Below are 72,089 nucleotides of genomic sequence, written 5' to 3' on the forward strand. Positions count from 1 at the left end.
TTCCACAATGGCTTTCTTCTTATCACTCTTCCATAATGTCAGATTTGTGGAGTGCACGACTAATAGTTGTCCTGTGGACAGATTATTCCACCTGAGCTGTGGATCTCTCCAATTTAAATATTTTTTTTCTGGGTTTAAGTAAGGTTAATTGAATGAGCCCTTGTGGATGAACCAAAGAGCATTTGGTGATTTATTCTAGTATGGTGGACCAGTGGTCTTTAGTAACTCTACCAATATCTGATCTCCACAACTGTGCGTATTGCAGTCATGATAGGAGAGATGATCTTCCACAGAAGACATGTATATAGACATGAGTAATTATACCCTTGATGTATGTAGCCAAACTTACTCCTGTGTGTCTTGCTTTACACGTTTTCCTGAAAAAAAACTCTAGTCATTGAGTCTGAGTAGATTGAATTAATATGGAAATGTATCTTGAGTTAATATATGCAGGTATAGGCTGCTACAGTAGACCTTAAAAGGGGTTCTAAAGTCAGAAAGTTTTTTTTTTTTTTTTTTTTTTTTTTACCATAGTGCATTCTATGCATTAGGTAAAAAATCTTCAGGGAAGTCTATCACACCTCCAACTAACTGAACTTTTATCACTTCCATCAGCTCATCCCAGAGTTCTAACCTTTTTGTACTACCCTATTAGATTGTAATCTCTTATGAGCAGGGCCCTGTTATTCCTCTTGTATTTTATTGTATTGTAACTGTACTGTCTCCCTTTATATTGTAAAGCACTGTGCAAACTGTTGGTGCTATATAAATTCTGTATTATAATAATAATACTTAAATCCAATCTTGATTCAGTGCTGTGCCCAAGAGCAGTGGCTCTCTCCGCTCTCTCTCTCTTCTCACTGGACAGAGAGGCAGCAGCAGGAGCCATTGGCTCATGCTGCTGTCAATCACAACCTGTGATCAGAGAGCTGGGAGTGAGGTCAATGGACACACAGAGCCCAGCTCAGGAGCAAGTGGCTTTCTATGGGGGCACTCGAAATGAGGGGGGAGCCAAGAGCACTGGCAGATGACCCCAGAAGAGGCCGGGGCTGTTCTGTGTAATACCATTGCAAAGAGCAGGTAAGTATGCAATGTTTATTCATTTTTTTAAAAGTACTCTTAGTATCACTTTAAGCTGATGTATTATGTACCTTTGCTGGCCTGTGCACACCAACACATGCAAGACTATGAGCGGATTGAGGGTTTGAGCATCAACAATTGCAGAGATTGCAGCCTGCACTCAGTTCAGCAAGGGGCTTTTCCAGAGTCAAGGGACCTATGACCCAAGCAACTATGGTTAAGATGTTGGCTAGCAAGCACTATAAAATGCAAAATTGTAACTATAGTGACATCTCTCTTATAGAGATAACAAGATAGTAATAAATAAGCTCCTTGAAAGACTAAATGTCTACATATTAGGAGAATAGGCATATTGTAAGATGTATCAATACTTTTCCTCTCTTGGTTCTTGCAGTTAAATGAAAGAGGGTTTGGAGTCAGCCAGGTAAGATTGGACATCAAAGAGTCAGTTTAAAGACTCATCAAAATACACAGTCGGTCCTTGGGAGTGAAGTAACTTTCATCCCATCCCATTCACAGTTTCCAGACAGGAATGACTTCATTCAAACTTCTTAAAAGGGAAGATTGCGTGCTATGGACTGATGACTATTAGTAACTGCTGTTTTTTTAAGCTCATGAAAAGCAGCATTAAATACTTAATGAGCTAAAATTGCATTATTATGTCTAAGGAACTGTGTAGTTGTAATTTGCAAGTAACTTTGAGTCTTTTAGTCTTGTCCAATTTGCATTTCATAATGAAATCTTAATTGCAAATTTAAATGTCTTTTGGCACTTCATTTCACGTCTCAAAGTCTTAGATCTATAGTCTGTTAAAGTTGTTTAGATGCACAGGTGAATGTGATCATTTAAAATAAGTCGTCTCAAAATAAACAAACCTGTCACTAACCTGGGTAAGGCAAGGTGAGCATATGATTAAAAAAAAATGTGCAAGCAGTGAAAACAGCATGTCAACACAATCAGTAGAACCAGAGGTAAAGATAACTGAGATGGTATGTAAATCTTGACTTATCCTGTTACAGTTTTGTTTATACTGTATCCATTCCCTTCCACATCTCAAGCCTCACTGTTGACCGGCAAGGCCACCCATTACATTAAAAGACCAATGGGGAGGCTTGGATCTACTGATTCCTTCGATATTCACTGAAGATAATTAGTCTGAATTTTCTAGGTTTTTGAGAGGTCCACATTACCATTATACGTTAGGAACATTGACGCTATTTTGTCTATAGCTTAAATTTTATATACAGGTGGATCTCAAATTTGATTATCATGAAAAAGTTCATTTATTTCAGTAATTCAATTCAAAACGTGTAACTTATTATATAGATTTATTACACACAGTGTGATATAGTTCAAGCATTTCTTTATTTTAATTTTGATGATTATGGCTTACAGCGAAAACCCAAATTCAGTATCTCAGAAAATTGGAATATTACATAAGACCAATAAAAAGAAGGATTTTTAATACAGAAATGTTGGCTTACTGAAAAGTATGTCCATGTACAGTATAGTATACACTCAATACTTGGTCGGGGCTCCTTTTGCATGAATTGCTGCATCAATGCAGCATGGCATGGAGGCAATCAGCCTGTGGCACTGCCGAGGTGTTATGGAAGCCTAGGTTGCTTTGATAGTGGCCTTCAACTCATCTACATTGCTGAGTTTGGTGTCTCTCATCTTCCTCTTGACAATACCCCACAGATTCTCTATGGGGTTTAGTTAAGGCGACTTTGCTGGCCAATCAAGCACAGTGATACCATGATCATTAAACCAGGTATTGGTACATTTGGCAGTGTGAGCAGGTGTCAAGTCCTGCTGGAAAATGAAACCAGCATCCCATAAATCCAGTCAGCAGAGGGAAGCATGAAGTGCTCTGGAATTTCCCTGTAGGGGGCTGCGCTGACTTTGGACATCAAAAAACACAGTGGACCAACACCAACAGATGACATGGCTTCCCAAATCATCACTGACTTTGGAAACTTCACACTGGACCTCATGCAACTTGGATTCTGTGCCTTTCCACTCTTCCTTCAGACTCTGGGACCTTAATTTCCAAATTAAATGCAAAATGTACTTTCATCTAAAAAGAGGACTTTGGACCACTGAGCAACATTCTTGTCCTTTTTCTCCTTAGCCTGGGTAAGATGCTTCTGGCGCTGTTTCTGGTTCAAGAGTAGCTTGACACAATAAATGCAACAGTTGTAGCCTATGTCCTTGATACATCTGTGTGTGGTGGCTCTTGAACTACTGACACCAGTCGTAGTCCACTCCAAATTCTTGAATGGCCTTTGCTTCACAATCCTCTCAAGACTGCGGTTATTCCTGTTGCTTGTGCACCTTTTTCTACCACACTTTTTCCTTCCACCAAAATTTGCATTAATGTACTTGGATACAGCACTCTGTAAACAGCCAGTTTCTTTAGCAATGACCTTTAGTACCTTACCCTCCTTGTGGAGGGTGTCAATGACTGTCTTCTGGACAACTGTCAAATCAGTAGTCTTCCCTATTTTGTGTAACCTACTGAACCGGACTGAGAGACCATTTAAAAGGCTCAGAAAACTTTTAGGCTGGGTTCACACCTCCGAAGGATGTGGCTCACAGTAGGGGTCCAGTGTGTCCCTGTTCTCCATTTCAGGGATGAATCAGGGCCGAATGTTTGGCTGGATTTGACCCTGAAACGGAGCCAAAGATGCACATTGTTCCTGTGCAAGCAATGGAGATATGTAAAACCAAATCCATAGAGAGCCAGTCACAATCTCCTGTCATGGCATTGGATACAGAGAAACCTGCATCCAATGTGCATAGGTGTGAACCCAGCCTTACAGATGTTTTGAGTTAATTAGCTGATTAGAGTGTGACACCATGAGTCTACAATATTGAACGTTTTCACAATATTCACATTTTCTGAGATACTGAATTTGGGGTTTTCACTAGCTGTATACTATAATCATCAAAATTAAAGGAAAGAAATGCTTGACATTTATCACTCTATGTGTAATAATTCTATATAATATATGAGTTCCACTTTTTGAATTGAATTACTGAAATAAATAAACTTTTTGATGATATTAATATTTTTTGAGATGAACCTGTATATACACTATATACAGTATATATGCAATTATTTTTGCTTGATACATTTACTGTACATGGTGTTCTTAGCTTGTAGTGCAGGCCAGTGGTTATTTTTATGATATTATACCAAATCTGCTGGCCAGTTTAGGTGTAATAGTTAACTCTACACGTCTCACAACATGGACATTGAGTGCTCTTCAGCCTTCAGCAATCATGTGACTGTGCAAATTTTGATTGGTGTTTTTCATTATATACTTTGTTTGTTTTATTGACCATTGTAAGTGTGTCTGACATTAAGTGCTAATGGTCTATAATTATTTTCTTTTTTTTTATTCAAATGGCTTTATTTTGTTTATGGTCGGACCATAATGTTCTTCAGCCTAAAAAATGTTGCCTTAAAAAAAAGTGCCACCCTTTCCCATCAAAGACAGTTTTGGGGGACCACTGTATTTGTGCTGTAAACTTACCATACTATAGCAAGTAATCTCTGTTTTTGAATTTGCTTATATATTGAAAGGATCATTTTCATGTTTGCAGCAAGCACATACACCCATCTGGATTGTACAAGTGAGGTAAGGAATGTACTGTGCTTATTGACAAGAACACAGATAATAAAAAAGCCCTCTCTAGAGACAACATACTGCTAAAGCATTTGCTAATTTATAAATATTTGATAGAAATACAAGGCCTGCTCTAGGCTTACTGGCAGCTTGTGTGAAAGCTGAAATCCCTTCCCAATATACAAGGTAAGAAAGAGCACTTTGCTGTACTGTTCTATAGGACCCTCCCCTGACACTGCTAGTGTAACCTACAAGTAGAACCTGTTGGTACCATTCATTTACCAGTAAAAAATACTGATTCTCCCGCTATTCTGACGTTTCATTACGACTGTCCTATAATTAAAGGAAAACATGAATCAAAAGAAAACATTTCCAAAAGACTTTCATAGTATCAGGTTATGTCCATTTGTTGTTTTTCTACAGTGTTTACAGCACCTTCAGTTCCCAGTTGCCATAATAGCCATAATCACACAATTTTGGTGATTCTACTTTGACTTGGATCACATATCCTTTAATGTTAGATAAGTCCTCTACAGTCAGAGAAATCCATGTGGCAGGCACACCTTTGGTACTATAATATGTCAATGATGTTCTTTTTTTAGCTGTTAGTCGCTATACTGTATTATAGCATTTTGCTAAAATGTGTTGTTTTTTAGCTGTAATTCAATTTTAAAATTAGGAACTAGTCATCCACATTATTAGGAACTTTATTCATCTACATGCATACATCCCTGAATGTTCTCAAGATATGATATTTTGATATGATATTTTAGCTGTATATAGAGCATGGTGGGTTGATCAGCTTCTTACTTCATATATACCGTTGATTTTCCAATAATGAGATAGCCCTGCCATACGTCCCTATTCTATTCCTGTTCACTTAAAATTTTTGGGTGTTTGGCAACAACTTTCTACATGCTCCATAATATAAAATAAATATAAAGGGGATAGGGAACTTGGGACACCCTAATAATGACCATAACAGGTGTGCCAACCCCTAAAAGGGCAGATTTCTCAAAAGGAGAGTATTACTGAGGTATAAGAAAATGTGAAGTGGTTTACTTTTCCATCATCTGCCACCAATGGAAATATTTTGGGAAGCTCTGTTGCTAGCCTTGGGGTAGCGATGCAGCTTTGGGTAAAGCAACTGAAAATCAGCTTACAGATGGATTGGCATCATACCTGTTGCTTTGTTGTGACTTCTTTGAGCGGGAAGGCATCCAATTGTGGAATGCTTGGAAGGCATTAGGAAGGCACTTCTTTTCAAGTTTGACTAAGTAGAAGTGTTCCGAAACATGTTATTAGCATACCACAAACTTGGAAATGGACACCTTCCCACTTGGAGGAGTTGCAGGCAAGCAAGGAGGTTTCTGCCATTCTGCCTATGAGCCTATCGGTTGCTTTTCCTAGAGATGCATTGCTTCATTGGCCCTGGCCAAACAAAAGGGATTGTGCATCTGCTGGACCCCTTTGCTAAGTGCTAATTACCTGGAATTTTTGTGAATCTATGTTTTTATTTAATAGTATGATATTTTTTAAATCATTAGGCAGTGCACATTTTTTATGTTGAATAATATTGGTTGAACTGGATGGATTGACTAATTATGTAACTGTGGGGGAGATGCACTAAAAGTGGAGAGTGCAAAATCTGGTGCAGCTCTGCATAGAAATCAATCAGCTACCATTTGTTTTTTGTCAAAGCTTAATTGAACAAGCTGAAGTTAGAAGTTGATTGGTTACCATGCAGAGTTGCAGCAGATTTTGCACTCTCCACTTTTAGTAAATCAACCCCTGTGTTCTTCTATAGTGCCCCTATGTCAGTTCTGTAAAGACTGACATATTTTGATGATGCTGCTGTGAGCAGAACAAACTAAAGAACAGTTTCCTTATACTGGAAAGATGATGATTTGCCTCATTTCATCCTTCTTATTGTGAGTACATTATTAGCATTCATTTTTATCACATACTGCATATTATTATAACAGAGTTGCTTCTCACTTTCTCTTTGTTTCTTTCCAGTCAGACTAGTGAGTATTATATCATTTTTTCACAGTTGCTTTTTATTCATCATTTTTTTTTTGACAAATTTGTTTATTATTTTTTAAATATAACAAAGATTGACAAATTGAGAATGTATAAGGATGGTAGTGCAATATTAAAATAGCAATAGAGCTAAACAAATCGACTTATTAACAGGATGAGTATATAACAATGTAAAAATGTAACCAGTAGAGCAACAAATAAACCAATAAAGTATTACCTTCATCATTTTTTTCATCCGCATTAATTATGGCAGTTTTTGTTTTTTCAATGTCATTTTGTTTACAACGAAAATACTATAATACACCAGCTCTGGAACCTTTGTATAGTTTGTAGAGAGCATTGGATAAGGTGGAGTTCCTCTTAAACAAATAGGACTCTTAATTGCATCGCTTTGGGATAGAAAGGTATTTTGATGTCATTTTGATTTTTGTTCTGGCAGAACAGCCTTTTGCAAATTTTATCTGTGAAACGTACAATTTAAAACGCTCACATTTTCAATATGATAATTGCAGATTAAACCACAGATAGGACTTTTTTTTTTTTCCCTTTCCGTTTCAGTACAGCTAGCTTTTGAAAAACTCACTTTTTTACAACGCTTGGTGCGGAGCTTCTGGCAGGCACAGGATGTCATTATGCAAATCTATTTTGTGATTAATCCAGTGTAGTGAGCCTTTCTAAATCACACAGCGGACATATTTGTGTCTCCATTCGAAAGCGGTAAGTCAGCGACATCTCTTTATAACCGTTCAGCGGCACCAAAATAAACCCACAAAAAAAGCCTAAACATAAGTAAATGACCCAGATCCTAAAACCATCTATTACGCTGCCGAGACAGATTTGTGGGTAATCTAATGAGCTTTCCGATATGAGTTGGAAATGAGTTTTTCCTTCATTTACCCAGAGAGGCAATATCAGTCTATATGTCAGAGCATTCGGATCTCTAATAATTGTCCAGAGTCCCAGAATAGATTGTCTCTCATTTGCAGATATGAATAGAATCGTAAAATTATTCTCCACATCCCTTTTTCTAATGTCGTCTCAATGTCACCAGGACGCACACCTGATCAGGGACGATTGCTGCACTTTTTATGCAGGTGTAATTTGGAATGCTTAGGCTGCCACTGAGAAAGAGGTTATCACTCTGGATCTGCTTAATTGAATTTAATGTGGTTAAGAGTAGGAGATTATTAATTAGATTTTCTGACTTTCATAGCAGATTAGATCAGGTTACGGAAATGGATGGTAGAAAATGCACGCTTTTCAAGGAAGCTTTTATATTATTGAAATGTTAGCATACATGAAAGTATATTTAGAAATTTGCAGTTATTAAATGAAAATGTAAAAATATAAACCATCAAAGTCTGAGCATATTTTCAGAAGCGCTATAATGTTCAGCACCAGATTTTATTTTGCGTCTCTTGTCCTGCCTAAAAAGTAAAGGACTTGCTTTGGGGCAGAAAAGTGCATTTTTGGCATTATCAACTTTAACAGGAGTGTCTGAAAAACATGTGCAACATGTGCCTAACAACTGTTTCTTTCTACTAGTAACCTGATTTAATTTGGCCTAACCAAAACCACTTATGCCCTAAAACATGGGATAATTGCATGTAAAAATATGAGTAAAACCATGCTAAAAATAAAAATTAAAACACACAAAAGCTGCAGTGCAAGTGTGAACCTAACCTTAGAAGCCTGTGCACCACGCCCGTGGCCTATGGTGTACACACTCTCTCATAGCGGCGGCGGTGGTGAATTCAAACGCTGTGACTTACATATACACTGAGGCGCAGTTTTAATCTTCTATTTTGTGAGTAGTACTTTACATATTTAATAAAACTCGTTTTAAAACTGGATTACACTATGTTTGCTCCATTTTATTTTTAATGAGGATAATTACTGGATGGTAACCGGACCAGCTCTACATAGCGGCACAGGGGCTCACACTGTGGAGGCGCATTAACCCCTTAAGGGTCAGGGGAGCTGGTGAGTGCGGATTATTATCTTTAAACATGGAAATCGCACCGGTTGCAATCCAGGAATCCACTAAATATTGAAGCACACTGTCACTTTTGTTCCAGAAGGACTTTCTGATTGGATTATTATTATTTTTCTGCCGTTGGTTTTTTATATCAACTTAAAAATTGCACGCTTCCATTTAGCAATTTTTTAAAGTGCAAAGGACTGGATTTACATACTGTAGCACTTCTAGAAGCACGTAGCACTTTCTTCACAGTTGATATTGACATTGTGGCACCTTTTTAAGCACCTAGCACATTTTTTTTAATGTATGTTTTGCACAAATGCATATATGCACTTTTAACACTGCAGTAAGTGTATTGACGTTTTTGTATTAACATATAACATTTTTTGTGATAATGTGAGTTAGGATTTCTATAATATCATTATGCACGTTTCATATTGCTAGCTATTTGCACATGTGGAATATTTATTTGCTTTTTTATAATTCTTTATAATTTTATCTTTGTGTGAGACATTGCCATTAAGCACTTTAATTAACTAGGTTTCACTTCAGTTACACCCTTTGATTTGAAATAGATCCCCCCAGGGACTAGGTACAATTAACAGCAGGTGAGTCTCCTGCAGGTACAACTAACAGCAGGCGAGCGCCATTACTACCACCTTAGCATTTATTAACAACTGAGAATATCCTACACATAAGCTCTCCGGTAAATGCATTCGCTGTGCTTCCCCCCCCCTTCCCCCCCTTTTTGTTGTCTGTTTCTGTTTTCTCATTTTTATATTCTCCCTTACCCCCCTGTATTGATACTCTGGCTACCCCCCTATATATGACAGAATGATGGATGGCAAGTATACCTGGGCGGTGTCCGAAAGACGATGACGCTACGCAGGAAAATTAAGGTTTATAGCCATGCGAAGAAATGTTCCTAGCCATTACAGCCGTCTGCAATTGCACTCTAATGCACTTGGCACTAAGGAAGGGATGCCTTAGCTCCCTCATCCCCTTCCCTTCCCTGCCCCACCCTCACCCTCTTTACCCCCCTGTACCCCCCCTTTTTATTTTATTTACCGCCTCCCCCCCCCCACCCCCGTTTTCTTTTTTTTCTTGTTTTCACCAATGTGCCTCTTTTGATGTTAATGGTGGCATACATATTTTGGTTGCCTGTTTTCATGTTGGTTATTTCATATTACCTGGCATATAATAAAAATATATTCAACCCTAAATTGGCCCTAGTATGTGTGTGCGTGTATGTATGTATGTGTGTGAGATAGGGACCTTAGATGGTAAGCGCCTTAAGGGCGTGAACTGATATGAATGTACAGAATGCAAATTCTGCCTTTGAAGTTTCTATTATTAGTGACACCATGCAACTCATGGTGTCACCCAGCCCCCCTCATATGCCTTGAGATTGGCAGGATAAGGGCAAATAGAAAGTGAAATCACATTGTTTCCCAGTCGGTCTATGCAAAGGAGTCTGTTACTGGTGATGAGCATGCATTCCAAGCATAGACTAAAGCCTCGTACACACAATAAAATTTTCCGCAGACAAAACCTCTGACTTTTGTCCGAAGGTACACGCCTGGATTTTGTCCTGTACAAAATGGTACAAAATTGTCAGCCAACAAACATGAATGTAGTGATGTACTATGAGCCAAATAAGAGGAAGTTCAATTGTCAGGCGCCACCCTTTGTGCTCCTTCTGCTAATTTCGTGTTGGTAGAGGTTTGGTGAGTGTTTATTTGCGCTTTTCATTTTGCACTTTTCATTTTGCACTTTTCATTTCGCACTTTTCAGTTCAAGGGCTTTTCGTCAACCAGCCATGTTGCGGAATCGGAGGAGATAATGTGTTATTTATTATTGGCCTTGGAGTTATTGCTTTGACCCAAGTCCAGGAAGAGGAGGATTTTTTGGAGCAAAAATTGGTTGCTTTTTTAATCGTGACCAATTATGCCATATGCCTTTGCTGCGGGAGCTCCAGGAGAATAATCCAGATGATTTTTGGAATTATCTCCGGATGACGGACTCCTGCTTTCACCAACTCTTGGCATTGTTGACCCCCTATATTAAGAAGCAGGACACATGCATGAGGCTTTTTTTTTTATTTTTTGGTTGAATAATGATTCGATTTGTTATATTTTCTATATTTTTGGATGCATAGAATGCACTTTTTGGTCAAGTTCTAGGTCTGCTTTTATCTGTTTTGTTTTTTTAATGCACAATAACAAAATTGTGGAGGATAATACTTGGCTATGTGTTCTACTTCAAATGACAGTTTGGAAGTAGGCAGTTACATTTTAACCACTTACCCACTGGGCACTTAAACCCCCTTTCTAACCAGATCAATTTTCAGCTTTTGGTGCTCTCACATTTTGTATGACAATTACTCAGTCATGCAACACTGTACATATATGAAATTTGTGTCCTTTTTTCACACAAATAGAGCTTTTTTTTGGTGGTATTTAATCACCGCTGGGTTTTTTATTTTTTGCACTATGAAAGAAAAAAGACTGAAAATTCTGTAAAAATATATTTTTTTCTTCATTTCTGTTATAAAATTGAGCAAATTAGTCATTTTTCTTCATATATTTTGGCCAAAATTTATACTGCTACATACTCTTTGGTAAAAATAACCCAAATCAGTGTATATTATTTGGTCTTTGTGAAAGTTATAGAGTCCACAAGCTATGGTGTCAATCTCTGAAAATTGATCACACCTGAAGTACTGACCGCCTATCTCAGTTATTGAGACCCTAACAAGCCAGGAAAGTACAAATACCCCCAAAATGACCCCTTTCTGGAAAGTAGACATCCCAATGTATTTAGTAAGGGGCATGGTGAGTTTTTTGAAGTTGTAATTGTTTCCCACAATTCTTTGCAATATCAAGATTTTTTTGTCTTTTTTTTTTTCCACAAAATTGTTATATTAGCAGGTTATTTTTTCACACACAGCATATGCATAGGACAAATTACACCCCAAAACACATTCTACTATTCCTCCTGAGTTTGGAAATACCACATGCGTGAGACTTTTACACAGCGTGCCACATAAAGAGGCCCAACATCAAAGGAGCGCCATCAGGTGTTCTTGGAGCATAAATTACACATATAATTTCTTGACTACCTCTTAGAATTTTGAAGACCCTGGAGCACCAGGACAATGGAAACACCCCAAAAATTACCCCATTTTAGAAAGAAAACAACCCAATGTATAATCTATGAGGCATAATGAGTCTTTTGAACATGTAATTTTTTTATACAAGTTTTTCGAAAATGTGTAAAGAAAATGAACACACATTTTGTCTTACACAACGTTGTCCATTTACACAATGTTTCTAACACGTAGCATGTACATACCAATAATTACACCCCAAAATAGATTCTGCTACTCCTCCTGAGTACAGCAATACCACATGTGTGAGACTTTTCCACAACGTGGCCACATACAGAGGATCAACATGCAGGGAGCACCGTCAGGTGTTCCAGGGGCATAAGTTTCAAATCTAATTTGACTACCTATAACACTTTTGTGAGGCACTTTGTCCCTTGTTAGTGGCATGGATGTGGCATGGATGAGAACTGATGTGGCATGGATGCGCAGGAATGGGGATGGATGAGCTGTGGATGGGAATGGCTGAGCATGAATGAGTATGGCTGAGTATGTATGGGTACCGCTGAGTACAGATGGGTATGGCTGAGTATGGCTGGGTATAGATGGGATGGCTGGGTATGGCTGAGCATGGCTGGGTAGGGCTGAGTACAGCTGGGTATTGCTAGGTATGGCTGAGTATGGATGGATATGGCTAATTATGGATGGGTTGGATGGGATGGCTTAGCATGGATGGATGGATGAGTATTTCTGAGGATGGATGGATGGCTGAGCATGGATGGATGAGTATGCTGAGTATGGATGGCTGAGCATGGATGGATGGATGAGTATGCTGACTGAGTATGGATGGGTATGCCGAGTATGGATGGCTGAGTATGCTGAGTATTGATGGCTGAGCATGGATGGGTGGATGAGTATGCTGAATATGGATGAGTATGCTCAGTATGGATGGCTGAACATGGATGGGTGGATCAGTATGCTAAATATGGATGAGTATGCTCAGTATGGATGGCTGAACATGGATGGATGGATGAGTATGCTGAGTATAGATGACTATGGATGGGTGAGCATGGATGGATGGATAAGTATGGATGGGTGAGCATGGATGAGTATGCTAAGTATGGATGAGGATGGATGGATGAGTATGCTGAGCATGGATGGCTGAGTATACTGAGTATGGATGGGTGAGCATGGATGGATTGATGAGTATGCTGAGTATGGATGGGTGAGCATGGATGGATGGATGAGTATGCTGAGTATGGATGGGTATCCTGAGCATGGATGGCTGGGTATGGATGGCTGGATGAGTGCAGTAATTGTCACATATCAGGGCTGTGGGCACTACAGATCCAGCCCACAGTGCTGCTGCCACCGATCTCTCCCCTCACGCCGTACCAATAGGAATGGTGAGGGGAGAGAGGAACCGGACATGACGCCGATTTCTTTACTAGTGATCGCTCCATCATTTGAGGTAAAAGGTCGCTATCAGCGGCTGTTTACTGTGATCTGTGATCACGTCATGGATGTTCCTGGGTGCGCACCCCAGGGGGCGCACGAGAGCGGAATTCTGGGAGGATGTGAATGTATGCCCTTCCAGAGTTATCTGACCCGCTGCAGCCGTCATTCGGCTATAGCGCGGCCAGCAAGTGGTTATAAAATACAATGCAAAATTAACAAGGGACACCAACATATTTGTATCTTTGATCTTAAAAAATATGGGATAATGTTGTTGTGGTAACTTGCACCAAAAAACCCCCAAAAAAACAACCAAAAAACAAGTAATATTATTCTTGATATCACTTGAAAAAAAAAAGGCCTTTGAAAATGAATTTGCAATAACTCCATCAGTATCACCAGCAAAGCAGCTTCATTATTATCCCATTAAAGAAGAAGAGAATTGTGCGCTGCATTTTGAGATTTCATAATTTGCCACGTCACGATTGTGAATTCTGCATTATGAACACTATTTTTACAATACCGACCGATTCTGACTCGTCCTTACTTCCAGGGCTCAAGTCCTGCGGGAACGCATGGTAACGGAGTTCCTGTACTTTTTCTACAACAGAAACTCAGTTCCGTTAGCAGCTGTGTCCTGCAAGACTTTAAAGTATGCGAGGTGTGTGGAAGGTGCTACACCAGCAGCCGCCGACATAGCCCACAATAGTAAGTGCCGCACACCTGACCATTCAGGCATTACCAGTAGGGGGCTCCATGACAGCTTCTGTTTCGATCTACCTGTCAATCACAGCTAGCTGACAGGTAGATCAGGTCTAGATCTAGATGACGGATAGATCAGCTATTCTGCTCACAGGACATGCAGGGAGAGAGGTGAGCTGAGGGAGGAACATCAGTTTGGGGTGGTAAGCTGGGCACAATGCCTGGCAAAGTTTAATGCCAGGAGGGAAGTTTATGTGGAAATATGTGAAGGGTTGGAATAGCAGCGAGTGTGTGTTGGAGCCCTGCAGAGTTTGCAGCCCCCCCAAGCTAACATACATCTCCTAAGCAGGAACACATCACTATCTCCCCAAGCATTCTGCTCAGATAATGTGCAGTTCATTTAACACCTTTCCGTTTAACCCTGTGTTATCCAAACTCTGTTCAATGAAAAGTGTAAACTCACCACATAAACACTCTATATACAAAATAACGTTCCCCAATAAAGATCAGAACATGATGTTCACATTTGCATGGAAGCACAATGAATGAATGCTGATTATTCAGAGAATTACCGTATTTATGTTTATTGAGGATTGTTTTTTTTATGTACTAACAGTTAAGCTTTATATACTCAATATGAAAATTGGATGATAAATACCACCTTTGAAGCATTCGTGCATATGAGCATATAATTTCTTATTTTTTTGCTTGTTGAGTGGTTCTTGGGTGGGAGTTCCCACACTTTTTTCCCCAGGACTTGACCCCTGCTTACTTCCAAGCATGCATGTTTGTACTTTGGACTTTTGTCGGGTAGACTTGTGTACACACGCTTGGAAAATCCGACAGCACACATTTGTCCACGTAAAATTTTAAAGCCTGTTATCCAACATTTGTCCGATGGAGTATATAAACGGTTGGATTTTCCAACAACAGCCTGTCATCACACAATTCCCTTCGGAAAATCTGATTGTGTTTATGAGGCTTAAAGTGGTGTAAACCCTTACAAACCACTTTGACCTACAGGTAAGCCTAGATTAAGGCTTACCTGTAGGTCCAAGAAATATCTCCTAAACCTATACGGTTTAGGAGATATTTACCCGAAGACAGCGGCGCACAGGCGCACTGGGCAGGCCGCAGATCGCGGCAATATGCCGCGAGTGTCGGCTCCCATGAGCAAGCGCGCGAGTGACGTCATCGAGGCTCTGGCGAATCACAGCGCCGGAGCAGCGAGACCCGGAAGTCACTCCGGGATACATGGCAGCGGTGAAGAGGAAAACGGAGGACCGATTCGGGGGCTTCATTCTCAGGTAAGTTATTCATAATGAGCTAGTATGCTATGCATACTAGCTCATTATGCCTTTGCCTTACAGGGTGTGTTTTTTTTGCCTTTACTTCCTCTTTAAGACCTACTTCTTTGTGAACCCAATGAAAACCTGACCGTGGACTCAAATATAGTCTGCTGTAAAAGAAAGATACGAGCACAAATCTATATATAGAATGTGTAGGTGTTATTTTTACGCTTCCACATATATGGAGGATTTTCATTTTATTGTGGCATTATATTTCCACTAGTGGATCCAAACTCAAATGGTTGACAATTAGCTTCTTCTCTACTTTTATAAACCACTGGTATGTATTTTTCCTGCATCTTTTTTTGCCTCTCAGAGTTGCTGATCTCCCTCAACCTCCTTCAGCCACATCACTCTCAACAGCATCGGCTACATATCATTGCATTGGGCTAGCTTCCTGATGGTTACAACAGTAGATGATACCCATAAAATCTGTTAGCACCCTCATGACTGGTTCACCAGGTGTTATAAAATTAATAGGGCTGTTACTGATTAAAATTTTCATGTTCAATTAATCGTTTTTTTTAATCGACTAAGTTTGATTAATTATAGCGCACATACAGATCTAACTACTTTTAGCTGATCTCCTTGCATTGCAACTCTGCATTAGTCAGTGATAAATGTGGTATACACTAAATACAATCCCCCGGCACTAGTTAATTTCCACAATCCATGACTTAACTTCACAGTTCACACAAAAATACGTTTTAAATTCAAACTGTAGCACTGACATCAGTAATTTTTTTTCCACAGTAGAGTGACAATCCCTCCACCTCCGGTCTAACTAATCATTCTCACCTTATGGCATGGACCCCTGTGCAAACAGGTGGTCATGCAAGCGGGTATCAAAAGGGTTAATGCAGACCATAAACTTCTCTCACGTCTCCTTAGAGCTCAGCAAGGACCCCAGGTCATAGGTAGAAAGAAAAGATCTAAGTGCTCACCACTTAAGTATAAGATTACATTTTTGTGTTCAAACACAAACTACTCCCATAAAGATGATAAAAACCCAGCATGTAAAACCGACAATCGTGTTAATTCTGTAGGGCAGCAGCGGCTGACGTCATGCGTAGCTCCTCCCCGTATGCGTTACATTCAATCAGAACTTTCACGTCACCTGACTCCTCCCCCTTCCCTTCGTTAGCAGACGGAGGCACTTGGGGAAGGGGGGAGGAGTCCAGTGACGTCGATGTCCGTGATCACCAGATTTCTGATGGAACTCCCTGAAGAACCGGAAGCCCGGCGGAGAGGTGAGTACCGATCAAAAGAATTTTGATCAATCAAAAAAATGTATCGATTAATCGAGGAATTAATCATTAATTTCCACAGCCCTAATAATTAAAGCTGCAGATTAAAGCAGAGCTAAAGTCCACAAACATCCTTGGCTTCTTCTGAGTGTGGAGTCTTCGGGCATCTTGATTGGCCAGGCTGGGTTGACGGAACTCCCATGCAGGCACAAGTCCATTAATGTTGGTACTTAAGCCCCATATGCACAGTTAGAATATTGTACAAAAAGTACTGCTTTTGAAGCGATCATGCAATAATCTGATCTTTGGTACACAGCTATCGTCCAAAATTTTCCGATGGGGCACAAATTTTTTCTCGTACCATACCAGATAGCACAATTTTCATTTAAAATACAAATACATTACATCACTTCTGAACTTTTATTCTGTCATACGAAATTTTTCGTACTTTAGTAACCTATTCGTATCCAATATGGAGACTAGCATGCAAAAAAAAGAGGGACGATCATTCATCCAATAATTTTATTGTGTGTACTAGGCTTAAAGCGATGCTAAAGTCTTGTTTGTTAAAGTCTAGTTTAAATATAACAAACGCGTTATAATTACCTGCTCTATGCAGTGGTTTTGCACAGAGCACTCCCAATCCTCCTCTTCTCGGGTCCCTCGCCGACACTCCTGGCCCTTCCCTCCTGCTGAGTGCCCCCACAGCAAGCAGCTTGTTATGGGGGCACCAGAGCTGAGCCGCTGCTCTGTGTGTCCTTTCAGACACGGAGCTGTGACTCGGCCCCGCCCCTTCTCTCCTCATTGGCTCACTGACTTTGATTGACCCAATAGCACCCCTCTGCTGTCTCAGCCAATGAGGAGGGAGAGTCCCAGACAGCCGAGACTCTCGTGCAACATCACTGGCTCAGGTAAGTATTGGGGGCTGAGGAGGGCTGATGCACACAGGTTTTTTTTATCTTAAAGGGGTTGTAAACACTTGCCGTTTTTCACCTTAACCCCTTCCCGCCGAGCGTACGCAGATGTGCGTACTCGGCTTCCGGGGGGTATACCGGGATGATGCCCGCACCTGCAGGCATCATCCTGGTACCATTTTTTTCAGCAGGCGATTGGCTATCCAGGCATAACAACCGATGCGGCTAAAAGCTGCTCGGCTGTTATACCGGAGGAGCGGGAAGGGACGTCCCCCCTCCCGCCGCCTCCCGCCGCTGTTACCGGTGCTCCCGCTCGATCGGCAGCAACGATTCAAATTCCGCTGCCTCCGGCTGCTGGGGAGGAACTGGAACGAAGCCGTAATCGGCTTCGTTCCAGTCTCCTCATAGTAAACACGGAAGCGACGTCATGATGTCACTTCCCGTTTACTCGGCTGCCAATGGCGCCAGTTTAAAAAAAAAATCTGGTATTCAGAATCGCCGTTTTCGGCGATCTGAATACATTGAAGTGTAAAGGAGGGGTGGGGGGTCTTTTAGACACCCGATCCCTCCATAAAGAGTACCTGTCACCACCTATTACTGTCACAAGGGATGTTTACATTCCTTGTGACAGCAATAAAAGTGATCAATTATTATTTTTATTTTTTTTAAAACAATTTAGTCATTTTAAAATAAATAAAATAAATAAAAAAAAATAAAAAATTTTTTAAAGCGCCCGCCGTCCCCGCGAAGCAAAGAAAACGCATACGGAAGTCGCGCCCGCGTATGTAAACGGTGTTCAAATCACACATGTGAGGTATCGCCGCGATCGTCAGAGTGAGAGCAATAATTCTAGCACTAGACCTCCTCTGTAACGCTAACCTGGTAACCATAAAAATTTTTTAAAGCGTCGCCTATTGAGATTTTTAGGTACCGTACTTTGTCGTCAATCCACAAGTGTGCGCAATTATAAAGTGTGACATGTTTGGTATCTATTTACTCGGCGTAACATTATCTTTCACATTACGCAAAAAAATTGGGATAATTTTACTGTTTTTTTTTTTTTTTTATTATTCATGAAATTGTCCCTTTTCCCAAAAAGTTGCGTTTAAAACACCGCTGCGCAAATACCGTGTGACATAAAATATTGCAACAATCGCCGTTTTATTCTCTGCTAAAAAAATATATATAATGTTTGGGGGTTCCAAGTAATTTTCTAGCAAAAAATATGGATTTTATCTTGTAAACACCAAATTCCAAAAATAGGCTTAGTCATGAAAGGGTTAATGCATTCTATGCATTAAAGTGGTTGTATACCCACTTTTTTAACTTTTACCTACAGGAAAGCCTATAATAAGGCTTACCTGTAGGTAAAAAAAATATCTCCTAAACCTGTACGGTTTAGGAGATATTCCCCTCGGTATGCGCCGCTGACTGCAGCGGCGCATGCGCACAAGGGGGTTCTCTCCGTGAAAATCCGGCAGCGCTCGTCCGGCCGGATTTAAATCTCCCGCGCGCATGCGTGGGAGTGACGATATCGCGGCTCCGGCCACTCACAGCGCCGGAGCCGCGATACCCGGAAGAGACGCCGAGGGAGCATGTCGGCTCCCTCGGCGTGGATCGGGCGAGATGTCGGGGCCTCGTTCTAAGGTAAGTATTTCATAATGAGCTAGTATGCGGTGCATACTAGCTCATTATGCCTTTTGCTTTGCAGGTTTTAAAAAAATAAAAAATAAATTGCGGGTTTACTACCGCTTTAAGGTGAAAAACCTTCTTTACTGCAGCAGTGCCCCCGAGCCCCCCTTATACTTACCTGAACCCTGAAATTTTCACGACAGGAATGTGCACACCAGCTCCGGCCGGTTTCTGCTGATTGGATAGATTGATAGCAGTGCAGCCAATGACGCGGGCTCCAAGGGGGGCAAGGCCGAGTCCTAAATTTGCCATCTATGGACACTGAATGCTGGACTCGGGAGCACGCCCGCAAGTTTACCCCCCCCCCAGGAAAGCGCTTCTCCTAGGGGGTTATACAATGAGGGGAGGAGCCGCGAGAGCCGCAGAGGGACCTCAGAAGATGAGGATCGGGGCCACTCTGTGAAAAACTAACTACACAGTGGAGGTAAGTATGACATGTTTGTTATTTTTTTTTAAAAAGCCTTACAATTACTTTAATGCATAGAATGCATGAAGATAAAAAAAACCTTCTCACTTTAGAACCACTTTAAGACATGCCAAGAATATACGGTGAGCGCTCAGGGTAGATTCTCAATAAGATTGAAAACAGGCAGAGTAGTTTATTTTATAGCAGAAGTGACATAGCATTTGCAATAAAGAGCTTGCCTGCTTGCAATTTTTTAATTTGTGGCTCCAGTTCCACTTTACAGTAAAAGAAAACAACTTTTGAAATTACATTAACATGTTAAGTCTTATGATGTTGTATTAATTGGGTTTAGATCTACATAACAAAAAGATAACGATAATAACATTTAAATGTCCCATGTAATGAGCTGTTTTGCCTAAACCCTCCGTTATTGATAATGGCAAAGCATTGGGAGCTGTGTGTAGCTCATGATCCCCCCGCATGCAGATATATGGGCCTTAATCCACGCTATACAACCTAAACTCCCTAAATCCAGCAAGAACACATTGTATAATAAATATCTACCTCTCACTGTTGTTGATGCCTTTATGCAATGAATACCTAATGCGTCTTCTTCCTTGTTCTGAAATTCCACCAGCTCACAGTTACCATGGTGATTTGGGGCTTTCCGAATGGTTCCCCCTTTGCACCTGTTTTCTTGCGTTTTTATTTATTTATTTTCGCTCCGGTTGATGATATGGTAATGGATTGATGTTTGTTTCTCACTCGTCTGGCTTGTCAGGCTCCTGTAGGATTTGCTGCTCTGGCTAAAATCTCTCCCTATCGTCTTTTTATTTATTAAGCACCTAGATATTCTGTTACCCAAAGGAATTGTACAAACATATATGTCATCTCGTGAGTGAGGACTAAAACCAGAGGAGCCGCAGGCTGTGATGGAGTAAACTAGATGCTGATACCAAGCTGCCGAAATTATCCAAGGCAATTACAAGTATCATCCTGTTGGGTTCAATTTATAAAATTTTGGGCAAATTTACTTTGTTGGCCTAAAAGACTATATATATATATATATATATATATATATATATATATATATATATATATATATATATATATATATATATATATATATATATTTTTTTTTTTTTTTTTTTCAGATTACAGCGTGCATCTCTTAAAAATCGAGTCCACCCATAACTGAGTTCAGTTTACTGTAAATGAATCAAAGCTGATTTCTTACATAAAGTATCCTCACTATGACTCTTAGGTCTAGCAAAATGTAAAAAAGGAAAAAGGTAGTGCCACTTTCGGGGATAAAAAACTACTTCTTATTTTTAAAATAATTTTTTTAATAAAAAAATAAAGACGTTGTTTTTATCTCTGCAAGTGCCGCCACCTCTTTCCTGTTGTACATGTTGACTTGGCTGCGGACCAGGCAGGCACCTGAGTTTATAAAGCAGCTAAAGATCTTGCAGGTTGCTTTGGAGCGGTGTATACCTGGTACATTCTAACAGAATTTTTTTAAGTCATATATGTTGTTGCCACATTTTTCCAATAAATTCTCCATAATATAGAATAAATAATTGAAGAACCCATTGAGGTATTGAGCTCAGGGATATCATTTTCACGTAGAAATCACAGCTAAAGTAAAATGTTTCTGATCATTTCAATCTGAACAAACAGTGCCAAAAAAACATAAAAGAGGTTAAAGGGGTTCTAAAGGTAAATGTTTTTTCACCTTAATGCATTCTATGCATTAAGGTGAAAAAACATCTGACACTGCCTGCGCCCCCAGCCCCCCCCCCCCGTTTTACTTACCTCACCCCTCGAAAGTCCCGCGCTCGTCCCCCGACGTCCTTTCCACCTTTCAGCCTGGCCGCTGATTGGCTGGAGTGGATGGAAAGCAGCACAGCCATTGGCTCGCGCTGCTGTCAATCACATCCACTGACGCGGAGCGCTGGGGGGGCGGGCCGTGTGATACAGCCGCCGGCTGTATCATGGGAGCGCGCCCACAGATGCTTCTAACCATGCGAGGGAGCTCGCATGAACGTGAGAAGCACCTGTGGGAGGAAGCCGAGACAGACGCCGAGGGACCCCAAAAGAGCAGGTTCGGGGACACTCTGTGAAAAATGAGCTGCACAGTGGAGGTAAGTATAACATGTTTGTTATTTTAAAAAAAAATAAAAAATCACTTTACAATCCCTTTAAATACAGAAAAAAAAATGTTAAAAGGACCAGCAAATCCAAAAACACAAACAACTGCAAGCAATTCTTTGGTTTTAAAGCGGAACTAAACCCTCCTTTCCTTTTGAGCTAAGGAAGCCTCCATCTAAAGGCTTGTACACACTATAAGAAAATTGGGCAAATATTTTCGTCAAAATAATTTTTGGATGATTTTCATATAGTGTGTGCACAGCTTTTGACAGCCAATTCCGAATTTTCGTACGAAAATTCCCAAAGGTACAAACTCCAAAATTTTTCTCGTACGGGAACACAACGAAAGATTTTTGTTTAATGTGTACCGTTTTCATACAATTTTCATACAAGAAAAATCAAAATAAAAGACTGCCCATGATCAGAAGCAATAAACAAGAAAATTTGTAAGAATTTTCATATGGACATTCTTTCATCGGTTTCGATTTGCTGTGAAACATCAAGAAAAATCAGACACCCGATTTTCTTATGGCCTGTACACAAGATCTGAAAATCAGACAAAAAAATACCGTGATTGCACAATAATCGGAGTGTTAGTACAGAGTCTTCGAGAGCCGATCACGACAATTCATACGATATTACTCGATCGGACAAGCACAAACATTTTCCTCGTACGATACCAGATCATACGATTTTTGTTTAGTCAGTACAGTTGTTGTCCAAAAATATAATACAAATACATTACAATGCATGACATCACTTTCGATTTTTTTTTTTTTTTTTTGTCGTACAAGAATTTTCGTGACTTTAGTAACCTATTAAATTTCCACTTGCGATTATTAAGCAAGAAAAAGTCGGACGATCTGTCGTTCGATTTTCGGATCGTGTGTACGGCCATTATAGTGTGTATCCCACTTTAGCCTCTGATCTGCAACTGCCACAATGCTGCAAATGTGATCAGTTATGGCACCAGCTATTTGATGGCTTGAGAGTTTGGTTGGGAACACATCAAGTGTGACAGTTAGCATTCCTGGCATGCTAGGAATGTAACAGCTTTTTTGGAACCATTAAATTGATGGCTTTATTTCCGCTTCTGCTGCCTTCTACCCTCTGAGCCTACCTATTGGTCAGTAAAGCCCCACATAACATTAAGGTCTCATGCACATGGTGTCGCTGTTCCATAAACCTGTGCAAAGGTCCATCATTCTCCACAAAGGAGGCCCAGGTGTATTGTGTAGACTAGTGCAGGCAACCTGTTCAAATGAATGACGGGCAGACTACTGTACGAATGCACGGATATCCAAGCACATCCGCAAGTGTATACCTATGCGGGACTGATGCAGGGATCAGAACGCACTCTTTTCAAATCTATTACAGCCCATGTGCTTACATTTTAAGTATAAAACAAGTGATACACATGAAGATTTCTTTACGTGTGTTGCTAGCTAAACTGCCTGGATAAACAAATCTCCTGCTGCTACCTGTTGTATTCTGGAACCTGTGGCTATCATAATACCTAAAAAGTGACTGGAGCTGATTAGTGACTGGAGTTGCAGGTTGCAGTACTGTTTGGTCCTCTGTTTTTCCCAAAATAAAGTGTCAACCCTAATGCCGCGTACACACGATAGGAATTCCGGCCAGAAAAAGACCAATGAGAACTTTTCATTGGAAAATGCGACCGTGTGTATGCTCCATTGGAATTTAGCTGTCCGAATTTCCGCCAGTCAAAAATTGCTAGCATGTTCTCAATTTTCCCGAAAAATATCACGCATGCTCAGATTCAACTACGAGACAGAAGCTATTGGCTACTGGCTATTGAACTTCCTTTTTCTAGTCTCATCGCATGTGTTGTACGTCACCGCATTCTAAATTCGGAATTTGGTGTGACCGTGTGTAGGCAAGACAGCTTGAGCGGAATTCCATCAGGAAAACCATCAGAGCTTCTTCCGACGAGAATTCCGATCATGTGTATGCGGCATTTCAATGGGAGAAACCTTGATGGGCCAGAGACAGAATTGGAATCCTAGCTAGGATTGTATACCCACTTTAATATGTTTGAAAATGTATTTATTTGGCCTCATTCACACCTGCAATTAAAGTCACACATCCAATTCTTGTGATAAAAAATCTGAAGATTCCTGTGGCAAGTAGCAGAAGTTTACACAAGCAGCTATGGCCAAGAAGCCTGTGGAAAGCAATACCTGTCTCACAGGAGCCACGGCTGTCCACCACGGTTTGCATGTATCCACAAATCATGCTACCTGCAGTTAGGGACAAATGATCAGCCCTGGACACAGACAGATTGCATCCAGAGCCAATCATCTGTCCCTAACCGCAGTAACTACTTTGATCAGGCCCTATTGTTGTCTATGTCTTTATTATGAAAATTTCCCCTCTCTGACACCGTTCAAGTTATCTGTCAAGAAGTCAAGAAAAAAAATCTTCCAAACCGAGACATACAATAATAAAAATCTGACAGAAACTCAATCAAGTATGTAAAGGGAAAAAAGAACTACACTATATGCTAATAATACCTAAATAGCTGCAAACTCTGCTGTAAGATATGCACAGAGACAGTATATATGAAAGAATAGTTTTGCTATAAAACTAACAGCAGGAAACAAATCCATCACAACATATAGAACCCATGATGAACAGGCTATACATAACATTGGGGAGGTGGGACGTGCTGACGTCACCACGTTGTTTGGGATCCCAGAAGGATGGGCGTTTTGTTGTTAGGTTTTACACTATGGTGAATCTCTCTCTATTCTGATCCACAATCATCACAAGGAAGATTTACACTCACAGACTATTTAAAAGCGCTTCCAATTTTATTGTGGATGTGATGCCATATGTCACCCATCGAGGAATATTGCTTTTTGAATATGTTATGGACATTTATTACACAGTATAACCAGTTCATATTTATGTATAGCCTATTCATCATGGATTCTACATGTTGTGAGAAATGTGTTTCCTACTGTTTGTTTTAGAGCCCAACTCTATTCTTTTATATGAAAAAGGTATGACCGGAGCTTTGCTTTAAATAATCGTATCTGAATACCATATTCCGATAAGGCTAAGGTGAGGAAGCGATGTGACGACCAACCTTTAAAGCCCAACTTGCCTCCATTTTCCATTTTCCACAAGTGCCCCCTGGAAGAGGACAGGAGCTGCATTTTTTATACTTGGACCCTCTGAGGGACAGAGAGTATTGAAAAAAAAATCGTGGACTTCAAACTGTGCTATGGGTAAGCAATTATTTTCCACCTTTAAATTAGATTCCCTTTTATCCCATGCAAACCAGCAGAAATTTGAAATAAAACAAGTGTGACTACCTCCTAGATTTCTGCGTCCACCTTCTTCAACTCTGTGAAGTAGAAATAGAACTGATGTAACTGAGCTCCTCACCTGGTCTTATCACTCTAGTCAACCCTGAAGTAGTTTGTTGAATTTTAATGGGCTATACTAGAGCTAACCCCTCTATCCTATTTATTTGTGCTGAGGGATTTCACACCGCACCCTCCAATGCTGATGACTGAGATGTGAGAAGAAGCAGAGAGGTTTTGAATACATGTCCCTATTTATCACATATCATATTTCCCATCATCAGCACATAGGATGCCCCTTAAGCTTCAACAGCCAACCCACGGTAAACAAAGGCTCAGATTTGGATTAGCATGGTAAATCATAATATCAGATGAAGGCAGGAATATGACAGAATGATGACCCGGAATTCTGCATGAAAGAATCATTCCGTATCAACAAAAAGGCTTTCACCTACAGTAATCTGGACATAAAATTTAAAAGTATATTAATGTACAACTAGTATTTTTCTTTGCATTTGGATAGAATGATAAAGGGTTAGTACCACTGTTTTATCACTGCCTGTACTCTCTTTTGTTGTCCAGATCACCAATGTCACAGGAATAAAAGTGGAAGGCAACTCCAAAATTGTGAGGTGGCACTAAAACAGAAATAGAGAGGAAATCCTCCAATGTGGATATTTGTTTCTTTGATGACTGTCTAAGAGGGAATTTCCCTCACATTGGAAATATATCTTCTTGCTTCCTGTTGAGTTCACAAGTCAGATAATGATGGTAAATTTCCCTTTTATGTCAAAAAACTGTCCCTCCCCTAATCTATCCAAACTGGAAAAAAAGTTTGGGCTTTAGATATATTTTCACAAGAAAAGTGACTGGTTAAAAAAAGTGCATCCATCATATATTATATTTTCTATATTTATGTTCTCAAAGTTTAAAGTTTATGGCACTGTGGAGGAAAATGGAAATCATTACCTTTTACAGAGGTCAGGCAAAGTTAGGTCATCTGGTAAAAAAATACACACAAATAATTTGCATATTAGGCAAAGTTGGCAACACCAGTAAGGTGATCTTGGTGCTGGAGTTCATGAGCAATAGCCAAGCTAGTCAGAAAATGTAACACTTATGCCGCATACACACGATCAAAATTCTCGTTGGAAAAAGCTCTGATGGTTTTCCCATCGGAATTCCGAAGGAATTCCACTCGCACTGTCTTGGCTACACACGGTCACAGCAAATTCTGACCGCCAAGAATGCGGTGGCGTACAACACGTACGATGGGACTAGAAAAAGGAAGTTCAATACCTAGTAGCCAATAGCTTCCATCTCGTAGTTGAATCTGAGCATGCGTGAGTTTTTGCACGTCGGAATTGCATATACACAATCGTAATTTCCGCTATAAAGTTTTTCCATCGGGAAAATTGAGAACATGCTGTCAAATTTTTGCTGGAGGAAATTCGGCCAGCTAAATTCCGATGGAGCATACACACAGTCACATTTTCCGATGAAAAGCTCTCATCTGTCTTTTGCTGGCTGAAATTCCGATCGCGTGTACTCGGCATAAGGGTAGATTGAGACATGTGTCTAAATCCCCCTTTCCTCTGAAGCCTGATCTGCATTCATATTGCGCTTCAGAGGCTACTGACAGGTAGTGAGGAAGTGATGTTTCCCATTTGCTTGAGTGTATACATGTCAGCTAAACTTTGCTGTGGGCACAAAGCATCACAACCGTGGCATGTTAACACCCCTGTCTGTTGCCTATTGCAGCTTAAGGGAGAGTTGTTGGTGGGTGGCAACAAATGCATATCAATAATATATTTTTACCACCCCCCTAACAACCGCACGTCTAAATGAAGCCATGAGCTGGCGATATACTGTTTATTTTAAAACGCTTTCTCCAACCACACAAATGAAGTGGATAGTCCTCACACTAGGACCTTGTACAGCTATGCTTACCACTGCCAGAATGCACTCATCAGCGCTACAGCCACTCATTGATGACAATTTTCCAACATGTTCCTTCATCATAAGTGCATCAAACGACTGACCACTGTCTAGTGGGGACTGCCACACAATGACCAAACTGATCATATTCTAAATTGACCCAATTTTAATCTATGTGTGGCCAGTTTTACTAGTACAGATTCCCTTGCAGAGGATCTATTTTCTCTGGCAGAGCTAAAGCCTTTGTTAGAATCTTCAACATCCATCAGTTCCAGGTCACGTGTGTCATATATCTGCATTGTTCCAACATACGCTGTGGCTCCCCCTTCCCCAGCAGCTACATCAATTCTGTTGTCCATTCAGAGCTGTAAGATCATACTGTGTCAATATACAAGGAGAGATGGATGGAGTTGGATAAGAAGCTGCAGCACAGCATGGAGATGCAGGCATTCTGCACACTTGGATTCTACCAACGGCTCTAGCTCTGCAAGAGAGTGATGATTGGCAATTAGAAAAGCACTACTAGTAAAGATTATATAACTGTACTTCTCTATTATGCATTCTTGTTTTTTATCCAGTGACAGGATCTCTTTAGATTGCAGTTCCGGGTTGGGCACAAACCTCCCCTCTATTTCTCCTTTTCTACTTGCAACTTCTATTTAATTTGTGTAAACACTCTAATTCATGCAGGCGCACTGCACTGACATACGCACATGCAGGTACATGGGCCCACACATCTAATCCCAGTCTTGGGTCCAGACAGCCTAACTAAGAAATAGGGATGAGCTTCGAGTCGAACACATGTTCAACACAAACATTGCCTGTTCCGCGAACAGCGAACAATTTGGGGTGTTCGCGGCAAATTCTAAAAGCCGCGGAACACCCTGTAAAAATCTATGGGAGAAATATAAAGTGCTAATTTTAAAGGCTTATATGCAAGTTATTGTCATAAAAAGTGTTTGGGGACCCGGATCCTGTCCCATGGGACATGTATCAATGCAAAAAATAGGTTTTAGAAATGGCAGTTTTTTTCGGGAGCAGTGATTTTAATAATGCTTAAAGTGAAACAATAAAAGTGTAATATTCCTTTAAATTTCATACCTGGGGGGTGTGTATATTATGCCTTTAAAGGGGTGCATGTTTCCCGCGCTTATAACTGTCCCTGCACAAAGTGTCATTTCTGCAGGAAAAAAAAGTCATTTAAAAGCCCTCGCAGCTATAATGAATTGTCGGCTCATTGTAATACAGAGCACAGTCATTGAAAGTCACTGATAAAAAAAAAAAAGCGTGGGGTTCCCCCAAATTCAATTACCAGGCCCATCAGGTCTGGTATGGATATTAAGGGGAACCCTGCGTCAAAAAAAAAATAATGTGGGGTTCCCCAGTAATGTACAGGTGACCCCGCCCCCTCTGATGTAACGCAGGTTTCCGTTACATCAGAGGGGGGCGGGGTCACCTGCATGTCACTGGGGAAGCCTGGCTTTCCCCTTGCGTCAGAGGGGGGGCGGGGTCAGGTGACGGGTGGCCCCATCCTCCTCAGCTAAGACGTGTCAGGCTGCTGGGAATCTTTTTTAAATTTTTTTTGTTTTTAACCACTTTCAGACCGGACCAATTTGCTGGTCAAAGACACGACCACTTTTTGCGATTCGGCACTGCGTCTCTTTAACTGACAATTGCGCGGTCGTGCGACGTGGCTCCCAAACAAAATTGAAGTCCTTTTTTTCCCACAAATAGAGCTTTCTTTTGGTGGTATTTGATCACCCGTGTGGTTTTTATTTTTTTGCGCTATAAACAAAAATAGAGCGACAATTTTGAAAAAAACGCATAATTTTTTACTTTTTGTTATAATAAATATCCCCCAAAAATATATATATAAAAAAAAAATTTTTCCCTCAGTTTAGGCCGATACGTATTCTTCTACATATTTTTGGTAAAAAAAAATCGCAATAAGCGATTATTGATTGGTTTGTGCAAAAGTTATAGCGTTTACAAAATAGGGATAGTTTTATAGCATTTTTATTAATAATTTTTTATTATTTTTTTTTACTAGTAATGATGGCGATCAGCGATTTTTATTGTGACTGCGACATTGTGGGGGACCCATCGGACATTTTTGACACATTTTTGGGACCATTGTCATTTATACAGTAATCACTGCTATATAAATGCAATGGTTACTGTGTAAATGACACTGGCAGTGAAGGGGTTAACCAGTGGGTGGCAGTGTAGGGGTTAAGTGTTCCTAGGGGTGTGTTACTAACTGTGGGGGGGTTGGGCTTTCATTTAGTGAACACTGATCTCTGCTCCAATCACATGGAGCAGAGATCAGCGTCACTAGTTGCTAGGCAGAATGAAGAAATGCTGTTTACAACGGCATTTCTTCATTTGGCCGCTCCGTGAGACGATCGCGGGGATGCCCGCGGCGATCGAGTCCGCGGGTCCCGCGACGGTACTCACGGGGGTCCCGACCAGCGCGGGAGCGCGCCGCCGGCGGCACGCTCCCGATGGCAGGGCGCAAATTTAAAGGGACGTACATGTACGCCCATTTGCCTGCCCGTGCCATTCTGTCGACGTACAGACCCCCAAAGCATCCTCCCAATGTTGAGGGCATGTGGCCTGGTACGGTTCAGGAGGGGGGGCGCTCTCTCGTCCCCCTCTTTTCCTGCGGCGTGCCAGGTTGCGTGCTCGGATAAAGGGTCTGGTATGGATTTTTGGCGGTAACTCCACGCCATTTTTTTTTTATTTGGCGTGGAGTTCCCCTTAAAATCCAGCCGACAATTCATTATAGCCACGTGTGATTTTAAATGACTTTTTTCCTTCAGAAATGACACTTTGTGCTGGGACAGTTCTAAGCACGGGAAACATGCGCCCCTTTACAGGTATACTATAAACATCCCCCAGGTACGAAATTTAAAGGAATATTACACTTTTATTGTTTTACTTTAAGCATTATTAAAATCACTGCTCCTGAAAAAACGTCAGTTTTGAAAACTTTTTTTTGCATTGATACATGTCCCCTGGGGCAGGACCCAGGTCCCCAAACACTTTTTATGACAATAACTTGCATATTATCCTTTAAAATTAGCACTTTGATTTTGAATGTTCGAGTCCCATAGACTTTAATAAAGTTCACACAATGTTTAGATCTGTTCGCAGGTTCTGGTGCGAACTGAACTGGGGGTGTTTGGCTCATCCTTACTAAGAGCTGAGCCAGAAAGTTGCTAAAGGGTCTTCAGCTGTTACCCTGCAACTTGTACCTGACCTGTTTCAGAGATCTGCTTTCTTGCTTTGCTGACCCAGTCTGCCCTGGGAGTTGTCTCTGATCTCTCTCACTGACCTCAACTAATCACAACTTGTCTCTGCTAATTTCCGTTTTGATCTGAGCTAGTTTTCTTACCATGTCTTGTCTCTGCTGATTCCTGGTTTGACCTCAGCTAGCTTCTGACAGCTTACCTCAGCTGACCCTATGTGTTGACCTTGGCTTGCCTCCTGACCAAGACTCTTTTAGCCTACCTGCCATCTATCTACTCACCTACCAAACTCTGCCTGTCCAGACCATGCATCCAGACAGCTTTGTATTCCAGCAACTTGGCTAGATGCTTTCCAGTCTATCTCCTCTTTGGGTTCTTCCTGCTGGTTTGCACAAGCACCTCACAGCCAAGCTTGCTTATAGAAAAGAACTTCAATGGAGTGGACCACTGGCACCATTGTTACTCTGTTCCCTCTACAGGGGTGTCTGGACCAGAGATGTAAGGGAAACCCTCTATTCATCTTGGCCTCCAACCAAGTATGTGATACAATACTATCTATATAACCATCTATCTCTATGTTGTACTGGAGATGTACAGCTGTTGGCACAGCAGCATTATTCTATACCAGTGGTCTCAAACTGGTGGCCCTTCAGCTGGTGTGGAACTACAAGTCCCATGAGGCATTGCAAGGATGCCAGTTACAAGCATGACTCCCACAGGCAGAGGCATACTGGGACTTGTAGTTCCACAACAGCTGGAGGGCCACCGTTCTATACAACAATAACTCTTGTTTTTATTGCAAAAACATATAAATGTTTATGTATTTCTCTGCATAACTGTCTTGTTTTAAAAAAAAAGGTAATTTATCTGCTTCTTCACACAGTTAAATTTCCATAGCACCTTCAACACAAAATTAGAAATTAAAAATTTAGAAAATGACCCATATAATAATATAAATATCACTTAGACCCATTTCATTCACTGTACTTTAGTAAATCAGACCCAGTAGAGTGTAAGGGTAGAGTAATCTATTGCAACATTGACTCGTGACAGCTGAAGATCCAAATAGTTTAATATACAAGCATTGCACAACCAATCTTTGGCTTAGTACATAAATGACAATTTATTCAGTTTATAGGAAGTTGCGGTGCTATAGAACACTTCCTTGGTTAGCAGAGCTGGGTAGCACGCTGTTGATGCTACCACCAGTCATAAGAGGAACACAGTGTTTTGAGTCTGTTTCTAAATCAGTTGGCCTCCACTTCAAACTTCTAACTTTCAGTACCTGCTTCAAAATCCCAATGGTACTATTTCATTTGAAGGATAAGCATTATTGATAGCTGCCTCTGTTGTGCCCCCTTCTTATCATTCCATTACAGCTGATCCAGTTGCCAGTCAACTACAGGCCACCACCTGCTGCCCACACTGCCCAAGGAAGTCTGGGACTGTGCTGGTTGCCTTGGGAACGTTGAACGGTGAGTATACCTCTCACACTTACATATCTCTATTTCATACATCATTTAACATGCAAACTATAATTTGCATACATATTTGTATCATATCCATGTACCTTAGTGAACTTGGTGCATGTTAAATGACTCCAGCTCATCCGGACATACAGATGCACTTTATTAGGAACTCCATGAACTTTTAAAAATAAGGTTTATTCGTTTTACTTCCAACACATTGCATGAATGAGGCTAATGCCATGTATACACAACCGGACATTTCCACAGCAAAGGTCTGATGGAACAAATCCGTCGGATAAATCCGTCGGACAAATCCGTCAGACAATTCGATCTTTGCTGTCCAAAAATCTGACGGACATTAGAATTAAAACATGTTTCAAATTTTTCCGCCGGACCCAGTTCCTATAGAGAAATCCGCTCGTCTGTATGCTAGTCAGATGGACGAAAACCGACGCTAGGGCAGCTATTGGCTACTGGCTATGAACTTCCTTATTCTAGTCCGGTCGTACGTCATCACGTTCAAATCCGTCGGACTTTGGTGTGATTGTGTGTGGCCAAGTCCGTTCATTCGGAAACTCCGTGGGAACTCCTTCCCGAAAATCCGTTGGGAAGACCGTCGTACCTAGTCTGCTGGAAAGTCCGGTCGTGTGTACACGGCATAAGGCTTTTTTTTACCCTTAAAGGCAATATTACAGTTATATCAGTATCAATATCAGTTGCCACTGATAATAATTGTAGTATAGATATAGATTTAAGAGCAAGGCTGGGTTTATTAGGTTCAACAAGTATAATATATTTTAACGCCTTGGACCCTGCACAGTTAGAATAAACATTATCCTCTTGGAAAACCTGCTTTAATCCCTTGGACCCCACACAAGTGCTACCCAACTGCATGCAATATACACAGTTGTGGGGCACTTGCAGATCAGCCATATGCACTTGAATGGGCTGCGCTAAACCCACCAAAAGCATCAAGGGGTATTTTCCTGCCAAGAAAACCATTGCGGCTTTGGCATGTGTACACCTTGGCTGCTGCCTCTGCAGCTTAAGATAGTAGTGGTTGGGGAGGGGTAAAACTGTGGTTCAGCTGCAAGGTTTTGCCACACCCCAACCCCACGTGTGAGGGGTTGATCGTGGACACTGTCACTACCAACCAGTCACTGTGTCTCCAGACCAGTGTAGCCAGAAACAGTATTCCTGATCACCAACAGACCAGACCAGTATGTCCAGCAACAATTTTCCTGATCACAGCAGTCCCAGTGTTACCAGACCAGTATGTCCAGCCAGCAATAGTGTTCCTTATCACTGACCCTCAAATAAATAGCAAAAAGGAATTGATTCATCTCACTGAACTAACTAGAAAAGTTTATTAACCACTTGCCGACCAGCCGCCGTCATTAGACTGCAGCAGGTCGTCTCGATCTTACGAATCGCAGTAGCTGCACGTCGGTCCCTTTAACAGCTATAGCAGGCACAGCCACATGGCAGGGAGATAACCGCTGGCCACTTGCAATCGCTCCATGGAAAGCCAGAACAGGGATTTGTCAAAGTAAAGGGCACAATGTCACTGCCATTACTAGTAAAAAAATAATTAACAATAAAAATGCCATAAATATATCCCCCATTTTGTAATCGCTATAACTTTTTTTTTTTTACCAAAAATATGTAGACGAATATATATTGGCCTAAACTAATTTAGATTTTTTTGGGGGGATATTTATTATAGCAAAAAGTAAAAAATATTGTTTTTTTTTCAAAATTGTCTGTCTTTTTTGTTTATAGTGCAAAAAATTTAAACTGCAGAGGTGATCAAACTCCAACAAAAGAAAGCTCTATTTGTGGAAAAAAAAAAAAAGGACGTCAATTTTATTTGGGTACAGTGGTGCACAACCGTGCAATTGTCAGTTAAAGCGAGACAGTGCTGCATCGCAAAAAATGGCCTGGTCATAAAAGGGGGTAAGTTTTCCAGGGCTGAAGTGGTTAATTACAAAAACATACATGTATAAAACATTGGCACCATAACTCACAAACTCACTCATATTGTTAAAGCCCACAGATCCACCTCAATCACAATTCAGCTGTATCAGCCAATGACCATGCATAATCGGATAATTACATTGTATAACTTCTAGGGATATATATATATATATATATATATATATATATATATATATATATATATATATATATATTATAGTTACAAGATGACAGCATGGTTTAGTGAACAATTAAATGGAGAAGAAATAGTAGGGGCAATCTCTCTAGTGACATATAAAGATCTCTATTTGCGGTTCTGAACTAAAATTAGTATTTATCCCTTGCCAAATAGGCACATCAACCATTTTATCTGCTGCTAACAGAGGGGTAATGAATGCTGAAGTCTACGATTATTGTTTGGCTGTACAAGCACTATAAATATCCTTTAAAAAACCTACATTGAAAGGCTTGGTGATAATTTAATGGTGACACGATAAAGATGACTTGAAATTAAGGTCATCGCACATTGTGGAATTCTGCTTCCTCTGCAAATGATATCTAAATTCACTGCTCTCAACAGACTTGGCATGGGCGTCCAGTGTGGTTACAGTGAATTCACAGGAATGGTTCGAGAATCCCTGAGTACGTACTGTACCAACTGCTCATGTTCCCTTAGACGCACCTATGAATGCAATTAAGCAAACAGTTCAGAAAGAGAAAATACAAGATTATTATAGCAAGCGGGTGCATATAACCTTTGCAATTGTTCTACAAGAAAAAAAAAATAATAATAATAATAACTGCTACTGTTTATATGTCCCTGAATTGTTTTCTAGCAGAATTTTTTTTTTAATTCTTTATAAAATTGCTTAAAATGAACTGAGGAAATGAATTATCAGGGGAGCAAAGGAAAGATGGGGCTGAGCAGGTAAGGAAAAAGCATTGGTTCACATTAAATCGAAATAATTGGATTAATGCTAATTAAAATAGTAAGTGTGCATTAAAATTGTTTAAGGGCCCAGTCAAACCTATCCAGTCTGTTGGGGTACATTAACATATGCGCATTAATGCATATACTAATATTTTTAGTAATATCTAAATATATATATATTATATATATATATATATATATATATATATATATATATATATATATATATATATATATATATATATATATATAAAATACTTTAAGAGTTAATCCTCTTTTGTTTTCTCCTGATGAAGTGGAAAAATGAAATCCCAATAAATGCATTGAGCTTTTACATCTATCATACCCGTGGCAAGAACATTTGCATACATTATAGGAGTACAGTATACTCACTTAAAATGTATTACTCCAAGTGGTTGATGGATATATGTTAGAGGGTGATATTTTTAATAGTATTGAGATTTCAAATAAAGCTGTCTTTTATATTTAACCACTTCCGTCCTGGAAGGATTTCCCCCTGGGAAATGACCGGACTATTTTTTGCTATACAGCACTGTGTCGCTTTAAATGACAATTGCGCGGTTGTGTGACATTGTACCCAAACAAAATTGATGTACTTTTTTCCCACAAATAGAGCTTTCTTTTGGTGGTTTTTAATCACCTCTGTGGTTTTTATTTTTTGTGCTATAAACAAAAAAAGAGCTACAATTTACAAAAAAAAAAAAAGCAATATTTTTTACTTGTTGCTATAATAAATATCCCCCCAAAAAATATAAAAAAATAAGTCTCTTCCTCGGTTTAGGCCGTTATATATTCTTCTACATATTTTTGGTAAAAAAATTGCGATAAGCGTATATTGATTGGTTTGTGCAAAAGTTATAGCATCTACAAAATAGGGGTTATATTTATGCATTTTTATTATTAATTTTTCTAGTAATGGGGGTGATCTGTGATTTTTAGCAGGATTGCGGCAGACAGATCAGACACTTTTGATACATTTTTGGGACCATTGACAATTATACAGAGATCAGTGTTATAAAAATTCACTGATTACCGTGTAAACATCACTGGCAGGGAAGGGGTTAACATTAGGGGCAATCAAGGGGTTAATTGTGTTCCCTCCTGTGTGTTTTTACTGTGGGGGGGTGGGACTGACTAGAGAAGGAGCCAGATCGCTGTTCCTAAACAGTAGGAACAGACGATCTGTCTTTCCTCTCCTGACAGAATGGGGATTTGTGTATTTACACACACACATCCCTGTTCTGGCTTTTGTGCCCGCAATCATGCGTGGCCGGTGGACTTTGTGCCCGCGCATCGGGTCCCCCTGCCGTGCAGCAGGCGTGCGCGCCTGCTATAGCTGTTTAAAGGGCCGATGTACAGCTACGATGATTTGCTCAGGAGAGCCAACCTGCTGCTGTAGAATGATGGCGGCTGGTTGGCTAGTGGTTAAGATATAAATAAAATGTGAGTTTTATAACAACTTTTGATGTGTAAGGGCTCATGCACACAGGACATTAGAGGCGTCTGGCATTTTTTTGTTTTTACTGCCTCTGAACTCTACTCCATGTTAACCTATGTATCCATGCACACATAAAGTTTCAGAAGAGTTTGGAGGCATAAGAGTTTAGGGGCAGTAAAAAACAAACAAAAAAAAACAAAAAAAACTGCTCGTGCGTCTAGGAGCAAAGCCTGTTTGGCTTTAAAAACGCAAAGTGCCAAAAACCATGGCTAAATGCGGCTTAACACTGTAACAAGCTTTTAGCCATGTTTGGCGTTTTTAGGCGTTTTTAGATTTTTAGGGAGTGTTTTTACTGTAAAAACATTTAAAAACGCTAACACTCAAAAACAATCCTAAACACTCATAAAGGCTATTCAAAAACACGGTCAAAAGTGCATTTTTAATGTTTCTTTTTCCCAACAGCAGCGTTGTTTTTTTTTAAACGTCCTGTGTGCATGAGCCCTAAAAGTGCCTCAAAAGTCTTTCTATTCTTAACCACCGGTGTATACTTTTTCATAGCGCCACTTGCCACTTTGCAAAAAATAAGTTGGTTTTGTGTTGCAGTTTGGGCATTCGGGCCCAAATAGGTTTGCTATCACTGCCCTAGGAGCATACTTAACCCTTTGATCATCCCTGATGTTAACTCCTTCCCTGCCAGTGTCATTTATATAGTGACAGGACATTGTTTTAGCACTGATCTTTTAGTGTCAGATTTGTCCGCCACAATGATGTAATTACGCTAAAAATTGCTGATCGCCGCCAATTAATAGTAAAAACAATAAAAATAAATAAAAAGTCCATAACTCTATCCCATAGTTTGTAGACACCAGTGGTGGCCCATCCATAGGGGATGCACGGGCCATAAAATGGCACCCCCCATCCATTTATTTTTTAAGCACATGATTGGAGCCAGAGGCTCCAATAAGCTTGAAAAAAAGGGTGGGCTCAGGGCACATAGAACTGCACCCGAAGCCCACCCAGTTGTGTGACAATAGCAAATGATTCTCCTCCCGGGCAATCAGAAAGCACTGATCAACCCACCATTTTTTAGAGCCTTTTCTTGTAATAACAACCAATTTATTAGAGCCTCTCAGCAGTTACTACAAGCAGTGGGAGGGGACGTCTCCCCTCTCCTGCCGCCTTATGTGGCTCTCCCATACCACCGGTAGGCTCGAGTGACCAGCCAGCCTGTCCACCAGCTGGCCGGAGACCCGAATAAATCGGCTTCGATCAGGACTCAGATCTAGTAACCCAGGAGATGTGACATCAAGACATCACTTCCAATTTACTGAAGCCTTAGGCCGCGTACACACGCACGGACTGTTCGCCCAACTTTGTCCGCTGAACAGTGTTTGGGCGGACAGTCCGCTCGTGTGTGGGCTTTCAGCGGACAGTTTCAGCGGACAGTTGGACGGACAAGGTTTTTCGGAAATTCCGTAAAACTGTCCGCTGAAACCTTGTTTCAGCGAACAGTCCGCTCGTGTGTAGGCTTGTTCGTCAAACAAAGTTGCGCGCATGCTCAGAAAGGATTTTCACGCCGAAAGCTATAATGCAGTGTATAGGACGTCGTATTTTTCGTCCCGTCGTACGTGCCGTTCACGTCATCGCGCACGGTTTCAGCAAACTGTTCGTCCGTCGTGTGTGGCCATGTCCGTCCATGCTAAGTTTGAGTGGACTGTTTGCCGAAACTGTTGGACGGACAAAGTTGGGCGAACAGTCCGCGTGTGTGTACGCGGCCTTAAAGGCACCACATTTAAAAAAAGTCAGTATTCAAAACAGCCAAACTTGGCGTTTGAATGCTTTTAATTGCAGGGGAGGATTTGGGTCTGATAGACCCAAGATCCCTCTATAAAGAGTACCCGTCATTACCTATTATTGTCACAAGGGATGTTTACATTCCTTGTAACAGCAATAAAAGTGATCAAAAAAATTAAAAGGGACAGTGTAAAAAAATAAAAAATAAAAACAAATAAGAATCACCCCATCAAACCACACATGTGAGGTATTGCCGTGATCATTAGAGCGAGAACAATAATTCTACCACTAGACCTCCTCTGTAACTCTAAACTGGTAACTTGTAGACATTTTTAAAGTGTCGCCTATGGAGATTTTTATGTACCATAGTTTGTCGCCATTCCAAGAGTGTGCGCAATTTTAAAGCATGACATGTTAGGTATCTATTTTACAGTGCAACATAAAATATTGCAACAACCGCCATTTTATTCTCTAGGGTCTCTGCTAAAAAAAAAAACATATATAATGTTTGGGGGTTCTAAGTAATTTTCTAGCAAAAAGTACTGATTCTAATTTGTAAGCAACAAGTGTCAGTAAACAAAGTTACAGACATAACAGACTCAGGAACAGAGCTAACATTAGAGCCAGCACTGGGGTAGGGCTTAGTGAGGTACGACTGTCTCTTTCTCAGCATATAAAATCTGGCAGCAGCGAGAGGGGGAGACCAGCTTTCAGTTGCTGGAGGAAGAGTTCTGAAATTATCATCCATCACTAATTCCTTCTCCCTGTGAGGGCCCCCCTGGCTGTACAGCACATGCACAAGAGGAAGCGCATGACTTCATGTACTTCATCTGGTGCATGCACAGTATAAGAATACTGCAAGATCTTACAGTTAAGGTATGGGATCTCCCTAAAGGCACTAGTGACTTTGCCACCTATGCGGCCGGGGCTATGTTACTGCCTCACGCCGATATACATTGGCAGAAGGGCTCGTACAGGCAAACTAATGTACCTGTACGTTGCCCTTCAAGAGGCAGCCTGCGGGTCCACAGCAAGCTCCATAAGTCAGGTTGCTGGTCCCGTGGACTCGATCGCTGTGGGGATACCTGCGATCATCTCACGGAGAGGAAGAACGGGCAGATGCCAATGTAAACAAGCATCTCCCTGTTCTGCCTAGTGACGGTGTCACTGATCTCTGCTCCCTGTGATCGGGAGCAGAGATCAGTGATGTCTCACATGTAGCCACGCCCCCCACAGTTAGAAACACTCCCCAGGACTCACTTAACTCCCTAACTGCCCCCTAGTGGTTAACCCCCTCACTGCCAGTGTCATTTACACACGAATCAGTGCATTTGTATAGCATTGATTGCTGTATTAATGACAATGGTCTGAAAAATGTGTCAAAAATGTCTGATGTGTCCGCCATAATGTCGCAGTCATGATAAAAATCGCTGATCGCCTCCATTACTAGTAAAAAAAAAAATTATTAATAAAAATTATATAAAGCTATCCCCTATTTTGTAAATGTTATAACTTTTGTACAAACCAATCAATAAACACTTATTGTGATTTTTTTTTTTTTTTAATATGTAGAAGAATACATATTGGCCCAAACTGAGGAACATACTTATTTTTTATATATATTTTTGGCGGGTATTATTATAGCAAAAGGTAAAAAATAATGATTTTTTTTTCAAAATTGTTGCTCTTTTTTTATTTATAGCTCAAAAAATAAACAACGCAGGCATGATAAAATATCACCAAAAGAAATCTCTATTTGTGGGGAAAAAAATAAAGTCAATTTTGTTTGGGAGCCACGTCGCAAGATTGCTCAATTGTCAGTTAAAGCGACGAAGTCCCGAATCGCAAAGTGCCCTGGTCAGGAAGGGGGTAAATTCTTCCGGGGCTGAAGTGGTTAATAGTGCCTTCAGTGGAATCAGGAAGTGGACACGAAAAGGTAGGTAAATAAAAGCATTTTCACATCAGTATGCAGTGATGTATACTAAGGTGAAATTTTGAAAAAGGGGGAAAGGTCTGCTTTAAGAAACATTAAAGTGTAAGTTCACCTTTAGAAGATTTTCCCCAAATCCCACTATACAATTCCATATCCTCTGTATAGTACATATCAGAGCCCCTGCTGTTTTAACCACTTCAGGACCGCCGTATTGCCAATGTACGTCAGCACAATGGCACAGGCAGGCACAATCACGTAGATGTACGTGATTGCCTTCCAGCGGGTGGGGGGTCCGATCGGACCCCCTCCCGTTGGATACGACGGTCCGGTTCGCTCCAGGAGCGCTCCGTGATGAGGGGATGGCCGTTGGTTTTCAGCCACCCCCTCTGGATCGCTCCTGGCCAATGAGAAGCTTCCTCCCACTGTGTATTGTTTACACAGGAAGGAGGAAGTGATGTCATTCTCCTCGGGGCGGTCTTTTTGACCGGACTACGAGGAGAAGACTAATAGTAAGTGTGCACCAACACTACACTGACATGTAGGTACACACAGGCAAAAAAAAATTTGCACCCTTAGAAATCCTGAAGGTGGTGATTGGTTTTCGGGGTGCCGTGCGCGACTAGACTCCCAAAAAGTCCCACACATGTGGTATCCCCATACTCGGGAGAAGTAGCGGAATATATTTTGGGGTGCAATTCCACATATAACTATGGCATGTGTGAGCAATATATCATTTTTTTTTGTCATTATTCAATCCCTTAGGACAAAAAAAATAAATATTCAATGGGCTCAACATACCCATCAGCAATTTCCTTGGGGTGTCTACTTTCCAAAATGGGGTCATTTGGGGGGGATTTGTACTGCCCTGCCATTTTAGCACCTCAAGAAATGAGATCGGCAGTCATAAATTAAAAGCTGTGTAAATTCCAGAAAATGTACTCTAGTTTGTAGACGCTATAACTTTTGCGCAAACCAAAAAATATACGCTTATTGACATTTTTTTTACTAAAGACATGTGGCTGAATAAATTTTGCCCTCAATGTATGACTAAAATTTAGTTTATTCGATTTTTCTTATAACAAAAAGAAGAAAATATCTTTTTTTTTCAAAATTTTCGCTCTTTTTCCATTTATATCGCAAAAAAAAAAAATCGCAGAGGCAATCAAATACCATCAAAAGAAAGCTCTATTTGTGGGAAGAAAAGGACGCAAATTTCGTTTGGGTGCAATATTGCATGACCGCGCAATTACCAGTTAAAGCAGCGCAGTGCGAAATTGGAAAAAGACCTCTGGTCCTTAAGGTGTTTATTGGTCCGGGGCTGAAGTGGTTAAATGGTCCACGTTCTTCCAATACACATGCAGCTGTTGTCTAATCAATGGTTAGATCAGCCTTTCTAAATCTTTGTACCCTAGACAGGGCCGCTGATAGGGCAGTACAACCAGCCCTGTTGTACCGGACCCGGCCAGCAGGGGGGGCCCGAGCAGCTTTTAACTTCTAGCTAAAAAAAAAAAAAAAAAAAAAAAAAAAACGAAATAACTATATTAACCTGCACCCACTTGATTACTAACATATATAAGGAATATATATTCATTTCCTGGGCCCCATCAGGTTACCAGAGGGGCCCAGGAGGTGAAAGCAGAAGAGGGACTTTTTTTCTATTTTCGGGTGCAGGGATACAATGCTGTGCCGCATGCTGTTCTCAGTATACCTGCACAAACTAAAGTTCTTCCTGCTCACTGTATGCCTCTCCGGCGGATGGATATTACTGTTATACGGCTCCCTTCATCCAGTAAGTGCTGCAGCTTGAGGGACTTATCACTGGGACGGCTGAGACAGACAGAGCAGCAGGAGTAATCTGGACAATGGCAGTGGTGCACAGGCAAGCAGTCCCCTGCACACACACACACACTGACAGGTCACACTATTGTAGCATGTGCAGTCCCTAGACTCTGTGTGCTCATGGTTATTATCATTATGATGATCAGGGCACAGTAGGTGCTGTATGGCTCTGTCAGTGTAACATGACTGTGTGGTGCTGACTTTCCTGATATATGACTGTACTGTGTGTTACAGACTATAACTCAGCACAGCCATAACAAAGTCAGCATCACACAGTCATGTTACACTGACAGAGCCACACAGCACCTGCTGTGCTCTGATCATCATAATGATAATGACCATGAGCACATAGTGAGATGCTACTTTTACACATGTGATGGGGGAAGGGACAGTAAAAATACATAGCCAAGCTGCATTTTTAACACCCCCAAACCACTCTCTTTTCATAACCTTTCACCCAAGCTTTGCAATTAGGTCCTTTTTCATGCAGACCTGATTGAAAGCTCCGTATGAAGACACAAACTGAATGGGCACAGATGTCAAAACACTGACATCTCTCCCATTCAGATGCAGTTATGATTGGTGGGGCGCTGTAAATGTTAAATGTTCCAGCTCCTGCCTCCTGCCCTGACAGCGTGGAGGCAGGGGTGGGGTTATGGGCGGAGCCAGGATGGGTTGTGGGCGGGGTCAATGGGGCCCCGTCAGGTAGGCTGTATGGGGCCCCATGATTTCTAACAGCGGCCCTGACCCTAGAGGAACCCTTGAAAAAAATATTTATATCTACACCATACCGATAGTACATTAGAATGATCAGTGAGTTGTAGATATAGCATTAAATAAAAGGATAAAAAATAAAATTAACTTTTTAATGTAACAATTCTGCTTGAGTTGTGCTGCACAAATACAGAATCATATGAAAAAAAACTTTACTCTAGAGTTTAGTGGAAAACTACATTTTCACTGGTGTTTTTGGGTAAATGATTTTTAATTGATATACAGTATTTAAATTTACCCACAGTTAGTTCTTGTCTCTTCTCTCCACTGCCGATTACTGAACAGCCTCTCCACCTGAGCGTGAGGCTGTGTGTATCCGACTCAACATCTTGGCACAAAACAGAGACAGGGGGTGACACCATTGTCAGGCACACGGCCTGTGAGGATGACCTTATACTCCTCAGCAGGACACTCTCCGGAGTCTCCAAGTGGTGTTTAAGTTCAACACAACTCCCTCTTAATTCTGCCACTGTATTTGCTCATATACTGTATGCTGAGTGACAACTGAGGTAGATTAAAAAAAGTTGTCCATGCAGTTTTAATTCTTTTTTCGTGTATTTTATGGCCAGAAGTTACAGCAGTAAACCTTAGGCACAGACAGTCCCTGCTGATCTAGTGATGGACTTGTAGATTCAATATCAGCAGCATGTTATGGACTTAAATGACCCCACTGAGCTTCATGTCTGGCAGATGTACAGAATGCAATCAGCTTGACCTCTAAGACCTTCCAAGGATGCTTTTGGTTGTACATTCACAAACCTGTATGCATTTGATGCCTATGTGATGCTTGCATACCAACATGAAATTATTTCCTGGGTCAAGTGTTTAGAAGAGTGCACATCACGCACTGCATTCATTGATATTGATATACTAAATTCTGCAGTGCCGTGCAAGAAGACTTCTACTCCTGTCACAAATGTGAATAGAAGAACATTAAGACCTAGTTAAATTCTCACATCTTTTGTTCCCTTTCTAGCCCTGTTCTGCTGTATGTTTTGACTCTTTGCTTGGAGACGAAATACCCTTACAGGTTATGGTAATAATAAACTAAATGGAATAAAGCAGTGGCCTCCAAACTGTGGCTCGCAGGCCAGATGGGGCTCTTTGCTTGCCCTAATCCGCTTGATATGATGAGGCACTATTCCTCCCGTTGACACCAACCATGGGCTATAATTCATCCTATTAACACCATTGAATGAAGTGCTATTCCTCCTTCCATTGTCCACAGGTGTGTAATATTGTAATATTTTTACTACCCCTGGCCAACAAGCCTGAGGCATTGTTTATTCCCACTGATTATGGTCTACACCCACTGGCCACAGTCTGGCCCACCTGGAAGTCAGAAGGATGATGGACTGGCCCTTTGTTTCCAAAGTTTGAGAACCCCTGGACTAATGGAATCAAAAACCCCCCAACTGAATCAGTACAAAGCCTTCTTAAAGCAGGTGTTGGCAGGGAGAAGAACAGTAGTCAGCAGGGCAGAGTACATAGGTCAAGGGGTCAGTAGGGCAGAAGGCAGGAATTAGCAGGGTGGAGGACCGTGGTCAGCAGGGCAGCATACAGGGGGTCAGTAGAGCGGAGGACAGGGTTCAGCAAGACTGAAGACAAGAGTTAGCAGGTCCATTTACAGGGGGGTCATTAAGGCAGAGGAAATGGTTCAGCATGGCAGAGGACAGGAGACTAGTAGGGCATTTTATTGGGAGGTCAGTAGGGCAAAGGACAGGGCCACCAGAGCAGAAGATGGGTCAGTAGGGCAGTGTATCAGGGGTCAACAGGTTGGGGAACAGGGGTCAGCTGGGCAGAGGACAGGGATGAGCAGGGCAGAGGACGGGGTGAGCAGAGTGGAGGCCAGGGAGTCAGTAGGGCAGGGAAAAGGGGTCCGCAGGGCAGAGGACAGGAGTCAACAGATGGATGACAGGGTTCAGTAGGGCAGAGGACAGAGGTCAGGGGGGTACAGAACAGGAAGTCAGCAGGCCATAAAATTAGGAGCAAGTGGGGTGGAAGACAGGGGTCAGCAGGGCAGTATATAGGAGGGCATTAGGGCAGAGTGCAAGGGTCAGAAGGGTAGAGGATAGGGGGTTCGGTAGGGCAGAGGACAGGGGGCAGCAGGGCAGAGGACAGCCCTACTGTCCCCGTCTTCTGCCCTGCTGACCCCTAACCTCTTCCCTATTGATTCTCATCCTCTGCCCTGCTAACCCCCCAGAGAAGAGAATGGGGGTCAGCAGGACAGGATATAGGGGTCAGTAGAGCAGAGATTCCCCCTATATGTAGAGCAGGCAAGCGTTGGTAACACATTGCTGTTTGTTCTTCTGACACACTGATCAGCGCTGGCCCTCCTCTCTTGTCCATCCCATGTAATGTCACACACAAGCACCTGGGATGGACAGGAGAGCAGGGATTAATGCAGTATGCTAGGCATATCCCTTCCCTTTGCTGTTCTGCAAGTGAGGACTTCAGGCAGAAGGGTCAGCAAAGTGGGTCCATGATCTGCCCATCATTTGCCCATGATCAACGGGTTGCCAATCCCTGCATAAATCCATTTATTCTTAACTGCATATAACTGTTTCAAGCTTTTTGTTTACTATTAGATAAAATGACTCATTTAGTAATGCATAAGGCATCCTCAAAAGTTGTACCAATCCGGAGCTGGTACTATCTTCCCTTCTGCATTTGCATCAGCCATTGTTTCCATCCATGCTGGTACCTGAAAAGTCAACTTCTACATTGATCAAACACATTAATAGTATGTTCTCTCTATTCCTTTACCACCTACGTATCCAACTGATCCATCTTATGACACCCTCCTACAGAGAAAACTAAATTCAGACATTCATAATTAACTTTTTTAAGCAATTGCTTTGTTTCCTGCCATGTAGGAATCCTTCCTGGCTAATCCTGCTCATCTTTAGGTAAAGTTATCTTTGCCATTTCTTCTTCCTTTAGGCACCCCAGGTCCCTCCATTTCTGCAGAGAAATAGGACAGATTTTCTTTCCTGGAACAATTGTCTGGTCATCCTGTTCTTCTGGTGCACGTCACATATAAATCCCCTAATTCTCGACATAAGTTGTATGTTTTGTCCTGCTACATTCTCTGGAAACATGACCTTCTTTGCTGCATTTAGCACACCACAATTTCTCTTTTTTGTGTCCATACTTCTTGCAGTTCCTCCACAAAATACCCTTCCCATCAAAGAAAATGTCCCCATTGAACTTCCCTGACATGAACCTATCTGGAGGGTGGGAGCCTTCCCTAAAGTTTACAACAAACTGATGCTTACCAGTCCATATGCCAAACTGATTCTGAATTTTTCCCACATACTTTATATCCTATTTGAGCAAACCCTTTATAATAAAAGGGCAATGTCCTCTACTGTCACATAATTGGATAACATTTTTACCACCACAATTCCATACTCATAATGCGGAAAATAATCTTCACTCCTTCTAAATGTTTGGTCTTACCACTAGAAAATAAGCATTTATACATTTCTTCTAAAACCCCAAAGACCCCTTGAGAAATTTTTCTCACAAGGAAAGCCAAATCATTCTTGTATCCATAATCCTTGGTCTGCACAAACCAAAGCACATTTTTGATGCATGCTTACTCTTATACACCAAAGCCCTCTGCCAAGAAAATGGGCTCTTCCATAGATGACTGCAAGTTTGCCTAAACCTCTTGTAGAAGTCCTCGGAAGACAATCAGTCCTCTGGATGAGCTTAGCAGCATCCACCCCAATAGCTGCATGTGATGTTTTAGATATACCACCAGGCCAAAAAGGACCCCTGTTTACTACCTGCCAACCTCTGACTCAGACACTTGGTCTAAATCTAAAGCCGAGAAGCAACCTACTCCATACCACCAGTTCTAGTTTCAGGCTCTTTTTTTTAGCAATCATCAATGCAGTGTAGCCGAAGAATAGCTTTTATGGAGTAGTGCTTGGGAACCAACGAGACAGTATATCAACACAGATAACGGAGAGGTTATTGTTACAATAATCACTTCTCTTTAAGGAAATATAAGTAGAAAATGTCATCATGACAGGTATCACACGACAGATTTTTTAAAGGGCAGATGTACATACTTACCTCTTATTCTTTTAAATAGCATTAGAATGTGCAAAAATCCAGAATGTTCTGATAAACAAATAACTTTTACAAAGATATAAACATACGGTCCTGCCACATGCTGCCTCCAGTACACTATGTTTGGCTAATTAAGATGATTTTCAAGTTCAAATTTACTACAGGAAGTTGGAGTTGTTCCTCAACTCCACTGGAATTAAAGCTGTTCAAATGTCTATTATGTCTGTTGTTTTTAACATTTATACAAATGTAATACAAATTTTCTTGTGCATGGAGGGTGACAGCTACATGTAATTCCATCAGCACAAGTCTTTATTACTACCTGATCAACAAGTGATGATCCAATCAGCTGCATGTTCTTAAGAGTTTGAGGCCCTGACATCTGAGCGATTTGAAGTATATTTCCAGAATAACTGCAAAGTTTGAGACTAGATTTTCATGTTTCTATAGGGTCTGCACACATATGCTTGTTAAGCCAAAGAGCCTCTTCAGGACAGGAAAGCACATTTTGGCCCCATAGACTTTAATTACAGCTTCTATAAAAACACGCAAAAAATGCACACAACATGCATTTTTTTCCCCTAACAACTATATCCTCTTGCTATTTCCTAGGCTTCTTCCAGGATGTGAACCTAGCCATTCAAAAGGGTTCCTCCAACCACACAAGAGAGGTAAATAGAGGAATCCTCTCTGATGAGAGATTGAACAGGCACAGCCACACATAAATCTAAATTCTGCTGGTTCAGCAGAGATTTTGATCTATCTATGTCCAGCTTTCTATTTATCAATGTTTTCACCCAAAAGTTATGCAACTTTCCTCCAAGTGTCTCCTTTTACAACGGAAAAATATGTGAGCTTACAAAGTAAAAAGTTGTATTTTTTGCTAGAAAATTAAATAGAACCCCCAACTATTATATATATCAATTTTTTTTTTGTCACACAGTATTTGCTCAGCGGTTTTTCCAACACATTTTTTTTTTTTAAAGAAAATGCTTTTAATGAATTTTAATGCAAAAAACACAATATATATAACCCAATTTTGTGGTAAAATATAAAAGATGATGTTTAAAATTTCGTATCCTCCTAGAATGGCGACATATTACTATACTATACATATTATTATACTGAAAAATATCCATAGATATCCATAGAAATATCCATAGACGCGGCATTAAAAATGTTTACAATTTACCTGTTTAGAGTTACAGAGAAGGTCTAGTGCTAGAATTATTGCTCTCGATATAACATTCACAGGAATACCTCACATGTGTAGTGCAAATGTTTACATATGTGTGTGCGAATAACATATGCATTTGCTTCTGTGTGTAGGAGGGATGGGGGGCTTTAAAAAATATTTTTCTTATTTATTTATTTATTTATTTTACACTGTCCCTTTATTTATTTGTATCACTTTTATTCCTATTACAAGGAATGCATTCACCCCTTGTAATAGAAATAAGGGATGACAGGTCCTCTTTTCGGAGAGATCTAAAAAAGCAAAAGATCAAAAAAATAAACATCATTGATCTTATGCTTTGATTAAAAAAAAACGTGGGGGGGGGGGGGGGCGTGCCCGGAAGTGAACCAGGGCGGACGTGTCCACGGAGAGCCCGATTACAATCCACGGCAATCCGGGTGCCTACATGGTTTATTTTTACTAATTCATTGGCCTATGCACCCTGCCACCTATCCTGCCTCAGCCTGGGAGAAAATTTGGCCCGAGACCGGCCCGGGATCAGCGAGGTGAGACACCGGCCTTGTCTGTCCGCTGCCACCACCATCTTCCCGGCCTCCATCCTCCTCAACAACACCAACAGAGGACCTTGCAGTGGGCTGAACGGCTCCCCTCGCCATCCAGACTGCCCTCGTGTATACACGACGAGATCGGGAGGTTCGTGGGGCCGCCCGGATTGTCTGCCGCGGATGCCGCCTCATTTTCCCACACTCAGTGCCTGGAGATCGGTTGGGCTGGCTACAGGGACTCAGGGCAGCCGACTGAGACGTGGTGACTTTGGGCTCCATGGGACCGCAGGTGAGATACTGTTTTGGCCCAGAGGGCCCTTGAACTTCCCTTGACCTCACCCTGCTCTGTGCTGGATAGCCCGGCCAGCTGATCAAGGCTTCCCTGTCCCTCTACATACTAATTACTTCCACCATCTTCCTAAAGCCTGCAGACCCCTCCACGATCTACGGTCCTTTCCCCGACACGGCTCCATCCCGGGATACGGAACCTGGCCGGCTGACCATTGTCCCAGCGGGTTGGAGACCTACTCAGGTCCCCTTCTCCAAGCTGCGCCCTGCATGGCCTCCATCATCTCTGGCCGGAGGCTCCGTGGACCAGTATGGGGAGTCCCCCCCCCCCAGTCTAGTTGGAATTGTCTGACCACCAGGGAAGATATTTAGGGGGGGTTCACAAGTCTCAACAACTCACCAGTTTGATCTCCCTATACAGCTTCTTCAGCAAGCCCTTAACGGGACGAACCCCCCCCCCCCCCCCCTCCCGAGACTTTAATAATTTCAGCTGTTGGAAACAGTACAAACTAGAGGGACTCATGTGCGGCTAACAAAGCTGAAACCATGTCTTAGTCTTGCTTTAAATACCGCTCCTTTCCTAAGGGTCCCTGCACCGCTTCATAAGCTCTCACACACATGGGGTCATTATTAGCTGCCTCTGGACCCCTCTGAACGCTACATGGGCAAAGTAGGTTTTCAGAAGAGTATATATCTAGGCTTTATCCCGCCATCGACTTCCCGACCTGCATGCGTCATGGATCAATTCCTACACAAACCGCAATATCCGGCCTTACACACGCTTGCAGAACCGTTGGAGGCCGCAGACGCCCTGCCCTCCACACCAAGTTCTTTTCATAAAGGTGGTTCTTCCCAGCAAACAAATTCTGCCGAAGTAATCACGGTAACTGTCTTGGACCTGAAACTACAGACACTCCTACAGGATTTGACACGCAATATAGCTAAAGAGGTTGGGAAGCTTGCTCAGGAGCTTAGGGGAGAGATTGATCAGCTTGGAGAGCGTACTGCCACTTTTTAATCTAAATTTGATGAGAATGTGCAATACATGCATGCATTGGAGGAGGAAAACGCATTTCATAAACACACAGTCTCCCAAATACAACTCCAACAAGAAGATTTGGAGAATAGAGAACGTCGTTCAAATGTGATGATCCGTGGAGTCCCTGAGACAGTCAGTGATAAGGAGCTACGGGTATATCTACTTGATCTGTTTGTCACTCTGGCTCTGCACATACCAGATATTGATTGGCGCCTAGACAGAGCCCATAGATCTCTGGCCCCCAAACCTCCTCCTGGATCCAATCCAAGGGACATAGTAGTCCGTTTCCACTATTATGACAGCAAAAAGCTCTAACAGCAGCCACACGCAACAAAAATTTGACTTCAGGGGGTCTAAGATCCAGATCTTCAGCGACCTTTCTCCCATCACCTTGGCCAAAAGGCGCAACTGTCATGGTTATGCAGTGATCTTCCTGTGTTTGCTTACCTTCCCTCATGTCTTCAGACTAGAAGCCAGCTACTTCCACCTGGTGGTTTTTATAACCTCTCCTCTAAGCATGGCTCCACCCCAGGCCCTATCAGGGAGCCCTATATAAACCTGTGCACTTCAGGGCTCAGTGCTGATCAACCATTGTGTAGTCTTTGTTTGTTAGCTTCCGCTTGCCTGCCGTGTGCTCTGCTACTGATTTCCGTTACCGACTTTGGCGTGTTCTGACTATCCCTGCTTGCCTGTGACTCTGACCTTTTGGCATGTACCCGACCATTCTGTTCTGCTTGTGACCCCGACCTTGGCTCTGTCCCTCACCATCCCTATCCTTCTGTTGCCTACTGTGGGTGTGAGCTGGGGGACCCTGGGGGTCGCGACCTGGAGCCAGTTGCAGCCAAGTCCATCCTCACCACTGGAGGCTTCTGGTGAACACCAGCTGGCTCTTAGACTCCGCGCCCCGGGGAATCTTACGCTCTCACCCCAGTGGGATCTGTCCCCCGTCTGCAGCAGTCAGCCGTAGGGTCCACTACCTTGCGGTGCACTCCGGATCCCTACGGGGTGCACCTGTCACCTCGCCTCTAGGTGACCTGACAGCAACCTTCGTCCAATCACAGCTCACCTCCAACTTCACCAAATACCCTACAGATGTTGTTTCCCATTTCGGCAGTCAGCATCCAAAGATGGCACAAAATATTCCATCAGAGACTTGCATGAATGCGAGGCCTTCACTTGCAATTTGGGTCTCCCACCTGTCCCGAAGGAAGATCTCCAGCTCCCCCTGCCTGCTTTGGCCCCCAAACATCTCCAGGCCCCTACAGCAATATGGACCCCAGTTCGTAGGAGACAACAGAGAGGTTTTTCTACACCACAATGCCCCTAGACACCCCACCTGAAGTTCCAAAGCTCGTCCAAATTACACCTCCGTACCCTTGGTTTCCAGATTCCCAGGAGCCTGTCGGACCTCTTCAGGAGTTCTGCAGGGAACATTCCCCCCACCTTTAATCCTTTCCCTTTTCTGAAGTGCTCAATGAGCCCCCCCCCCCCCTTTTTTTCCTTTTTTTTTTTTTTGCTACGGGGCTCTCCCCAGCTAATAATATACACCCAGTCGATGGTGGTATGTTTGAATATTGTAAAATGTTAACAATCCGAGGTTAGTCATTCCCTGTGGGAGCGGTACATAGTTTACCACTCTAACTGTCCGTCATGTTCCTTTATAGGTCCAAGGTGTTCCGCCCTGGCTTCCTGAAGTTTTACATCCTTCAGGCTTTCAAGATACTTGTTTTTTATTTTTTTGTTTTTCTGTGTTTTACTCGGGTTAACCTTTTCAATTTTTTCAAGTTTTTATCAGGTCCTTTTTTGACCTGTCCTGGTTCTTTCATATTGCTGCAGGTTGTAAACTCGACACACAATGTTATGTTACGAGGAAATGCTGATGTATATATGCCTCTTCCAGACCTCCTTAGATTGGAACACTCCAATCACATGAGCCATGTTAAAATATCATCAGCTAATTATTTCATGAATGTATTATGGCTTTAAAAATATTTTCGTGTAAAGTTAAGGGCTTGAATTCCTTAAGAAAATGCTGGCTAGCCTTGAGGGAATTCAAATCTTCTGGAGCTGATGTGATAATGGTTCAGGAGACGCATTTCCGCCCAGGGTGCTCATTTAAATTTGCCTCCAAGCTGTATCCTACAGTTTTTATGGCATCTGATCCGTCTGGTGAGGCTGGAGTGGCCATTTTGATTAAACGATCATGCCCTATACGGATCTTAGCTTCGATCCTAGACCCCCGGGGTTGGTTTATCCTCCTGAACTGCTCACATCTGAATACCTCCTTTACTTTAACTAATATTTATGCACCTAATACGGGAGAAATTGGTTTTCTCACCGGAGTATTGGATCAGCTGTGTTCCTTTTCCAAGCCTTTCGCAATCATATCCCCCAAATCATATAATCACATTCACAATATGTGTATGTCCCCTAGTAGGGATAGATTAACGCTATTTCAACAAACTTCATCCCTCCAAACTCTTAAACTTTCCACCTCCTTTTGCAAACTAATCCGCTCTCACAATCTTTTTGATGCATGGAGAGTAAAACGTCCCACTGTCAGAAACCATGAAACAGAATGAGACAGAAGTACAATCAAATCACACTTGTTTATTAATAAAAATAAAAAGGTAAATAGAAAAAAGCGTAGTCAAGCATAGCCAGAGTCCAGTAGCCAGATCGGTTAGTCAGCCAGTCCAAAGTTCATTAACCAGATCAGGTAATCAGCCAGACCTGAAGTCAGGGATCCAAGGCGAGCAACTGCAAGCAGAATAAGAAGCCAGGAGGGATGTCATCAAGCCAGTCTTGAAACAAACAGCAGGAGATGGTTCCTTGTGATGTGACCAACGCGAAGGCAAAGGAAAGAGTGAGCTGGAAGGCTTAAAATAGGCAGGTCAGACGAGCATCATCGGGAACAGCTGGTAACTGTGGAAAGGGAAGAGAGCTGGCAATTAGCCGACAGCTGAGCGGCCAGCCCAGAGGAGGAAGGGCTAAGCCAGCCCTGACAGTACCCCCCCTCAATGACCCCTCTCCCTCGGAGGGCCACCGGGCTTGAGGGGAAACCATCTATGGAACTTGCGGAGGAGGACAGGAGCATGTACATCAGAGGATGCAACCCAGGAGCGTTCCTCCAGTCCGTACCCCTTCCAATGCACCAGGTACTGTATGCGCCCACGGAACCTACGGAAGTAAACAATGGATTGTACCCCATACTCCTCAACCAAAATAGCGTGAGGAAGTGGCACCAAGGTGGTAAATCGGTTACAGACCAACGGTTTCAATAAGGAGACATGAAACACATTTGAGATGTGCATACTAGGAGGAAGGTCCAACGCATAAGCTACTGGGTTAATCCTGCGAAGGATACGGAAAGGCCCAATAAACCGAGGTGCAAACTTCAGTGAGGGAACACGAAGCCGGAGGTTGCGAGATGACAGCCAGACCCTGTCCCCAAACTGGTAGGAAGGCGCAGGCAGGCGTCTGTGGTCAGCATGGAGTCTGTACCTATCATTAGCATGACGCAAAGCCTCCTGGACTTGTACCCAAGTGGAACGAAGACCACGGAGATGCTCCTCTAACGCAGGAATACTCTGCGGAACAAACCAAATGAATCAGGCAACATGGAAGGTTGGAAACCATAATTCGCCATAAATGGAGACAATCATGAGGCAGAATTCAAGGCACTGTTGTGAGCAAACTCTGCCCAAGGTAATAGGTCATATCAGTTGTTATGATGGTCAGAAATATAGCAACGTAGGAATTGCTCCAAGGACTGATTGGCTCGTTCTGTGGCCTCATTAGACTGCGGGTGATACGCAGAAGAGAACGCAAGCTCGATTCCCAACTGTGCACAAAAGGCTCGCCAGAACCGGGAGACAAACTGACTGCCCCTATCCGAGACAATCACCTTGGGTAGCCCATGTAAGCGAAAGATCTCCCGAGCAAAAATGGAAGCCAGTTCCTTAGAGGTGGGCAACTTCTTAAGTGGACTACAATGACACATCTTTGAGAACCGGTCAACCACCATAAGGATAACAATGTTGCCTTGGGAGTTGGGCAATTCCACAATGAAATCCATAGACAGGTGAGTCCAGGGCCTCTCTCCATTGGGTATGGGTTGTAGGAGGCCCACTGGAAGGTGTCGTGGAGTCTTACTCTGAGCACACACAGGATAGGCAGCTACGAAGGCAGTAACATCAGCCCGTACACTAGGCCACCAGAATTGTTGGGAGATGGCCCAAATTAGTTGATTCTTCCCAGGATGGCCAGCTGCCTTTGGAGAATGGTAAGTCTGGAGCACTGCAGTACGAAGACTCTCTGGGACAAAGAAACAGTCACAAGGTTTATCAGGAGGAGCATGGACCTGAGCAGCAAGAATTTTGTCACCCAAAGTAGAAGTAAGACTGGTGCGAACCGTAGCCAAGATACGATCAGGAGGAATCATAGGAACCTGAACCGACTCCGACTTGGAAGTGGAGGAAAATTGTCGTGAAACTATGAAACAGACTGAGACAGAAGTACAATCAAATCACACTTGTTTACTAATAAAAATAAAAAGGTAAATAGAAAAAAGCGTTGTCAAGCATAGCCAGAGTCCAGTAGCCAGATCGGGTAGTCAGCCAGTCCAAAGTTCATTAACCAGATAGGGTATTTAGCCAGACCTGAAGTCAGGGATCCAAAGCAACTGCAAGCAGGATAAGAAGCCAGGAGGGATGTCAGCATGCCAGTCTTGAAACAAACAGCGGGAGATGGTTCCTTGTGATGTGACCAACGCGAAGGCAAAGGAAATAGTGAGCTGGAAGCTTAAAATAGGCAGGTCAGATGAGCATCATCGGATTTGGGAACAGCTGGTAACTGTGGAAAGAGAAGAGAGCTGACAATTAGCCGACAGCTGAGCGGCCAGCCCAGAGGAGGAAGGGCTAAGCCAGCCCTGACACCCACCCATCGCCAATATCCCTGTTTCTCCCCCCCCCGCATAAATTATATTCTCGACTGGATCACTTTCTAATAACTGCACCCTTGCTACCCAGCATAATATCCTCAGAAATAGAGCCTATCACGTGGTCTGATCATGCCCCCATTACTCTGAATGTGGCGCTCCATACCGCATCCCCCAAAACTTGCCACTGGAGACTGAACGAATTTCTATTACGACATGCTGAAACTAAGGATAGACTACTCAAGAGATTGGAGGAGTTTTTTCATTTCAATGTAGGCTCCATTTCAGATATATCTACTGTGTGGGAAGCCCACAAGGCAGTTTTTAGGGGGGGGGGTGCATCTCAGCCGGCTCACGCCTGAAACGGGACTCTGTCAGGCTGCGGTCAGAGCTTGTGGTCCAGCTGCAGAAAGCGGAGGCGAGGTTACTCCACTCCCCTACGGTGGATCGCTTGCGTGCAGTGACTGCTATTCGCAACCTCATTAATACTATAGATATGAATAAAATTTCGAAGTCAATGTTATGGTCTAAGCAAAAGTTTGCAGACAAGCCGCATAGGATGCTTGTCCACAAACTTAAGCCCCGGCCCTTTCTATCCATTCCTGATTATATATTGCAATCAGACGGCACACCAGCACACTGCCCTCCGACCATGTCCGGAGTATTTGGAGACTATTATAACAAACTTTACAACTGCTTGAACACGGGTACACAAGCTCAGTTCTCACAAGATAGATTGGACTCCTTTCTATCATCTGTTCACCTCCCAAAACTGTCACCAGACCAACACTCCTCCTTAAACCAACCTATCTTCACTGACGAACTAGCTGACGTAATTAAACATCTTCCCACTCATAAAGCTCCAGGATCAGACGGTCTTCCATACTCCTATTACAAGACGTATTCACAGACCCTGTCCCCACACCTGTTAACCTGATTTTCCTCACTGCTCCAGGGCCCAATACCGCACTCTTCGTTCCCACACGCAGTTGTAACCACGATCCCTAAACCAGGCAAGGATCCATCCCTCCCTAACAATTATCATCCCATTGCTCTATTGAACTCCGATTACAAAATCTTTACCATGATGAACAGACTCTCTCTACTACTGCCAGCATTGATCCATAGAGACCAGGTGGGTTTCGTTCCCACAAGACATGCAGGAGACAATACTCGCCGCACAATTGACCTTATAGACCTGCTTACTAAAACTAAAAACTCCACTTTGATACTTAGTTTAGACGCCCAAAAGGCATTCGATCGCCTTAGCTGGTCATATATGTTTGCGATACTAAACCGCTTTGGATTTTCAGGCCCCTTTATTCACGCCCTCCGAGCCATATACTCGAAACCCACTTCACAGGTACAACTCTCCTCCCATTGATCGCGTCCGTTTCCCCTTAGCAATGGTATGAGACAGGGTTGCCCTCTATCACCATTGCTCTTTATTCTCAGTCTGGAACCCCTAGCTGCGGTTATACGGGAATGTCCCGATATTAAGGGAGTTTGCCTCCGAAACGCAGAATATAAACTATCTTTATTCGCGGATGATGTTCTCCTAACTCTCACCCACCCACACACATCCCTACCACAGCTTCACCACATACTATCCACTTTTAGTAGCCTCTCAGGTTTCAAAATTAATGATACTAAAACTGAAGCATTACCTATAAACATAACCCCAGCCCTCCTATCTTCCCTCCAAAGCAAGTATAATTACAACTGGTGTCCTCACTCACTTAACTATTTGGGGGGTCACCTTACTGCTTCCTATGATATTTTATATAGGGCCAACTTCCCTCCCCTGTTTTCAGAAATTAACCATTTGCTGAAACACTGGACCTCTCTCCCCCTATCCCTGTTGGGCCAAATTAATATCCTCAAAATGTCTATCCTTCCTAAGTTATAATATTTGTTTGAAACTTTGCCAGTGGAGGTCCCTCGCAGCTGAAATCCCTTCAAAGGAGAAGCCTCCGTTTTATCTGGAAGAACGCATCCCACAGGTTGGCAGGGACGGTGGTCCTGGCTCGGAGGAGTAGAGGGGGTCTGGGAGGCCCAGATTTCATCAAATACTATTATGCCTCGCACCTGATAGTTCTTACCTGCTGGACCTCCTGGAAGGCCCAAAATAGGTGGTTAGAAATAGAAATGAGTGTTACAGCCCCGGTTCATCCTTGCTGCATGCTCTGGCTTTCCACTGCCCTTCATATGCCCCAATTATGGAACATATGCCTAGCTCCCATGTTGTTCACGCTGAATATTTGAAAAAGGTATTCTGATCGCTTTTCCCTATCCTCTACGTGTCCACCGCTTTTGAATATCCTATTCAACCCAGACATCCCAGATAGCCTGTCCTATGACCTTATGCTACCATGGACCCAAGCTGGACTTTTCCAACTCCGACACTTTGTTGACCCAGCGACACGCCATTTATTGACTTTTCCCACCTTGCAAAAGCAACATCAGATCCCCCAAAAGCTTCTACATTCATACTTACAGATCAGACATTTTTTCTCCACCAGATCCCCTTTTTTGACTCTGGACTAACCAACAGACTTTGAGATCCTATGTGCTAAAGGTCCTTACGAGCCTTATGAATGATCTCTATCATTTACACAATATTGCATGAAGCAGTTCCTATGATGGTAAATACCCACCACTACATTAGGAAATGGTCTCAGATTTTACAGCACGATATTTCCCTGGTGGATTGGGGGAACATATGGGAGCACACTTCCAGAATCTCTCGATGTGTGACCCACAAGGAAACTGCATACAAAGTCCTAATGAACTCCCCAGGTTATGGTTGTCCACCTCTCCACCAACACTTCCGCAATTGATCACCACTCTAGCTGACATATGTAGAATGGAACACTTGAGGGTCGTAGTGGAATGTAAGGTGCAGAAATTTTCTAAAACGTGGTCAACATGGGATAAGTCTATATACGGCTCTGAAGGGATTGACCCTAGTTAGTTATTTCTGATAGTTCTTTTTCTTTTTGTGTAAAGCTTTCTTTGAGGTTAAATGGTATGTTTGCAGTTTTGTCTATAACCCCCTTAACCACTTACAGACCGGACCATTTTGCTGGCTAAAGACCAGACCACTTTTTGCGATTTGGCACTGCGTCGCTTTAACTGACAATTGCGCGGTCGTGCGACGTGGCTCCCAAACAAAATTGATATCCTTTTTTCCCCACAAATAGAGATTTCTTTTGGTGGTATTTGATCACCCCTGCGGTTTTTATTTTTTGCGCTATAAACAAAAATAAAGCAACAATTTTGAAAAAAACACATTATTTTTTACTTTTTGTTATAATAAATATCCCCCAAAAATATATAAAAAAATAATAATTCCCTCAGTTTAGGCCGATACGTGTTATTCTACATATTTTTGGTAAAAAAAATTGCAATAAGCGATTATTAATTGGTTTGAGCAAAATTTATAGCGTTTACAAAATAGGGGATAGTTTTATGGCATTTTTATTAATATTTTTTTTTTACTAGTAATGGCGGCGATCAGCCATTTTTATTGTGACTGCGACATTATGGCGGACACATCGGACATTTTTGACACATTTTTGGGACCATTGTCATTTATACAGCAATCACTGCTATGCAAATGCAGTGATTCCTGTGTAAATGACACTGGCAGTGAAGGGGTTAACCAGTGGGTGGCAGTGTAGGGGTTAAGTGTTCCTAGGGGTGTGTTACTAACTGTGGGGGGCTGGGCTTTCTTTTAGTGAACACTGATCTCTGCTCCAATCACATGGAGCAGAGGTCAGCATCACTTGTTGCTAGGCAGAACGGGGAGATGCTGTTTACAACAGCATCTCTCCGTTCAGCCGCCCTGTGAGACAATCGCAGGTATGCCCACGGCGATCGAAGTCCACGGGACCCACGACCGGACTCACGGGGGTCCCGACCGGCACACGAGCGCGCCGCCGGTGGCACGCGAGCGATGGCAGGGTGGCATTAAAGATTGGACGTACCTGTACGCCAATATGCTTGCCCGTGCCATTCTGCCGACGTACATCGGCGTGCACCGGTCGGGAAGTGGTTAAGGACAAGGTAGGGTCGCTTACATTTTTATTCTTTAGGGATGCGATTATCTCTCCCCCACTCAAATTAATACTTTAATCACATCGCTCTATGTGTTCAGATTTTGTATGCCCTGTAATCAAAGTATACCTGCATTGTCTCGAAATGTTAATGTGTCATGTATATTTCCTTCTGTGTGATGTTGAAAATTTTAAATAAACAATAAAAAAAAAAACGTTTACCTCCACCCTAGACCGGATGTGATGTCATGATGTCGCTCCAGTACTCCTAGATCAGTGGTCATCAACCCTGTCCTCAGGGCCCACTAACAGGACAGGTTTGACGTATTACCTTGGGGAGATGCAGACTAGAATACTGCAATCACTGAGCAGCAAATTATATCACCTGTGATGTATTAAGTTGTCTTGCAAATCTGGCCTGTTAGTGCCGGTTCACACTGAGGCAGCACGACTTGCAGCGCAGCTGCCTTAGGTGACCTAGACACGACAGCTGCGGCAACTTGCAAAACGACTTCTCTATAGAAGTCAATGCAATTGCCTCAAGTCGCCCCCAAAGTCGTATAGGAACCTTTTTCGATTAGAACAGTTCCACTGTACAGAACGGGACATGACTTGTCAGGCAGCTAAGTCGCCTGACAAGTCGTCCCAGTGTGAACCGGCTCTTAGTGGGCCCTGAGGATAGGGTTGATGACCACTGTCCTAGATCATAGAGATGGGGAGAGTCTCTTCTCACCCCTTTGACCAGCCGCGTGTACCGTTGGATCATTTCCAGAGCTCGCCAATAAGAACGGTAAGCCAGAGAAACACAGGTGAGTGGCAGGAGAAAAGCATTGTTAAAAACGTGCCACATTTTTTAAACTTGTTTAGGCACGTTTAGATGTAGTCAAGCATTTAGGTGTTTATTAATTTAATTGGTCAGAATTCAAATTTATTCTGGCCAATGAATTTAATGTAAACTAAAGTGCTAAACGCACATAGTGTTTGACATATTTAGGCGCCTTTTTTCTGCCCAAAGCAGCTCTCCTGAACATGATTTTCCATGCGGGGTGCAGGGGCGTGACCACCCTAATCCAAGCGTCTGGCCCTTAATATACATGCAGGGCACTGGATGCATGGATTTCAATGTTTTTTTAAAATTTATTTTATAAGCACGTAATTAAAGCCAGAGGCTCTAATTGGCTTCAAAAAGTGTGGGTTTGGGGCGCAGAGCACTGCACCCTGAGCCCACTCTGTTGTGTGACTATAGCAAATTAATATTTGCTATTGTCTTCCTGATTCTCCTCCCAGCCAATCAGGAAGCAGATTCTATAACCCAATTGGCCAAGAGGAGAAGTGATCGTATTGGCCGCCAAAGAGAAAGAGGAGAAGATGCAGGGTGACACCGACAAGGAGGCCCGCGACTTAGATGGGGTTAGTGCGGGGCTGGTGGGCTGACAATCGAGCAACGGGGGGGAGTGACAGACGACCTACTTACTGGGGGAGCATGGGCCCCAAATAATGGAGCACTAGCCACCACTGCCTTAAATATCCTTTCTTCGAAATGCCCATAAACGCTGATGTATGCATGAACACATAGGATAACATAGAGAGGCGTATAGGGGCAGAAAAAAACAAAACATCAAACGCCTATAAAATGGGTGCTTGACAGCTTCAGTGTGCTTAAGGCCTAGGACCCCTTTCACACTGGGACGGGGGGCTTCAGCAGTAAAGCGGGGCTTTACAGCGCTTTTCGGCCGCTAGCGGCTTGCTTTTAACCCCTGCTAGTGGCCAAATAAACGGTTAAAAGCGCCTGCAAAACGCTGCTGCTAAAGTGCTTTGCAGGCACTTTCGGCAGCGGTGCCCATTGATTTCAATGGCAGGGGCGGTGGAGGAGAGCTGTATACACCACACCGGCACTGCCCCAAAGATGCTGCTTGCAGGACTTTTTATTTCCTGTTCTACAAGCACACCGCCGCAGTGTGAAAGCACTCAGGCTTTCACACTGGGGTGGCTTGAGGGGCACTTTTCATGCACTTTTTTAGTGCAAAAACGCCTGAAAAGCGCCTCAGTGTGAAAGGGGTCTAAATGTGTGAGGTACATATCACTGCGCTGTCCTATATGATTATTATAGACTTTGTTTATTTTATATTTCTTAAGTGAATTTCAGGTGAAAACATTTCTAACCGGCCCATTAAATGTTATATATATTTACATTGCTACCAAAAAAGACAAAACAAATAACGGTTAGATCAAAGGTAACCGCTTTTATGGTGACACGCTCGCACGCACGCACATATGTACAAAGGCAAATAATCCTTTCAAGCCTGCAGTACAGGAAATACAAACGCCATTTTTTTATTTGGTCTGACTGAATAGCTTTTAAAGTGAAGGTGAAAGGCCAGAGCATTTGTATTGTACATGTATACATGTGTCCTGACGACTTCATTCCTAAAACTGCCTCAGCACATATTTCACAGCTTAGCGTTCTCTTTCTTCCCGCTTTGAAGATAAGACCATCGATTTATGAATATTAAGATTAGTGTAAAACAACAGATGGTAAAGATTACTCAGGAAAAGTCCCCGTTGTTAAAATATGACAGTGTATTGAACATTGTAGCTGCGGGACTAGACAGCTCCACATAAATCTGGTTCTGACAAAGCTATGTGACATGCTTTATAATGCAGTCAAACACTGCTTCAAGCTTATGGGGGGGAGAAAAAAAAAAACATCTTGTGATGGCACAGATTATGGCATCAATATTCCTGTGTTGTGCTTGATCCAATATTCATGTTTAGAGCGAGGGTGTTCTAGAACTGATAAGCATTGTACTATTGCAGGCCTGCTGAACATCACACAAGAGAAACAGACAAGCTGAACCCATCTGAGTGACTTACCTCACCAAGTGTGTAATCACATTATAAGGGTTATTTAATGAGCTGTGTATTTTTGCAGAGCAGACGTCATTCTCGTTACTTGCACACAAGCACACTGTGAATATTTAGCATCTGTGTCATAGAAAACAGTAATGCAGAGAATGGGTGGCCATCAGAAATCGCAGGGGGGCCCAGACCCCCCTACCCACTTGTACATATTATTCTGCTATGGCTTATGACAGCCTATAGCTTTTTTGTTGTCGCTTTTTTTTTTTCAAGAAGCTCAAAAATTACAAGGTCCATTAATTCAATTTTGAACATTGTATTTACATGCATGTGTATTGCAAATGAAAACGGGTTATTTTAAACCTCAATTTGCAATTAAAGTGGACCGAAACCCATCAATTTAACAGTTTCAAAAAACAGTTACATTCCCAGCATGCTGGGATGCTAAGGATTTTTTCAAACCATACCTGCATGAAAACTGGTGGGAACTGAAGGGGAAAGTGTGCAGATTTTTACTTGTAGAGACATCGGTTTTCATGCATGCTGACATCAGTTTTCATGTGTGTCAGTTATGTGCCCTGTTCAAACCAATGTTGTCATGTTAGTGCAGAAAACTGCATACACCTTGCAGATTCCCGTGCAAAAAAAATCTGCACGTTGTGGTGTGAACAGGACACATAAAGAACAATTTTGTTTTTGGTGCCCTTGCAGAATGCATGCAGAAAAGCTGACGTTTCTGCACCAGGGTGTGTACGAGGCCTAACTGTCTCATTTGTTTATGCTATCAACCAAACTGTCAAACCAACAAATGGCTTGTATTATAAATAATCACATGTGTAGCACCTTGGCAGTTGCTAATCATACAGGGGCTACAGGGGTGTAGATAAGGGGGGGGGGGGGGGGGACTTGGGTCTCATTCATACATCCTACATGACCATGGTGCAGCAAATATACTGCAAATACATGCACCCGGGATCTCAGATGTTCCAATCTCTGCTCAGCCTGTACACCTGAGTGATGGGCTGAAAAGAGCCAAGGCTGTCTTCTGCAGTAAACACGTATCCACATGTATCTGCACATGCAGTGGTTACCTGCAGGTAGGGATACATTTTTGCTCTTGGATAAAATCTCTCTGCATCCAGGGTCAGAAATTTGTCACTAACAGCACGTAATCACTGTGAGCCACGGTTTTAGTGTGTTGCTCAGGCTCAATTGATGTGGGGAGTAATAATGTAGATGATACCAAATGTGCTGCAGGAGTGCCGGCGAGCTCATCCCAGCTCCTGTAGTCACTGACGGGAAGGGAGAAAAAAAATCCATGGTGCCACACATCCACGGAGTCCTATGGTAATGTAGTAGTGATGGGAGAGACCTCAGCCTATGTTCCCACCAGGCCACACCCCAATGTGTTTTGCTTTGTCCCATGAAGCTTAAACATGGGGACCACCGGATGTACAGATACATGTTAACAGCAGTGCCTCTTTTCAGCCCATCACTCAGGTGAACAGGTTGAGCAGCTGACAAAAATTGGAACATCTGGGATCCTGGCTGTAGGTATTCATGGTATATTTGCCATTCCATGGCCATTTAGAATATGAATGAGATCTAAAGCCTGGTTCACACGGTAAGCTTTTTTTTAGTTCAACCCAATGGGCTGAAGGGGAAAAAAAACTAGAGAGCTTAGGAGGAGCTTGCTGTACTAATGAGTACACTGCACACCACAACTGCATGCAGTGCGTTCTATTCAGTTGAATGGGGATCATTTTTGCTGCACTGCATTGCAAAGTCTCATGGCCCCACTCTGCTGTCACATGTTTTTAGCATACCTCCTCCAACATAAATGTGTAATAGATGCCTTTAAGTTTGAAAGACCTGAACCCCCCCCCCCCCAGGAAAAAAAAAAATATCCACGGCCCTGAGAGGCTAAGATGCCAGCTTCCTTGCCTGAAAAGGATAGGAGAGTTTAGCTCCGTTTTAAGGGCTTGTTCACATCATACCTGCATGAAAACTGATGGGAAAACCGCTCAGGTTTCACTTGCAGAGACATCAGTTTCCATGCGCATTTTAGTTAGTTTCTTTCCATTTTGACATCAGTTTCCATGCGTGTTTCAGTCAGCTTTTATGCGTGTTTACATCAGTTTTCATGTGTGTTTCATTCCATTTTTATGCATGTTGACATCAGTTTTCATGAGCCTCAGTTATGTGCCCCATTCAACCAATGTTGATGTCAGATCTGTTTTGTTTTCCTGTGCAGACAAATGCATATGCGTTGTAGATTTCTGCGCAGAAAAAATATGCACATAGACAACCATTGTTTTTTTGAGCTTGTGTTTTTTTTTAGCTTGTAGTGTGAACGAGGCCTAAAGCATAACTAAAGGCAGAACTTTTTGTTCTGGATAGAGTGGAGATGGATTGAATTCATTGAATTTAAAAAAAACACAATTAGACCTTAAATTTCCCTGAAGAAGCTGAGATATTTGTTTGTGAAAAGCGTCAGATGATTCTACATAGATGAACTGTTATCAGCATTGGGAACAAGTATCAATGTTTACACCATGATATGCTATTATTACAATCATGAGATGTGTAAATCTCTGAATGCAACTTTTAACTTTTGTATGAATTAAACTTGGTTTTAAAGCAACTTTGTGCTCACCTCACTGTGAGCTGTGCATCTTAAAAGTTCTACCTCTATGGCAGGGATGCCCAACCCTTTAAAGAGCGAGGGCCACTTAAGCGACTTGGTAACCAGTCACGGGCCGCAATGAGTAGAGCGGGTGGATGACAATTCCATGTCCACCCTGCATATGCAGAACGGACACGGACATGGCTCGCTCTACTCTATGGGCCTTCCAATCTGATCTGCCATGATGGAATGGGAGAGATCCCCCCCTTCTGTTTTTTTTAGTGGACTGGATTGGAGGTAGGTGGGCGTATACGGTCACAAGTCTGTTTACATCTGTGGCTCAATAGAGGTGAATGGAGGGTCCGATTGGGTCGGACCGATCATGCCAAAGGGGTCTAATACTGCTTTCACACTGACGTGCTGTGGTTTACCTGCACTGCAAGTGCAGTGCAGTACACTTGTGGCCCTCCTGCGGGTTAGCTGCACTTTACCTTAGACTTCTATTATATCCTGCAGGTGTGGTGCACTTCCTGAAAGCTCACCACACCTGCAAGTAATAACAGAAGTCTATGCCTCAGTGCAAGTAACCCACAGGTGTTCTGCGCTGCACCTGCGGATCAGTTTAAAAGCAGCCCAGTAACCACTGCAGAAGATATGTGCCCATATACACACTGTGATTTTAGTAATAAACTTACCTTTAATAAGTCTTCCATTCGGGTATTGCCGGCTGTTGCTGTCCTAGGCAGAGTGCATTTGGTATCAGTCCACCTGTGACAGGAGAGACAGCAGCTTTGTAGCCACTTACTTTCTCTACTGCCGGCTTCATTAACATCACTGATGCTCTGGGATGACGGGTTGGCAACCCACAATCTGGGCTTGCCAACCCGCCATCCCAAAGCAGGAGGTCGCGGGCCACATCAGAGGGCTCCGCGGGCCACATGTGGCCCCCGGGCCACTGGTTGGCCACGCCTGCTCTATGGGATAGTTTCCCAACCATGTAGAAATTCTTCAATAACAGGATGTGGATATAACAGCAGTCCCCAGAACTGGTAACATACTCTAGAAATGTATGTAAACTCCTGTTATTCAAATGGTGAGTGTGTCATGCTTTAGTTAGCAGGTTGCCCAGGATGGGAAGGGGTTAACTGTGTCTAGACTCTTTTCCTGGCTTTCTGAATCCTGCCCCCTGCTGTAAGCCTCATAAATACCAGGGGAGGGCTCAGAGCTGGGGTCTTCCACATGGGAATTTAAAGGAAGAATTGTTGCAACATGTAGGCCTGCTGAAGCATGTATTCCCCCTTTTTGAGTCACCTGCTGGGATTCTTCTTGGACTAGGAACCTGTCATTTATGCATTTGAGCTAAATGTTCTTTCCTCTTGGGCCAGGTATGAGCTGGGCAGCCTGCATTAGTTATTAGGACTGTGTCTGTGCTTCTGTGAGACTGTGCATTATGTACTGTACTGCTGCAAATCTCCAGTAAAGTTACTGTAAACCATTTTATGCCTGGTCTGGAGTTATTCCAGGGGATGCTTGCGGGGCATATCACAAACAAAGGTTGTATATTATTATTATTATTATTATTATTATTATTCAGGATTTATATAGCGCCAACAGTTTGCGCAGCACTTTACAATATGAGGGTAGACAGTACACTTACAATACAAATCAATACAGGAGGGATCAGAGGGCCCTGCTCGTTAGAGCTTACAATCTAGAAGGGAGGGTCAAGTTGAAACAAAAGGTAATAACTGTGGGGGATGAGCTGATGGAGAAAATGAAAATACAGTTAGGTGTGGGTGGGGTAGGCTTCTCTGAAGAAAAGTGTTTTCAGGGATCGTCTAAAAGCTAATAAAGTTGGAGATAGGTGCACAGATTGGGGTAGAGCATTCCATAGGATTGGAGAGGCTTTGGAAAAGTCCTGGAGGCGAGTATGGGAGGAGGTGATGAGGGAGCTAGAGAGCAGGAGGTCTTGAGAGGAATGAAGAGGACGAGTAGGTTGGTATTTAGAGACTAAGCTAGTGATGTAGCTGGGGGCAGAGTTGTGGATGGCTTTGTACGTAGTTGTTAGTATTTTGAATTTAATTCTTTGGCTGAGCGGACGCCAGTGGAGGGATTATATAAGAAGGGGATGAAGAGGAGAGCCACCACTGAAGGGTTAATTGTGCAGAAGTGTTGGGGGGAAATGTGTCTATATTGCTGTTGCTACGGGTAACCATCAAAGTGGTGTGAATGTAATAGCAGCCAGCCAGTGGAAGCTTGGTACCTGGCATGGGAGGCGTTCACCCTGGTAGTGAGGGGGTTGGTGAGCTTGACCCCCCTCTCTAGTGATAGGTACCCCATACTCATGACGGCACAGGGGACCGAGGGACCTAGCCTGGAGGTATGAAAGCAGGAGACAGCAAGGAAGGGGTCCAAGTAAAGTGATAAAGCTTGTGAGCAACAGAGGTCTGCACTGAGAGAATAGCGGGGACTGACATTGTCACTGGGAGGGGGATGACAAGTATGGCTGCGCTGGCGAGTGGGACACAGGCCCTACGATGTCCTCTCAGAATTTCTGCATTCATAAGGAGAAGGTGTACAGTGACATAGGAAAAATGCTTAACTGCAAAATGTTTAAGTCAACCAAGTGGAACTGTTCAAGGCAAATGGCTCATGTCTGAGTTGGACTGCTGCCTTGCCATGCCAGTCTCAGGCCATTAGCGAGCACATTTATGAGGGTCCCTGTTTTAGACGCTAAGCCCCGCCCACAAACTTTTGGAATGTTAGTCATGGCCTACTGGCAAAGCAATTAAACTACTAAAGGACATGATTTGAAAAACTGCGCAGCTTTTGTAATACAGTGGGGTCCCCAGACAGCATAGTGTATTTATGGGAAGAGGTCAATATAGCACAGCCTGAGACCTGCTATTCATTTTATTTGCTGCCTAAAAATGTTACTGTGTCCTAGCAGTGGTTTAATCCTGTTATTCTAGTATACTCAGGTTAGCAGAGTGTAAGGCTTTAGTAAACTCAAAAGCTGTTGAAGCCAGAGACAGCCAGGCAACAACCTTTTTCACAAAGAAATCAGCAATGGCAGTTTAAATATAGAAACCTTGGTACAAGGTTCCTTCATAGTTAACTCAATGGATTATTCACATCCATATGAAAAACAGACATTCATTGGCGAGATATTGTCTCCTTGTTCATGCAGGACAAAGTGACAGTGACCTCGCCATTATATTCCCCTTGTCTCTGTGTTTTTTGACACTCCTTGCTCTATCATGGCCAGCGCTGAAATCAGTGATGTATACTACCAAGAGGATCGGTGACATCACTCTCGCAATCATGTGACAGTGCTGAAGCTTAAAGATTGGTTGCTAGACCTGATCAATATTCCTATCACACGCGTTCCTGGTAGAAATGGCTCTTATAATGGTGGGTGCTTCAGCGATTACCAGTTGGGTCCTGGAAACATCAAACAAGTATACATATTCGCCAGCACACCATGGATCGACAATTTTCATCCAAAAAGTTTTAGTGAGAAAGATCACATCACAAAGGAAGATGCAATGTTTCGGAGCCACGCAGGACCCCTTCGTCAGGCATGTAATAAGGTGCAACAGTGTCAAAAGCAGAATATGAATACAACAGCCACCAATCAAAACATATAAAAGATGAAAAAAGTCACACCCCCTCCCTGTGACGTCAGTATGATGTCAGAATCCCGCCAGAAAATGTTAAAAACGAATGAGTATTAAAGTAACTTAAGGTAGGCAGGGGCACCAAAACCTAAAAATCGCAGAATGCTGACATCATACTGACATCATACTGACATCACAGGGAGGGGGTGTGACCTTTTTTTCATCTTTTACATGTTTTGATTGGTGGCTGTTGTATTTATAGTCTGCTTTTGACACTGCTGCACCTTATCACATGCCTGACTAAGGGGTCCTGCGTGGCTCCAAAATGTACACCTTCCTTTGTGATGTGATTGTTTTCATTAAAACTTTTTGGATGAAAATTGCCGATCCATGGTGTGCTGGCAAATATGTACGCTTGGTTGCTAGACCTGACAACTGTCTCAGTGAAGCATGCAATATGCTGCCCTTTGCCCATAAACATCATGTAGTTGTTTGGTAGTAGGTTGGTGTCGCCAGCTGCAACTGAGGAAGGAGCAGTGGGGGTTCACTGGCAAGGTGAGTAAAAGGATTCAGAGGGGCCCTTTGCAGAGACGTTGTTATTTTACCCTGCATGGGCGAATGTAACTTAGTCCAAGTGTGGTGTAGCTACCATTAGAGAAGATGGCATCTATGGCAAACAACAAGGGTAGCAGAAACTTGTTCCATGGACCATACATTTATGAAGAACACAGTGAGAGTCAGAGTTACACAAAATCAAATAGGCTCTATTAACAAGTGACAAAGACAGCCATTAGTATTTGTGCATAGTAATCTTCTGAAGTTTATATCCAACATTCGGCTCCAGCAAGTAGTATGTGTTAAAAGGGACCCTCCAGAACTCTCAACTTATTCTTTCTTGTTCACTTGACTTAAGTTTTTTAAAGGTCAGAATTCAGTCCAAAAAGTTAATGTTAGTTTACACTGAAGGTATTGAGAAGTGATATAATCAATATGGATCTGTGTGAGTCCTCCTACTAGAAGGCCAATGACCTGGAGGAGAGATTTTAAGATAGGCCGATGTCAATGACTGATAAACACTTTCAAACAGCAGCCAAAATACTGATACAGTATCTTCTTTATTGGCATCCAAACCCATCATAAAAATCTATGTACAACATATTTATCAGTCTCAATCTTACAAGAACACGATCCGATAAAGATAATATCAGGTGATTTCTGACAAATCTAAGGAGTGGCTTGAGAGCATGAAGGGGGCCAACAGAACAGGGCAGATAAACAGCAACGTGTATGGATAGAAAAGCAGATAGAGACCAGTTTTCCAGAATGTGAGGAAAATTCTTCCTTTTGTTTCATAATGTCGTTTTCAAGGGGCAGTATAATAAGAAAAGTATAATACATTTACTTGAAGAGCGGCAGCATGCCATTACCAGTATACAATATCATTATATGATGTATGAGATGTATTTATGAACTAGATTACTCCTATATAGTTCCCATGAATTCTGCAGTGTTTTTTTTTTTTTTTTAATATATAGACCTTTTACATCACCCAGTGACACCAGAGGAGGTGACACTTTATTGTTCCTTCTATTGTCATACAGATACAAACCCTATAAAACAGGTTTGGGTAGAGGCTTGTTCACATACCAGTATGTTCTTGGATTGTGAGAGTAAATCAAAATACAATTTAAAAGCCTACACAGACATAGGAAGAACATGCAGAATGTAAGGAGCCAGATGCTTTCACCTACTTTCCTTGGCCGGCCTCCAATCCCTAGCCACTTCCCATCCAGGCCAATTCTAACATTTCTCTCCTACATGTAAGTTTCATTTTTTTTTGCTAGAAAATTACATAGAACCCCCAAACAGTATATATTTTTTTTAGCAAAGACCCTAGAGAATACAATGGTGGTTGTTGCAACCTTTTATCTTGCACGGTATTTGCGCAGCATTTTTTCGAACACTTGTTTTTGCTTCATGCTTTAAAAAAAAAAAAAACATTAAAGTTAGCCCAATTTTTTGCATAATGTGAAAGATGAAGTTGCGTCGAGTAAATTGATACCTAACCATGTCACGCTTCAAAATTGCGCACTCTCATGGAATGGCGCCAAACTTCGGTACTTAAAAATCCCCACAGGCGACACTTTCAATTTTTTTACTGGTTACATGTTTTGAGTTACAGAGGAGGTCTAGGGCTAGAATTATTCTTGCTCTAACATTCACGGTGATGCCTCACATGTGGTTGTGTGGTTTGAAAACCGTTTTCATATGTGGGCTGGACTTACATACAGGGGTGCTTTACATTTATTTATTTTTTATTGTTAATTTTACTTTGCTTTTTTTAGTTTGACACTTTTACAAAAAAATAAAAATTCCTATTATGCCCTGTACACACGATCGGAAATTCAGACGGAAAAGGTCTGATTGGATTATATTGTTGGAAAATCCAATCGTGTGTGGGCTCTATTGGACTTTTTCCATCGGTAATTCAGAAGGAAAAATTTGAGAGCAGGATCTAAAATTTTCCGACAAAAAAAATCTGATCTGAATTTTTTCGATCATTTTTAGAGAATTCTGACGTACAAAACACCATGCATGCTCAGATCAAATTATGAGACCAAATCTATTGGCTACTAGCCTCTACGTAGTCCCGTCCCGACAAACGTCACCACGTTCAGAACGATCGGATTTTCGGACAACTTTGTCCGACCGTGTGTATGCAACACCAGTTTCCGACAAAATCTGTCGGAAAAAATCTGATGGATTTTGTGGTCGGAATGTCCGACCATGTGTACAGGGCATAAGAAGGAATGTAAACGTCCCTTGTAATAGGAATATGACATGATCTGTCTTCTTTACAGTGAGATGTGGGGTCAATAAGACCCCACATCTCACCTCTGGGCCGAGAAGACTGAAATAAAAAAATGAATAAAATGATCTCGGCTTCCCAGCCGAGGTGGCACCATGCGGTTTGAATGCAGAGGCCGGGCGTGACGTCATAACATCGCGTCCAGCCTCCGAACGATCATAGAGACTCCGGCAACCATCTGGTCTGCCAGAAATCTCTATGGTCACCATCCGGGGCCAGCAAGATCCTGTCTCCGACTCACCGATGGAACCCAACAACTTGAACGCTAACACAAATAAAGTCCTTTTTGAAAAGTTTTATTTTGCAGTGATAACATCGAATAACACAGTCTCTCATATGAACAGAGGGCACGGGTGAAGGTACCTTGAACTGCAGGTCTAACAAAGTCTGTAATTCCACCCAGAGAGTAGCCACTCACAGCAGGGTACTTCAAGGCTGAACAGATCTCTAGCCAGAGATCATGGTAGTCAGCACGTTGATTCAAAACTTGGAGCAATCCTATGAACGTGTACAGGTTGTAACTAAGAGTGAATAGGAACCCTTTTTCTCAGTATCTGGAATGTTCTCTGCCTCCTCAATAGTACTGGAAAAAGCGTAGATTCGTCAATATCCTTCCCAACCCAGTAACCAGGCACTTCTCAGGATGCCACTTGTCGGCCCTCCTCCGAAGAGTCCTCTCCCGGTCACTTCCACAAGCTGTGGTGCCCCTTCAAGCCGAGAGCACACCCGGACACCTTGAATCCTCCCTCAGTTACTGCGTCTCGGACCAGCCGGTTCCGAGACTCGGGAACGGATGGATCCCTACCCCAGACCAGACGGGTCTATTGGGGGTAACTAACAAGAACATGTTGCGGGATGTTGGACACCCCGTGACCGGGACCCCTCGCGGGGCTACCCCGTTCCTGGAAAAAGAACAGACCACACGGGCCTCACGAATGCCTCTCCCTGAACACGTGACCCCAACATCTTAAGTACCCCCTCCCAGACTCCTCAGCGAGGCCCGGCACTCCCGATGATTGGCTCAGAGAAGGACGATACCCAAAACGTCCAACCAGGCCTGGTTCTGGCCTGTCATGTGCACCTCACCACACACATGACCAAGCAGAACTTCTAACATAGCCCAGCCAAACTGATGTCAAGGCCAACCTACGTTATTAACCCTCAGAACCCCTACTGTACTGAAGAACTAAATTTACACCTGTATGACACTTTGGCCAAAATGTCATCCACTACAGATTTATTACAGGTATTTACATAGCACATCGGTCCCTGTCCTCAAAGTTCCTTCTTTCCCTAACATGCTAAGGACAATTAACCTACCAGCAAGTTTTTTGGAGTGGGGGGCTTGCAAGCACAGAGAGAAAATGCAAACTCCACACAGGTAGCGTTGTGTTTAAGATTCAAACCAATAACCCCAGTGTTGCTAACCACCAAACCACTGTGGTGCTCTCATGAAAAGCCAATGTTTCAAGAATAGCCAGGTCCTCTTAATAAACAACCCATCCTG

This window comes from Lithobates pipiens, unplaced genomic scaffold, assembly GCF_037356315.1.
Source record: "Lithobates pipiens isolate NorthernLeopardFrog02 unplaced genomic scaffold, aLitPip1_a1.2 Scaffold_16, whole genome shotgun sequence".
NCBI classification, from domain to species: Eukaryota; Metazoa; Chordata; class Amphibia; order Anura; family Ranidae; genus Lithobates; species Lithobates pipiens.